Source organism: Mesocricetus auratus, unplaced genomic scaffold, assembly GCF_017639785.1.
Source record: "Mesocricetus auratus isolate SY011 unplaced genomic scaffold, BCM_Maur_2.0 Super-Scaffold_100676, whole genome shotgun sequence".
NCBI lineage: Eukaryota > Metazoa > Chordata > Mammalia > Rodentia > Cricetidae > Mesocricetus > Mesocricetus auratus.
Genome location: NW_024429266.1, coordinates 67,538,856 through 67,610,944, shown reverse-complemented (window position 1 = coordinate 67,610,944; position 72,089 = coordinate 67,538,856). Strand labels below are relative to the sequence as shown.

Genomic DNA, 72,089 nt, shown 5'->3' with positions numbered 1-72,089 from the left:
ATACCTATGCTGCAGAAAGTAGACGCAGGAACATTCCTGGGCCTCACTGGCCAGTCAGCCTAGTCTACTTAGTGAACTCCAGGCCAGCTAGAATTCATCCTGCTCCCCCAACAAGCAAAATGGTCAGCACCTGAGGACAAAACCTAAGTTTCTGGTCTCCATACATGTGCACCTGCACACACACACACACACACACACACACACACACACGGGGGGGGTTGGAAAGGAGGGAGGGAGGAAGGGAGGGGGGAGGAAGAGGGAGAGGGAGAGAGTCTCTTACATGCATTTCTCTTCCATCATTTCACAGGCGATGGAGTTTTGCCATGTGACCTGCACCTAGCCCCACTTATTTCTAATCTTCCAAAGACTCCGTACACTAGCTTGGCCAGGAAGGGTTCTGCTGAGGACTTGGTTTATCTCATTTGAACTTTTATTTTCTGCTGAAACAGATATTCATGTACCCCAGACTCATTCTGTAGCCAAGAATGACTTTGAACTCCTCACCCTCCTGCCTCCACCTCCTGAGTGCTAAGATTTCAGGCGTGCACCACTATGCCCAGGTCCCAGAGTGCTGAGCATGGAGCCCAAGTACATGCCAGGCAAGCACTCTGCCCACTGAGCCACCTCTCCACCCTCCTGCTTAATCTTTGCAATCACTGGGTCCACGATGCCCAATCATCTGCTTTTAAAAGTGGAAGAGTTTTAAAATAGTTGGATGAATGAATCCTCTCACAATCACTGCCTTTCCACACTGCATAGTCCTTTCAATTAAGTTTGTCCTTTCAATATCAATCACTGACGTTGCCTAGCCATTTCTGGAAAAACCTGGTGTTGTATCAATGGCGCAGGCCCTCAGTAGGCATTATCCTGTGATTGACTGACAATTTGATGGGCTCTAGAGTCGCCGAAGAGACAAGCCTTTGGGTGTATCTGTGAGGGAGTCCTTAGGCTGATTTCACTAAGGTAGGAAAATCCATCCCAAATGTGAGTGGCACCATTCCACGGGCTGCAGCCCTGGCTGCAAAGAAGGAAGTGAATTGAAGACCTGTGTTCACCTGCCTCTGATTTGATCCTTCACTTCAGACTCAACGTGACCAGCTGCCTCACACGTCAGCTGCCACGTCTTCTTCACCACAAGGAACTGTGTCCTTCAACTGGACTTGCTTTTGTCAGGCATTTTGTCACATCAACATGACAGGTAAGGGATGCAGCACTTAGAAAAATAAAGTAATGAGGGGTCCGGGAAATGGCTCAGCAGGTAAAGGCACTATCCTCGCTATCCTGATGGCATGAATGTGGTCCCTAATATATATATAAAAGCTAGAAGGGGAAAAGAACTCACCAAGCTGTGCTCTGACCTCCACACATGTGCTGTGACACATCTTCACCCACACACAAGAATAACAATAATAGCCGGGCGGTGGTGGCGCACGCCTTTAGTCCCAGCACAGTGGGGGGCAGGGGAGGAGCGGGGTGGGGCAGGGGAAGAGGGAACTGGGATTGACATGTAAAACAAGCTTGTTTCTAATTTAAATTAAAAAAAAAAGACCTGTTCCTGGCATGTTAGCTCAATGCATCCCCACTGCAGGTTACCATGGCTATCCTCATTTTCAGAAGAGGAAATCACAAGTTCATTGAGGTGGTGGCACAGCACCGTGCAAAGTTCCACAGACGATTGGCAGAAGAATTCGCATGTGAGCCTAGTCACACTGGTCCTAGATGCTTCCTCTTTGCCACTACTCCTTACATCTAGATGGGCATCCAGAGGCACTGTGATAAGACACAATGTCCTGAGTACAATGTCAGTCGTGCGAGAGGGTTAGTGCCCTAGTCGCTCTGTGAGAATACATGGAGGTGTTTGAGAAAGAGTGGTTATAGTGAATGAGCGTCGGAACCTTCTTAGGGATTGACACTGAGCTGAAATAACCCCTCCCTCTTCCTCCTTTAAGTTGATTTTATCGAATATTTTGACCCAGCAATGAGAAAAATAACTAAGACACCAACCCTCATAGCAGGTCAGTAAAATAAAAAACCTGTGAAGACTTAACAGAAAGGAAGAAGGAGGACACGTGCGTACATCTCCAAGGATCCACCGGAAGCTGAAAGGTTTAGGTTAGAAACCAAGATTTTGTTCTTGACAACATACCTAAACCCGTAAGTCCAGGCTTAGATCACAAAAGAAGCAAGATTTGGGGCTCAGGAAATGACTCGTTTTCAGTAAAATGTTGGCAGCACAAATATGAGGATATGAGTTCAAGCCTCAAAACCCACATAAGAAAACTGGACACAATAAACACTTCTATTCCAGCACTATGGGGAAACAAGAGTATCCCTGGAGTTGCTGGCCAGGCAGTGAGCTCCAGGTTCAGTGAGAGACTGTCTCCGAGAATTCGGTGGAGAATGACTGAGGAACACACCTGACATCATCCTCTGGCTTCCACACATGCACACACTTGCACACATATACACATACTTGCACACCTACACATGCTTGCACACACGTGCATGCACAAGCACACATTTGCACACCTACACATAAATGCACATACAAATGTCCATGCATACAGATTCAGCACAAACACAAAAACAATAAAAAGAAAGGAAAAAGAAACATCTTTCCCTTGTGATAATCGAGCCCTTGATTCCAGTCCATTTTCTCTCATCTTAGGTTTCACATTTCCCTCCACCATTCATTTAATACTGTCTAATTACTTCCTCGATAGCTTCAAATGCTAATTACTACTCTCCACACACATGGACACAATGGGATGATGGAGGAGGTTCTGTTGATCAGTATCAGCAATGCACTGAGACTGATGAATGAACCACTAAACGTACTATCACTGTCACCAATAACAGCAGCCAACTCAGTTCCTATTTATTGAGCATCTATTAAATACCAGGTATTCGTAACGAGCTGCAGAGATGCCCCAGTCAATGCAGTGCTTGCCACACAAGAATCACATAAAAAAGAAAGGTGCAACAACACACACCTATCACCTATCATCGCAGAACTGGGGTGATGGAGGTGGAGGATCCCTAGAGTTGGCTGGTCAGCAAACGTATCTCAATCTATAAGCTCCAGGTTCAGTGAGAGACCTTGACTCAAAAAATAATGTGAATCATTTCTAAAGAAGGCAGACAAAGTTGAATTCTGGCCCCTATAGAGACACATGTGAACACACAGCCAAATGCATTCACACACACACACACACACACACACACACACACACACACGGGGAAAGAGAGAGAGAGAGAGAGAGAGAGAGAGAGAGAGCACCTGAAAAATAATACCTAGCGTTGACCTCTAGCCTGTACATACATGCACACATATGCATCATGGATTTGCACTCATACATGAACCCACATATATGTACATACATGCACACACATATACAATATAAAGGAGTGATCTTCTCTAACTTTCAAGTCTTATTCTTGCAGCCATTCCCTGTCTCCACAAGTGAAGGAGTGTCTGCATAGCTTGGCTTGCAATACTGGGCTTGCTTTTCTGCATTCCACATTCCTTCCAGCAATTACACAAAGAGAAAGAATTTGTATTATTTTGAGGGAGAGAGGTGGACCCAGAATTTCAACTTTACTAAGAAAGGGCATAGTGGTTTTGGCAGCGTAAGATTATTTCATTGGAATCACATGACTTGCCAAAGATCGGAGTTGTTGAGATAGTTGGGGCAGGGCCCTGGGCCAGATGACTGGAGATGGCTCTCAGACATCACACAGGAGGATTTCAACAAGGCACTCCTATGGCAAGCCTACTGATGATCCATTTGGACCTGTTTATGAGAAGTCAGTATTGAAAACCAGGCAAGGAATCCCAGCCCTGCCATTACATAGAATCTCTGTGAGGTAGAGAAATAGATGCAGGAGTCTTACAAACTGTGACACTATTTAAAAAAAAAAGGTATGCCCATAAGTTCAACAACCTGTCTACTTGAGACACTGACACTAACACTGAACAAATGTGTTTTTATTGTAACTGGCCTGGCACGGATACATTTATTCTTAAGAAACCCTTGTGTTACTCACTTTGACTATCAGATAATTGAAACTATGAACCTGAGACACCAGAATTCCTCAGGAATTTCACACTGGCAAAGAGAGTGTCTAAAAATAAGCTGGGCCAGCCAGAGGGGGGTGCTTTTTAAACCATCTTACAGAAGAGACAATGATGGGTTAGTTGTGGGCTGGACTACGCCTTGACTGGGATTGCTTGGATGTGCACAACTCTAGCTTTGGCTGAACCTTTTTATCGGGGTACAGGCTGTCACCACAGTCCAGTAGCACTATCATTTTGACTAAGTGTTTTCCTCAGACCTCAAACCTAGTATCTAATGAATGTTGAAGAAAAATGAAGGCAGCTCAGAACTTGAGATGGATTTCTGGGAGATGTCCTAGCCTCTCCTCTCCAAGGCTTCCTGGTTTGTTTGTTTTTTGTTTTTGTTTTTTCAAGACAGGGTTTCTCTGTATTGTTTTGGAGGCTGTCCTGGAACTCGCTCTATAGACCAGGCTGGCCTCAAACTCACAGAGATGTGCCTGCCTCTGCCTCCCTACTGCTAGGATTAAAGGCGTGCGCCACCAATGCCCGGCCAGCTTCCTGGTTTTTGATTTGAGTGAAAGAATGTAATAGTCTTAGGCAGATACACATCAAGGGAGTTTCTATGGTGGCCCACCTATTCAGATTCAAAGTTTTCATTTGCAAAAGAAGACCCTGTTTAAAAGAAAATGAGGGAGAGTGAAAAATAACTGTTTGTAGAATACTTGCCATGCAAACATAAGGACTCCATAAAAAGGATGGGCATAGCAGCACACGGAGCATCAGGGAGGTAGAGATAGGTGGATTCCTGCACTCACTGGCCAGCCAGCCTAACTTAACCAGTGAGCTCCAGGCCAGCGAGAGACCCTGCCTCAAAAAACAAGAAGGATGGCTCTTGAGGAAGAAAGACACCAAAAATTGTCCTCTTGCCTTCACAAGCATCTGTGCGCGCACACACACACACAAAAATCAAAAATAAAGCAAATATGGCCAACTCCCGTGTAGCCACCCCTGTCATCCGCAGCCCTTTCTGTTGCATCACATGAGGGAAGCAGGCTGAGGAAGACAAAGCTTGAAAAATCCGAACCTTGCATGAAACCAGGTAGAGATGATTTCTTAAAAATAAAACAAAATAACAATAAGGAGAGAGAAAAACCTCAAGACCTCAAGGTCGTTTAGTTCAAACCACACGTCTCACTTTTGGATGCTGTTCGGCCAGCAGGCTTCTCTTTCTCTGGAGGGACACAAGTCATCCGAGGGCCATGAGCCACTCACTGATGTATAACCTGGAATCCAGCCTTACAGTGTGAAGGGGACATGAGCCAAGCACTGTCCTTATAGTCATTTGATTTCAGAAAAAACAAAGATCAAAAGCTACCCTTTCAAATCATTGTAAGGGCTTATTAGAAGGGAAGTAAGTATAGGTTTCATGGGAAGTAGACCCATAGTAAGTAGTCTCTCTCTTCTTCTCTCCCCACCCCTTGTTTGTGGGGTTTCGCTTCTTATTTTGTTTTCTTCATTTGTATTTCCATTTTGTTAGGCACTTTTGGCTCTGGTGGAACATCTCAGTTTGGGTGTGTGGTATGTGCATGTTTTAATGCATGCAAGTGTGTGTGTGTGTGTGTGTGTGTGTGTGTGTGTGTGTGTGTGTGTGTATCTGCATGTGAAGGCCCAAGGCTGACTTCCAGGGTCTTCCTTGATTGCTCTCCATCTTATACTAAGATGGAATCTCTCACTGAACCTGGACCGCTCTAATTCTGGCTTCTCTGGTTAGCCATCTTGCCCAAGGGAGCCCTTATCTGTGTTTCCCGGGTGTTAGGATTATACTCAGCTGACATGCCTACCCAGCTTTTCCGTGGGTTCTGGGGATGCAAACTCTAATCTGAGCTTGTGTGCCAAACACTTTATCTACTGACCTACCTCCATAGTCCCTAGGATTATTTTTAAAAGTTTTGTTTGTTTTACATTTACCATTAAGGCTACCACCAGATTCCCTTTTCTTTTTTAAAAATTGTGTTTATTTAGGAGGGCAAACATGCATCCAATTGCATGTGTGTGGAGACCAAAGAATAGTTCTCTCCTTCTCTCACATGGGTTCCTTCACTGGCTTTGGCAGCAAGCACCTTTACCCATTGAACTGTCATGTTATTCCCCACCAGACAAGTTTTTGAAGTACTGATATGAGATTTCAATTTAAGTAGAGGAATACCCAGGGAAGGAGACAAAAGGATATGCATAATTAAGTAGTCCTAGCCAACTGGTCAAGGTGGGATCTGCCAGATGGTTGTCTCCGTGCTCTCATTCTGGATGGTCTGAAGAGATCCTTATTGCTCCAGGGAATAGATGGGTTCTCAGAAGATAATTGTGTCTAGCCAGGCATGGTGACATTGCTAGTAATACTATAGATGGGGAGGTAGAGGTACTCCCATCCCTGGAACTCACAGGCCACTGAGTTCAGTGAGAGACCCTAACTCAAACAATAAGGTGGAAAGTGACTGAAGAAGTAACCTTACATCAGCCTCTGACTCTACAAGCACATGTGTACAGGAAACACACACACACACACACACACACACACGCACGCACGCACGCACGCACGCACGCACGCACACACACACACACACACACCAGTTGTTTTTTTTTTTTAGAAAAAAATTAAAGATAGATGTTTACTTCTGTTCCAGGGTATGCAGTCTTACACTCTGGGATGGTTACCTTTGTCAGAGAGGTGGGGAGTCAGGATTAGCAGTTCCAGGAACCCAAAATGACTCAGAGGGAAGGTAAAGAGCAATGACCTAGCTAGCTGGTCACCTTTAATTGTCAACTTGACACAAGCTAGGATGACCTGGGAAGACTCTAAATCAAGAATCATCTAGATCAGGTTGGCTTGTGGTCATGTCTGGGTTAACTGAGGTGAGAACGCCTACCCTGAATGCCGGTGGAGCCATTTCACTGACTGGACCCTGGAGTGTAGGACAGGGAAGAGAAGCTGAGCACTAGCAGGCATTTGTTCATTCTTCTCAGGTTTTGGCTGTGAAGGTGAGGTGACAAGCTGCTTGAGTTCCTGCCTTAATTTCCCCACAATGATGGAGTGTCACCTGTGAACTGTGTGCTGAATAAACCCTTCTCACTTATATTTGTTCCTTGTCTGGGTATTTTATCATAGAAACAGACATGAAACTCGAATGCTGACCTTCTGCCAAACTGACAGAGACAACAGTCACAGAATGAAGGCAGAGGGGCCAGGATTGTCTCCCGTGTCCAGCCACCCATGAGTCCAAGTGAGGGGTCAGCAGACTCCAGCAAAAGTCGCTTCTAAGCTTATTGGTAGCTGTCAGTATGGGGTTACTATTGAGCCAGCCCTTGGCCTCCAAGGGACATCAGCTTTAGTTCCTGTGTGACCTAATTAGGAAGGGCGTGCTCTCAGGGGAGGGTAGAGGTTAAGAGTGTTTGTAGAGTTCTTTCCAGGGCAAGGGCTGGAGCAGAGGGAGGAGGCAAACATATTTGGCCTCTCCAATTACAGCTCTTGATCTGACAATTAGTATAATCATTTTTGTCCTGTCTTCAGTGAGGCCGCAGAAGTTAAAATGTAAAGTATCAAAATATGCAGAAATCACTTCATAGTTCCTACTTGTGGTTTTTAAATATGCAAATGTGATAGAACTTGAGTAAATGACAGGTCTGTCTCATAAGTGTGCTCTTTGGGGACATGCCAGTACTTTAGGTCCTTATACTATGCTAACTTCAATCTGAAAAGTAAAACACTTCAGGGGTGCTGGGAGATGGCTCAGGGAAACACTTGCAGTAAGCATGAGGGCCTGGGTTTGCCAGCCAGCACTCACGAACAAAAGCCACGCTTGCTGGTTTCTGTTTGTAATCCCAGCAGTAAAGGAGGCAGAAACAGGTGGATCCTGGAGTTCCATTGTCAGTCAGACTAGACCAACTGGCAAGCCCCAGGCCAGTGTCTCAAAAACACAAGGTGGACAGCTTTTGAGGAAAGACACTGAAGGTTCACCAGTGTCTTACACACACACACACACACACACACACACACACACCCCAAGTGAAAGCAGCTGAGTGACTTTGAAGTCCATGCTTAAGCCAAAGTACAGGTATATCTGTCAGAGTGAGCTTTATATCTGTTACATCGTGTGTGTGTGTGTGTGTGTGTGTGTGTGTGTGTGTGTGTGTGCACTCTCACTTCTGTATGCCCGTGCATGTATAAGCCAGAGGACAATCTTCTTATTCCTTTGGTGCCATCTTCCTTGATTTCTGATACAGGGTCTCTCACTGTGACCTGGAGCATCCCAATTTTCTAGATGGCTAGCCAGCAAACTGCAGAGACCCTGCCTCTCAAGCACTTGGAGGATAGGCAAGGATCACCATGTCCAACCATTTCACATGGGCTCTAAAGGATTGAACTCAGGGCCTCATGCTTGCAAGGGCCATTTCCCCAGCCCTATCTAACTCAACTATTGATTTAGAAATATCTCTACTCTAATTTAAGATCACAATGTGTGCCTGGACGATGGCTCAGTTGGTGGCACTTGTCGCCAAGCCCAATGACCTGAGTTCCATTCCCAGGACCCACATGGTAGAAGAGAAAACTGAATTACGCAGATTGTCTTCTGAGCACAGGTGGTCTTATGACCTCCACAGGAAAATGTAATGTGTGAACTGGACACCAAGAGAATAAATGAATGAATGAATGAAATCAATAATGCAATAAAGTCACTATACAAATGATCTTGCCCCTTACATCTTAAGGTATTCAACTCACACCACAACACAAAACAGGAGCCCTCAGACACAGAACCAAAAATTACACTGCTGAAGCTGCTCATTGTCCTAGTGAGACTTTAAAACTTGTGTAAAAGACGTAAGCTCATGACATCTGTGTACATAGTCAAACTCCACATCAAGTGTTGTTCAGTCATAAACCAGAATACGTCAGATTCCTGTGTTGGTACCCACAGTCAGTACAGAAGCATCCTGGGAAGAATTCGAGGGCCCAGCTGAGCATCTTCATTGTGGCATCTCAGCAGCTTATGCATAACCTCCCTAACTCTGTTTTCACAGGTAAGATAATGGCTTTATAGTTGTAAACAGCAATCTTTATGGCATATTTTATTGACGTAAAAGGAATTCGTACATGTAAAACAGTCAGTGGTCTTATTTTTCTCTGAAGACAGCATCGCTGTCCTTTCCAATAGAAGTCCTTACAAGTACCAAGAGAAGCCTATTCCCTACCACTTGTTTACATACGGCGCATTGCCGTAAGTAAGCCTTGCATAGCTTGAAAATTAATCTCTATCCTTGATGAGCTGAACTGTTGGGGGTTTTAGTTATTTTTATTTGTTTTGTTTTGGGGTGCTTTTGTTGTTGTTTGCTATATCTTTATAATGCAGCTAATTAGTTAATTAATTAATTTGTTAAGTGTGAGAGCACTTGTGGACACCCCAGTGCAAATGCAGAGGTCAAAGGACAATTTGTGGGAGTCAGTTCTCTCTGTCTACCATGTGGGTCCCACAGATAGAACTCAAGCCATCAGACTCAGCAACACAGAGTTTCATCTACATCAAGCTGACTTACAAATTGCTATGCAGCCGGGGCTGACCTTGAACTCTTGATACTTTGCTTGAACCTCTGGAGCCCTGGGATGGCAAACATAACAGCATTACACCCATCCAAGTGTATTCAGCGCTGGGGATGGATCCCAGGGCTTCCTGAATGCTAGGCTCTACCCACTGAACCACCGCCCCAGCATGAATAGAAATGTCAGTGCCCTAGTCAAGCAATTTAAATGTTGGATTCTGCCTGTGCCTTGAGACAAGTGCTGCACCCACGTGTGTTCTTTGTTCCCCCGTTGTAAAGTTACTAGTAGGAGCTGTCCTGGATGAGTGTCAGACATACTTTCAGCGCTACCACTCCACTGTTTGTGTCAGGCAAGTATTATGGGATAATTGCATCTTCAAGTTGAAGAAAACTGCTCATCTCAGCAGAAAACCTGCCGCCACCTGAAACAGGGAGTAGGGTGATGTGTGTCTCCTCCCTCTTCCCAGAACTTGCTGCACAAGCATGAGGACTGAATTTGAATACTCAGAACTGAGTTGCGAGGCCTGGCTCTAGGAAAGTGTATTTCAGGTCACACATATCCCTTAGATTTATAATCCAGAGTCCATAAATAAAGCTCAAAGTCAAGCTGACCTGGTGGTTGACATGCTTCTATTCTTCTATAAGCCCAAAGCTGGCTTATGCAATTCACCATTCCTTCAGTATTTATTTTGACCCCAAGTGTGCGTTTCTCAGCCCCTTCACACACAAACAATGCCAGTTCCCATGGAATTCCATAGGGTTCTTCTACCATCCTTATTTTTTCTGCTCATTTTTTTGTCTTGCCTTCCCTCCCTCTGACCTCATAAATGCCAAATCTTTAGAAGGCAGGCTCTACCTACCCATCTGAAAGGTGCTAAAGGAAAAATTCAGAAAATGCCTTCACACACAAGTGGGAAAGAGAAGAAACAAAAAAATTCCCCCAGACAGGAGTTGTTCAGGAAAGCACCAGGTATGAAGAGCCAGGCGTTCCCTGACAGATGGCAGGCAGGAGCCCACAGCTAGATGGGTGATGCACGGGTTTTGCTCTGTTGCAAATACAGAAACAATAAAAATGCTTATTGACTTTAAAGAGAGCTGTAATTAAGTAGATCATTCTAACTGCTAGAGCTTTACCAAGGCAGAACAGCCAGATTTGAGGTTTTTGCAAATGGGATAGCGTTTCACTGATTTATGTCAATTCTAGGATGACAGAACTTCTGGAGTCCTAACTTGGGTGTGTGGGTATGTGTGCTTGTGCCTGTGTTTCTGATCTGCTGCACACACAACTGGATCTAAGGTTTTACATGGTGTATAGCCATCTGACATGTTCTCAGGCTTAAAAGAGCGGATACCATGACCCTTATGCTCAGTTGCCTTGGGCAAGCAAGAGAAAGATCTGTCAAGCCCCGGGTCTCACTGTTACAGCTGGGGTTGAGAAATGTTCTCCAAGCAGCTTCAAGTCAACATTCGCTCTGACAGAAGCAAGACTATTATTTAAGGTAACAGAGAATGTCGAAAACAAACTGAGCCTGGCATTTTGACAAGACACTATTGAAGGAGAAATACTTTTTCAGTACTTGTGAAACCGTTGGGGAGAGCTCGACAATTAATATCCTGATGTCTGGGTAATAGGATTTCCAGGAGGCTCACTGGCTGCCTTCTGATTCACATGAAAGGCACAAGCAAGCGGAGGACATGGGCAAGAATAATTCGAGACGATGAGGTCCCTGGAAAGGAGCTGAAGTGTCAGAAGCCAGGTGCCTGGTAACTAATTAAAACATAACTCCTCCTTCTGGAAAACGCCCTCCTGGACGGTGACACAGGTAAGGGAACTACTGCTATCCCAAGGGGAAAATAAAAGGACAGAATCCATCTCATGTCTCTGATCCCTTTCCTCCTTCTGGTGGTCTCTCTCCTTCTTGTGGCACCCCCACCTGGGTATCCCTCAGCGGACAGTAGCCCCAGACCGAGTCAGGCAAGGATGCTGACAAGGTTCCTGACCTCCCTCCTGAGGAACCTGTTACCTGTCAAGGAACCCAGCCCAAGATGCATGCAGTGTAGTCAGCAGACCCTGTGTGTGGATCACTACCCTAGACTTCTCCTTGCTTAGACAGAATTTAAGGGTGCGGGGCAAGATGCTTCAGGAAAAGTGCCATCAAGACTGAGGACTTGAGTTCTGTCCCTGGGACTCACATGATAAAGGAGAGATCCAACTCCCATAAATTGTCCTTTGACCTCCAGAGTCATACTGTGGCAAGGATACACATACGCACACACACACACACACACACACACACACACACCGAGGTGATTATATATATTATATAACTTATTATATTTTATATAAGACATATAATGTATAATATATTTTATGTGTATATATGTGTGTGTATATATATCTATATAGTATGCAGATCACTGGAAGGATTTGCCCAAACTGTAAGGAACTTATGCAGAATTCAAGTGGTTTCTCCTGACTCTCTTTCTGGCTTTCTCTACCACACCCTGGATCACAATCAGTATCAGAGTGCAGTTTTCCAATGAAATCATGGCATTGCTAATGTGAGAGCCATGAACTGTTGGAACCAAGGCAGTCTCAATTGCATGCCTCCAGAAAGTCACCCCCATTGGCAATTGTGTACCATACTAATGCAGTCACATGTGATGCTTATAGATTTTGCAATAGCATTTTTAAAAATTTACTTTATTTTAATTATGTATATGTCTGCACATTTGTGTATGAGTGCAGGTGTCCTTGGTGACTCGAAGAGGACATCGGCTCCCCTGGAGCTGGAGTTTCAGGCAGTTGGAACCACATGATGCAAGTTCTGGGGACTGCACTCAGGTCCTCTGCCCTAGTAGCAAGGGCTCTTAACTGCTAAGCCGTCTCTCCAGCTCCACAAGACCCATTTAAAATGCCAAGAGCAGTCAGTCCCTCTGTCTTAAGATCAATGTCCCACACTTTCTCTGTCTGCTGTGTTCACTATGCCTGTCTACCCCATTTCCCAGGATCTGTTATCCGATCCGTGCCTACAAACTCACAAAGGAGTTCAGTCCCCAAAGTCTTCTACTAATGATACTCAGAGGGTTGAACATAATCTATGATGGACTAATGGTATCATCACAAGGTGATCTGATTTATGTGCTGTGCACTTTTTTCCTCTAAATTAAAAACATTCCCTCTCTGACAGGGAGGTTCATTAAGGCCAGGGACACTCTGTCTTCCTCTGTTCGTATATACTACCTAGCCTTGTGACTCCCTTAGGACTGACACTTATGTCATACAGGTCATATACGAAACTCTGCCACCCAATACAATAATTCATACAAGTTTCTCTCAGAGCAGACCTTTTGAAAAAGTCAGAAATAAAAACTGTTAAAATTCTCCTCATTATTCTGTAAGAGTCTTGTTTGGGATGACCCAGATCTGTGGAAATTGCAGTGGAAACTCTGCCTTGGAAAGAGGCCTGAAGTCCAAGCTGAGGTAGTCAGCGGAAGAGGAAGCCACAGGCCTCTGGGAACACTTACTAACGTCTCAAAGAAACCAGGTTACACAATGGAGGAATCCATCTAAGTTAGTAACTCTTGTCTTTGTTGCAGCTTGCGGAGTTTATTTTGGCTCACAGATTGAGGGGATAGCCCATAGTGGTGGAGAAAGAATGGCAACAGGAGGGTGAGGTCACGTTGCAACCACAGTCAGGAAGTGGTGCTAGCCTATGAATCTCAAGATCCATTCCCAGTAACCCACTTTTCTCCAGCTAGATTCTGTTTTCTGAAGTTTCTGTGATTTTCCCAAACACATGGCAATGAAGTGTTCAAACACGTGAGCCTGGAGACACTTCACATTCAAGCAATGGTCCACTTAAGGTGTCCACAAAGGCTTTTACTTGTATTATTATTGTGTATGGTGTGTGTGTGTGTGTGTTTGATGTGCACAGACGTGCACATGCTAAGGCCCACATGTGGGTGTGCACATGCTAAGGCACACATGTGGATGCGTGCATGCTAAGGCACACATGCAGGTGTGCACATGCTAAGGCACACATGCGGATGTGCACATGCTAAGGCCCACATGTGGGTGTGCACATGCTAAGGCACACATGTGGCTGTGCACATGCTAAGGCACATGTAAAGGTCATAGGCGTCTTGTAGGATTTGATTGTCTCCCTTCACCATGGAACCAGGAATCTAACTCGGGTTGTCAGATGTTTTTGCCCCCTGAGCCTCTTTGCCCACTCACCCTCATTTTTCTACAGAAAATCTTGGGTTGCTTTCATGTCAACAATGACAAGTGTGTCAAGCTAGTCATTACCAGTGATTAAATAAGAAACTGGGTACAGTTCATTATTGGTCAGAACTGCTGAAAGACTCTCAGCAGACTGACAAGAAGATCCCCAGCCCTTGGAGTCAGATGAGGGTCTGAACTCCTACTCCATCATTAAAAACCATGGACCCGGACTAGGGTGTCAATCAGGCTGGAAAGAGCTTATTCAGTAAGCATGAGAACCAGAGTTCAGAGTCCCAGCATTATATTTCCTTATAGATATGCTTAGCATGTGTTATGAAGAGAGAACGTTCTAATGAAAACAGAAGGCTACTTCTTTGCACCAGTAGCTTGGGGCATTCAGAGTGGTCACTGTATCTGGCTGTTCACTCTCTGAGGGAAAGGTCACACATCTACATGCTGCTCATCAAGGCTGCAGGATGAACCAATGTGTGAAGCAGAAAGGCAACATGTTGCTTCTGGGCTCAGCAGAGAATGGTCAAAAGGTCATTTCTCCACACCTTTGCATGGGGTAGCCTCATACTGTGAGTCAGAACTTTTGAGAAATGCTCTCTCCATGACCTTGAACTCTCCAGTAGGTTAGGCTGAATGGCCAATAAGCTGGAGGGATCCACCTGTTTCCACTTCTCCAGCACTGGAATTCCAAACTCACATCTCTGCTTCTAGCTTATGTGGATTCAGAGTACTGAACTCAGGTCCTTGTGCTTGTAAGACGAGCACTTTACCAACTGAGCCATCTCCCAACCCCTGAAGCACGGTTTCTTTTCATCCCAGCCAGTCTATGTCTTGAAAGCAAATTGCCTTTTGGAAAGTCAAATAAATATATCAAACATTTTCCACTATTTATTTTCCCCTGGGGGAAAAAACAGACTCAACCTGACTCACCATTGGGATAGGTTTTACATATATTCTGGAAAGCTTTGTTTCAGTATGCATGGAATTGTTTTTTCTTAGACATGCATGATCTTGACACACATGAGGTCTGGGGCTACTGGAAAAGCCACCAATGTCAGTCCTTATTGACAGTAATTGTGTGTGTGTGTGTGTGTGTGTGTGTGTGTACATGCCATAGGTAATATGTGTAAATACCTATGGAGGGCAAACAAGGATGTCAGATACCCTGGAGCTGAAGTTATAGGCAGTTGTGAGCCACTGGATATAGATGCTTGCAATTTAGCTCAAGTCCTCCAGTAGAGCAGCAAACATTCTTCATGGTCGATCCATTCTCCATTCCCCCAGCACCCCCAGATTTTTGTGCATGAATTCACTTGATCAAGCTCAGGTTCGCAGTCTTACCGGGCAAACACTTTACCAACATAGCCATGCCCTTGACCTATTGTCAACCCCTTTGAGTCTCATTTTAAACACACTGTCTACAGATTCCCAGATCACGCAGGTAGAAATTGTGCAGAGATGTACCCAGCTGACCGAAGGTGACAGAATGGTCCTGTGTTCTACTGCCGTGTCCTGCTGTAAGACAGCAAGTTTTTGTACAAGCAGAAAGATTCCAAGGGAGCCACCACTGTCACACTTTGACGAGCAGACAGACGTTCCCAGCAGATCTGTGAGTGGCATGTGATGACTGGGGGAGGTAGTGGGGGGGACAAGATCAGCTGTGTTCCGTGGCAGACGCACCCAGGGAGCGTACTTGCAGAAACTTCTAGACAAACAGATTCAGCACTCAGCCTCTTTCTTTCCTTTGTCTCCTCCATGACTGATCACAAGGTGTTGTTGGTCAATGACCACAGTCTGTCCAAGGTTCCTCAAGAAGTGTTCCTGAAAGAGAGGTGAGCTTGGGAATGAAACAACCCCAAGGAAGCTCAGTAGCACTAAAAATGTACTGCTTTCAGAGCAGTACTCCAAAACATCTTAATATCTTCTTATTGTTTGACAATGCGTACGTGTTTACAATATGTGTTTCTTGATCATATCCACCCCAAGTCTACTCTCCCACTACTGCCAGACATACCCCCCAAAAAACATACCACCCTCCTTCCTTCTCCAAAAAGACTGGAGATAGTTTGGTTAGTAACGGGCTTGCTTTCCAGCTGATCCTGGGACCTACATAAAAGGTCAGGTATGGTGGTGCATCCTTGCAACCCCAGCTCTGTGGCAGCAAAGTCAGGTGCTATGAGGCTAGCTGGTCCATCAGCTGAGCTTGCATAGCAAGTTCCAGGCCAGTGAGAGGTCCTGCCTCAAAAACAAACCAGAAAAGAAAATAAATAACAATCAAGGTGCACAGCCCCTGAGCAACCACACCCAAAGTCATCCTCTGGCTTCCACATGCACTGCAGATATCTATAAGCACACCAGCATGTGCAAACACACACACTAGTTTTCAATGACAGTGCTTCCCAAGTGCCGATCACTTTTAAAGCCCACCTTCAGGGAAAACACAAAACGATGGACAGCTACATATCCTGCCATGAGGAAGCAGAAAGGAACACAGTTGTCATAATAGTTTTGATTTGGAGCCAGAGCTGCCCTTGTTCGTGACAATCCCCACAGAAACAAAAGCAGTGAAATGGTGAAGGGGGAAAAAATCGCCTGTATGTGGCAATCAGTTTTGACACCAGGCTCATCAATAGCCTAGCCTTTCCACGGCACGCCATTATCTATCCTATCTGCCAAAGCTGATACCTAACAACGTTGTCTTCAGAGCTGTTGACATGCCAGGAGGAAGTCTATCTTGTAAATCACAGAAAGATGACAGGTTCTCCAGATCGCATCAGTGATAAAGGAAGCAAGGCACACAGGAGCAGACGCTGGGGCACTTGCTGGCAAGGAACTCCGGGTACATGTATTTTGAACAGGGAAATACCTCTGCATCTACTTTTCTTGAGACCCAGTAAGAAATCACTGATTTAACCAATATGTCCCATCTTTTTAACAAAATAGAAACGGAGCGCCTGTGAAATGGATGCCTGGACATGGGCATTCGGCATTCGTTGCCTTATGATGTGAGTCTGATCCTTGGCACCACAAAGAAAGGGAGAGAAGCAGCTGCTAGGTTTCCTCTGATATTTACCTGCCTGCCACGACACACATGTCCACACAACACACACACAATAGAGCGATCGTAATAATTTTAAGAGTTTTTTAATTGTAAAGGGAAATGATAAGAGACAGCAATGTATTATGGTATAAGAAAAGTGATGAGAGAGTCAGGGGTGTACTTTAGTAGTAAAGTCCTTGCCTCATATGAAATTAATTCCTAGCATCATACCACAGAGATACATGAACACACATACACATGTACACACACACACACACACACACGTAGGTAAGGTTCAGTCAGGTCAGAGGAGGAGGCAAGAAATAGCTCCTCCCCTCCTAGTGGAAACCATAGACACAAGAACAATAAAAGTTTTTTAAAGGTGGAGGTGCATGCCTTTAATTCCAGCACTCAGGAGGCAGAGGCAGGCAGATCTCCCAAGCTACACAGAAAAACTCTGTCTCGAAAAACAACAAAGAATTTGCATCTTCACTGTAAAAGAAGTACCTTGGATGAGAACCTGTGAGAATTTCTTGAAAAGAAAAACCACAATCACAGGGAAACAGTGTCTCAATATATCCATGGGGAAAACTGCTAAAAGAACCTGGGATCTTCTAAGTCCAGAGGCAGCTGGTATCCAAATATGAAGAGGGTGACTGGCCTTCCTGGTCATGAGGAAGAATCCAGGCTAGCCAATCCTACCACACCTTCCTCTTTCCTAACGCCAGGTGAGCAAAAACAAGCCAGAATTTGCCTTATGTGAGTGGTGAGTGGCATTCATCTCTAAAGGGTAGCAGGTCACCCAAGGTTGCCCACATCAGAGGCTGGCTGGTGGTCAGATCATCAGGTCCTGTATAGCAATGCCACTTCAGAAGACTGAAATTTTAGAATACAGATATGGTAGTTCACTCCTATAATATCAGCACTCAGGGGTCTGAGGCAGGGGGATCGACTTCAATACAAAGTCAGTCTGAACCACCCAAATTCCAGGCTACTCAGAGATAGATAATAAGGCTTATCTCAAAACAACAACCACTGCACTTCCTATCTCCTAAAAGACTTCAGAATTGACATCCTCTGAAGTTAAGGAATGGAATACCCTACCTTCTTCAAAAATAGGGAATACCCTACCTTCTTCAAAAATAGGGAATACCCTACCTTCTTCAAAAATAGGGACTCTTGTGCTTGCTGGCATACAATCTCAGACTCAGGGGACAGAGGCAGGCAGTTGAGACCAGCCCAAAGTAAAAAGATAGTTTTGGGATTACATGGTTCAAAGAGACAGAGAGAGAGAGAGAGAGAGAGAGAGAGAGAGAGAGAGAGAGAGAGAGAGAGAGAGAGAGAGAGAGAGAGAATTGGGGCTGTTTTGGCTTGAGGCAGGGTCTCATGTGGCCCAGACAGCTTCAGAGTTGTTATACAGTTGATCCTCTCCACCTCCTGAGTGCTGGGATGATAGGTGTGTGTCAGGCGATTGAGCTATTATGCCCCAGCCCTCTCCACAGGCCTTTCATAAGGAAAAGAAACTGAGATAATAACGAATATCAGGAGCAAAGACAGGAAAAAAAGTCAACAGGATTAAAAGACAACTCAAGTAGATTTTTTTCTTTTCATGATACCTTTGTCCTGTGGCTTTATCAACCTGACATGACCTAGAGTCTTCTGAGAGGAAAGCCTGGGTTGAGGGACTGCATAGATCAGACTGACCTATGGGCATGTCTGAGGGTACTGTCTAAACTGATGTAGGGGGCTCAACCCACTGTGGGCGGTACCATACCTAGGCAGGTGGTCCTGGGTTGAATAAGAAAGCTAGGCAAGTATGAGCTTGGAAGCAAGTGCCTTTCAACTCCATGGTTTCTGTCTCCAAGTTCTTGCTTGATTCCTGCCAAGAATTCTCTCAAAGATGGACTGTCACCTGGAAGCTTAAGCCAAATACAGCTTTTCCTCCCCTAAGCTTCAGGTCGGGGTTTCACAACAGAAAGGAAATCAGGACAACCAGGATAATGATAAAGAGCTTACAAAGTAAATAGACAATGATGTAAAGGACCCTGGTTAAAATCCCATGTAAACAGGGATAATAACTTCACTCATTGACAAAGGAAGACATGAGTACCTTTCTTTGCATCTGATCGGAGGCCATCCCAGGCATTATGTCTGTCAGGATAAACATCTCACCCTTGTGTGTGTCCACTGATGTTCCCCTCCACCTACTCCAGTGAAATGAGTACACAATTGCTTCAGTCATCTCCTGAACCTCATCAAGATCTGGAAACATTCCAAGAGTTCCTGTCTGCCTGCAGCCCCACAAGCTGTCTTCTAAAACAAGGTGTATGAGTTGTTTCTCATCGTTGTAACCAAGTGCCTTATGGTTGGGCTTATTGACTTCAAAGCATAGACCATCATGACATGAAGGTCTTACAGTTGCAGGAGCTTGGGATAGCTGGTCACTTGGCATCCCCAGTCTAGAAGCAGAGAGATACATAGTGGTACCTACCTTTATTTTTTCCTTTTTATTCAGTCCTATATCCTAGCTGTGAGACAGTTCTACTGATATTACTCTCCAGAAACACTCTCACAGGCCAAAACCCTGCCTCATAGGTGATTCCAAATCAAATCAACTTGACAATGAAGATGAATGCCTACACAAGACTATAAATCTTCAGATTTGCAATCTTGACTTCACCCTATTCCCTCAGCGCTCAGACCTTCTTCCCCCAATTTGCCTCGATCCTATCATATCCCTCTTGATCTGTCCTTAGGGCCCTCCATTTATCTTTCACATAGGCTGGTGTCAAGCTGACCCACGAATATCAACAATAGCAAACCTACTTTCATGTGGTTTAAATTCCTCAGCTATTAAGCCCATCCACACATGGCCCAACCATACCCACTGACTCTAGCACCAGTGACCTGCATTTAACAACCTTGACAACATGGGCTGACAACTGTTCCTTTGTTTCTTGTCCATTCCCATCTCTATTTATAGGTGTATCCCCAAACTCCAAAGTTCTCTTGCTGCCTGCCCATCTCCTCACTCCCAACAGTGACCCAGACTATGAGGTTTTCTCGATGGCATTAGTGTATGTGAAATATTTTCTTTTTGGCTTATTTGCTTATTTATTTAAGGCAGGTACTTCCTGTAGAGTTTGGACTGCCTCAGCCTCCTGAATACTGGACTCACAGATAAGCACTACCAAGATATAACACAGTAGGGACCTGGGAGGTGGTTCAGTTAGTAAAGAGCTTGCCATAACTTGGATCCAGAGTGGCCATATAACAAGCATCCAGGAATAGTAGTGTGTGCTTGATTCCAGTTCTGGTGAGAAAGATGAGTAGGTCCCTGAGCTCAATGACCAGCCAGCCTAGCTTTCCAGGAAAGTTCCAGGTGAATGAGAGACCCTAACTTAAAAAAAAGGGGGGGGGAGGATGACTCCTGAGACAGTATACTCAAGGTTGTCTTCTTACCTCCACATGTGGACACATCACAGAGAGATGTAACACATTAGAAAGATTGTTTTCTACAAAGAAAAATCAGCTAGCACTTTTATCTCCGAGATTAATCCTTCTCAATGCCAAGCCTGCTGTACACTGCCTCAAAACTTCCACGGTAACTCCATCAAGGCACTTCTCCAGAGGACATTTCTTTCTCCAGCTTCTCTTCCCACATCCTAGAATGCCCCCCCCAAGGTAATCCCATCCATTCCCACAGCCTCCTTAATTACTGTTATGCACTGGTGACAACTTAGTCACATGCAGTCACCTAAACACCAATGTCTGCACTTCTCCGAGTATCCCTTACAAACCTCAGTCTCAGCACGTCACAACCAACTCCCTACCTGCCTTCCTGCAGGCCTCTCTAGGCTTAAGAAAATATCATCTACCTCTTTCCCCAAGCACCCTGGAAATGAGGTGTGGTGAATGCTAAACACAGCACTTGCACATACCTACAGAAGGATCAGAAGCTCAAGGCATCCTTGGCTACATAGAAAATTCAAGGCCCGCTTAGGCTACTTGAAACTTCAAGAAAAATGAGGAGAAAAGAATTTTCCAGAATTAAAGACATAGACACACAGACTGAAATTGCACACTGAATCCTTAGTTAGACGGAATAAACTGGGGGGGGGGGGGCGCTGGAGGGTAAAATCCAGTTAAAACAACCAGAGTGACGTGAGCAGGCTGCCTACAAAGCAAGAATTACACAGACAGCACCAGCACCTTCATCTTCTGCAGCATCGGACAACAGAAGACACGGTTGAGGTTGAAAAGCTTCAAAGGGAGGGGCCAGTGACATGACTCAGCAGGACAAACCTGCTTGCCAGCAAGGCTGACACCCAAGTATGATCCCCTGGACCCACATGGTGAAAGGAGAGAGTTGATTCCTGCAAGCTGTGGCATACATTGGCATACTCCCAAACACACAAAGTGCCAAAGGAGAAAGGAGGAACAGGTGGATCCAGAACTCCAAAGCCTGGTAAGGGCTTTTCAGGCATGTGGGGCTCAGAAGCTACTACACAGTGCATCAGAGCACTGCCTCACGCAGAACATACCCTTCAGGGAAAGGAGCCAAACATGAGTGCGGAAGCACCCAGTCTGCATCTCACCCATAGAAGACAAGATGCATGAAATGTCTACATTACCTTCAGTAGAGGGACATGGGGCTCAGTGTAAACTAACAGGCACAAGCAAAGAGTTAGCAGGGTTATCTATCACAATGGCTCAGCAGGGGAGGCACTTGCCTCACAGCCAGACATCCTGAGTTCAGAACCCATGAAAGGGTAGGAGAAAGCTGACTTCATGAAGTATCAGCAGGACTCTTACTAGGGAGTTTTTACTGCTTTCTTGGAATTCAGTCTCTGTTTTCAGAGGCCCAAACTCCTAAAAGTTCAAATAATGAGAAGAGACATACCATTGACAAGACTTACCAGATTGCTAACTGCAAAAAGGTTTATATGGTTATCAAAATACTAAAAACCTATTTTATTTTTGCCAAAATCATCTTTTCTTATCATTTTCATTTGACAACCCTTCTATCCCAATAGATTCGTTGAGTTTTCTTTCACCATTTCTTAGCATATTCAACCACCTGTATTAATTTTATATGACTAGCCTACAGTTAGTTCATATTTTAATATTTATCATGAAGAAAAAAGGACTCACACATGATGATAATTACATATTTAATACATCTTGCTTTCAACAGCAATTTTCAAAGTAAACATATCATAGACCTTATAACTTATTAAAGATTTTATAGTGTTTACAAATTTGATTCTAAAAATATACCTTATTTTTTCTAAATGAATAACATCTGAAAGACAGAATAATAAATGATAGTGTGTTCGCCACACCTAGCATTAGGCTTGCGAACACATATTCCACACGGAGGGAGTACTCTTGGGATCTTCACACTCTTAGCCTGAGAACACAAAGCACATTACACCCTGGAGTACAAGATTTCAGCATTGCTTTAAAAGAAAAAACTGAAAATATCTACTTGACACTGTAGGAAAGCATGGGCACATGCACACACAGAAATATGTATACATTTTCTCTCGGTCAGCACATAAGCACACGCACATCACAGCACTCAGAAGAATTTACCCTTGTGTGCCAGATAAGTAACAATTTCAGAAAAGCAAAGCAAGTAGAAAGTCAGCTGATATACTTAAACCATAAGTAAATGGCAGGAGTTGTTAATGAGATGTGCCTGGAAGCTCTACGAGGTGCTCTCTCGATTCATTCTCCAAGTACGGGACCATTCAGCAGTAGACATCAGCACACACCATCCTCAGACTGCACTTATGAAGGCAACAAACTCAGGCCTGCCAGAGCTAGTCAGTCGCATGGCTCAGCCCCACCAGCATGGCCTGCTTTCTAGAACCCAATAGTTCAGCACCTTCTCTGTGATCTGCCTGGTGTTCCTGAATCATCCATGTGCTAAAGCAGTGGGTTCAGTAACAAATAATAACTAATATCACTTTGGTTTCTGTGGCAGAGAGAAAGCCACATAGTATTCCTCAAACACATTTATGCAGTCAAATCCCCTAATTTTTAGTTATTGATGTTTTTCCAAATTTAGACTCCAAGCAGTTTAATGTTCATAACCTCCCCTGATATCACATACATCTCTGATAATGTCTGTCAAAATAGAAAAGTATTCTTTGGATCCCTGCAGGAACTCAGGTTTAACACCACTCTGGAAGTTCATTGTAATCTACCAGATTTAGGATTTAAACTTTCTGAAACAACAGCAACAGAAACAGAGCACATGTGGGATGCTCATAATGCATACAGCTGAATAGAAACAGGAAAAGGCACGACAGTTAGTGAGAGGGAAATACCAGCTGCCCATTTGCTTTCTGTTTGGTTTTTTTTTAGATTTCTTCTTCTGTTTCACTAAATTTCTAAATTGTTCAAAGCATTCTCATTCTCTATGATAGTAATAGCATAGTTTGGCACATCAACATTGTGATACAATGCATGGCATATTTAAAAAATTTAGAAATTTCATGTACTCATAAACATATCTTTCATGTAATGCACATATATCTTACATTTATTGAAATCAAATACCGAAAGGTTGGTAACTGATTTACAGAAGCAATCACAGACTGCAGAAACGTGTGTGCCATACACACACACACACACACACACACACACACACACACACACACACACACACACACACACACACCAATCAAGGAAAAACTGTATCCTTGCAATTTTACAGTCCGAGGTTTCGTTGGTGTGCCTTTCATATACACGCCGCTTTCTCATGGCTTCCTAGAGTAAAGATAGATTTTGTCTTCTTCATTCTTGATGAGATTTTTCAGGAATAACTTTACATTCATACTGCAAAGATTAAAAGGTCAAAAGGTTAACAGATTTTTAAATCACTTGTGAATTACAACTTCTAAAAAAATTAAAAAGGTATAAAAAGGAATGTTTTAATATGTGTTCACTTTATTCCTCAAAGAACTAAAAGTTTCACAGTGGCATTCTCAAAGTAAAAATCTACAGACAGCAGTGGAGGACAGCAAAAGACAATTTCCATACTGAAAATTACAATAGCTAGTGATGTATGCAATCCCTGTAATACAAAGGGCACACACAGTGTGTTTCTTCTGTGCTCAGAGACCAGCCAAGGGCAAGCCATGAACTTCAGGACAATGCTGAATTCAAATCATTATTTCAAATCACTCTATGATTTAACAGAAAAATAGATTATAACATAAAGGATCCAAATTAGAACAATATTCTAAAACTATAGTTACCAAAATGAACAGTTTAAATTAAGAAAAAACAAAAGGAAATGCACAGAGTTAGAACTGAGTGCTCAGAATATCAAAACAACAGCAAGTAAATTACAGGTCTCCCAGCTGGTCAAGTTCAAATGAGAGCAATTACTGCTTTGGCGTCTGAATGTCACTGTGTAACTCTTGCCACACGACTGGAGTTACCACAGTGTCATTTCCATTCATAACTAAAACAGGTATTTTGATCAGCTTGAGATAGTCTTAATGTATAAATACTGTAATAGTATGCCCTTTTCATTTTTAAAACTGTTCTTTTACTAGGGGCTGAAGTTGTGGCTCATTTGATAGAGTGCTTGCTGAGTATGAAAGATGCCCAGGGTTCAATCTCCAGGACCATATAATCCCAATGTAGTGGGGCAGGCCTATACTTTCAGTACTCTAGAGGTGGAACCAGGAAGACCAGAAAGAAATTCATGGTCATCCAGGCTACACAAATCAGTTCAAGACAAGGTGGACTACATGAGACTTTATATCAAGGGAAAAAAAGTTATTTGTTGATGGAATAGAAAACAGTAAGCTAATGAAAACAAAGCAACAAAAATCAAATATCACTATGTGATCAACAAATTCTACCACACTACCCATAACCTATTTTTTCTTTTCTCTCCAATTGTTCCTCAAATATTAATACTCCTTAGATTAAATTCATCCAAATGATTTATTTCAAAGAAAGTACAAAAGAGAGTTCAAAGAACACTGTCTTTATTGATGCTTTCCCTTGAGTGATGGCAACTAACACACTGCATGGGCCTCAGCTTACCATTGCCAGTTGACGACCAATGTTTCCCATTGTTATGCCTCCAGCAAAAAATATACATGGCAACCAAGAACGGACATAGAGAAAATCTGGAGACGTGTATCTAGAATAATAGAAAAATTTAGTAAGCCACAGAGCAAGGACAAGGGTATTCAAGACAAGCATAATGAGGGTAAGTACTTCTATACATTAAACTGGTTAACCCCATTGAGATCCTCAATTCTGAAAGCAGTTATTGCTGATTTACACAGCACCCAGATAACAAGGAAGACAATACTTACTGATAAACACCATTGTAGACTAGCAGTTGGGTGACAACAGTTGCTAAGAAAGCGATTCCAACACCAAGGCCAAAACCACTTCTAGATCTGTCAAAAGTCCACCACAGTCCTACTGACAGTGCAGCCAGTGTGAGGGAAAATTGGAAGTTGTTGTCGAAGTCTACTTTCTGAGACCAGTGCTAAGGAGCCATCATGAAACAAGGAAGCAGGTGATACAAACTGTTCAGTTCTCTATAATGAGAGAGGCCATTCTCGAGGGACTTGATTCGAGAGTGTCCTCAACTTTCTATCACAACACATGACGTTAGGTGCAAGTAAAACTATGTCTAAATACCAAACACAATGGGCATTAATTAACAGATCCTGCCTTCTTCTTGTAACCCATCTAGGGAAAAAAAAAGGCAATACACATTCCTAATTGTAAGTCAGGCACTATTTAGGAAGTGTCTTTATGGCTTAATATGTAAATGTACACTTTGGATAGCAGTACTAAAAGAACACATTTTTGTTAAGAAAAAGAAAGAATGAGGGAGAGAGCGAAAAAGAAAAAGAGAGACAGAGACAGAGAAAGGAAAACCAATAATACTACTCAAAAAGGTTTAGAAGTACTTGAAAATCATATACAGGAACTTGGAAATAGGAGAGCTGACAGCTATTTAACAGGGTACCACACTGGCTGTGTGATTTACTGACAGACACATTTTATAATAATGCAGTTCAGAACAAGAGCACCAAGGACATAGCATCCCTTCTATTATGTCAACTGCTCTGGTTTTAATTTGTTGAGGATAAAGCCTTGAAGTGAACATTATCTTCCCCCCTGCCATACTATACTGGTTCCTGTGACTTTCTAGCAAGGCACTTTGCTCCGATATTTTATTTCTGGCACACACTTAAGCATCTATTCACAAATATATGGCCCCTTTTACTCAAACAAATCTCTGAGCAGAATGAAGCTTTACAAATTCAATTTTCTGATTTTTTTGGGCAGGGGTTAAAGGATTACACTAATTCTGAGTGTCATTAAAAAGGCATTTTCTATGCTCCAAAGGTTCCACCTTGGCTCTATAACTGGCTCCTTGTTGGACTAGAGATCTGACCAAACTGGCCTTGCCAGTACTAATGTCCTTCCTTTGCCCCCCCCCAAAACATTTCTTGATTCCAGGGATTCCACACTTCCCCCTACCATTCCCACATTCTCACTAAAGCAGCATATAAATGCCCTGCTTGCCAAGTCCTTGACCTCTGAGGACAGCCGTATGCCACTCTCTTAAGATCAGTCCTTGTGAGTGGCTGATTTATCAAGAAACTAACAGTTCATCTGGGCAAGTTTCTCTCTTCTTTTAGCTGTCCTTGTATATACACTCTAAACACAAGGTTCTCAGCACCTCTGTGCAAGAGACATTCACAGGAGACAAGAATAAGAGGCTTTTAGGATAAATCAGTCAAATACATCAATTTTAAAAGTGATACCTTGTGGTTTTCCAAAGTCTAAGTAACCTAATATAAAAAGTCTTGGCTATAAATTTTGTAAACATTTTCTTTTTTTATACATTCTTTTATTTTTATTTTTTTAATTTTTAAATTTAAATTAGAAACAAGGTTGCTTCACATGTCAATTCCAGGTCCCTCCCTTCCTCCCACACCTGTCCACCAAACCTCCATCCCACCTTCCCCAATCTCTACTCCTTTCCCCAGGCCCTCCATGGGGGTATCCATAGTCTGTCATTTCATCCAGGGCAGGGCCTAGACCCTCCCCCAAGAGTCCAGGGTGAGAGTGCACCTCACATTGTTGGATGGGTGCCCAAAGTCCATTTGTATACCCGGGATAAATAACTGATCTACTACCCAAGGCTCAATAGATTACCTAGGCCTCCTCACTGACACCCACATTCAGGGGGTCTTGATCAGTCCCATGCTGGATTCCCAGGCATCAGCCTGGGATTCAAGAGCTAACCCTTGTCAGGTCAGCTGTTTCTGGGGGTTAAACCAGCCCAGTCTTAACCCCTTTGGTCATCAGTCTTCCCTCTCTGTCACTGGATTTCTTGAGTTCAGCTCAGTGCTTAGCTGTGGGAGTCTGCCTCTGTAAACATTTTCTATTTTCTTTAAAGGGTAGACATGGCAGCAAAGATTGCTATGTTCAAGTATTTCACTTATAAACAAAGGGAAAAGTGAACAAAGCCAAAAATGTATATTGTATGCAAGGCTTTTAAAGGTGAAGAAAGGGATATATATATAATGAAATGACAATTACGAGACTGGGAGACAGCTCAGTGGGTAAAGAGGCTGCTATGCAAGCAGGACAAGAGAGCACCCATATGGAAAAGTTGGGGTGAGGGGAAGCAGGGAAAGATGTATGGAAGTCATATAGAAGCTTAGTAGTCTGTAAGCCAATTAAGGATTTAAGTTGGAGAGCGAGAATGAATTAAAAGGGAGATATCCTGCATGCCTGGATAATACTGGTCCTGAGAGCCAAGGGCCACTAAATGAAAACCCTAGTGCTGGGTGGGAGACACTTCTGAGGAGTTGCTGGCCAAGGAGACCCCAAGGCTTCCAGAGCAATTCAGGCTCTTGCTATTCCTCTTGGTTACCTACCAGAACTAGTTGGTGATAAGACCTAATGTTGAAAATAACACAAGGTGTAATATATAAATACAAGGTGAGCAGAAATCAAGCTGCAACTCAGTTGAAAGCCTCCCCCTGCTGGCCAACTTTCATAAAGCTGAAGGGGCTATACCAGTTGGTGGGGGAGAAAAGGCATCTTACTGATTTGTGAGTTCTATGATTTACAATACCAACCTGCCAGGCAAGATATGTGCACAGGTATCAGAGTACTGTCACTGTTATGGTGCACCAACCACTCTCTTCTTATATTCTAAGCTCAGTCCACAAGAGGTATTTTATTCCTGGTACTGTAAACCCAGGAAACAAACCCAAGGCTATGGATGACTTAGGCCCTTGAGATGATGCTACTATTGTTAAGTTGTCATGGTGCTATGCCATCTTCTAAATATGTACATTTACACTCATAGATAAATGTTACCCCCATCCTTATCAGAGAAGCCTCTTTTTGCAATGACATGAATGTGGGGTAAATAGAGACAGACGGCTGCTAAAAGTGCCAAGGATAAGGGATGATTGAGTGCTTGTTCCCACACAATACTAGTCCCTGCAAGGCTCACAGGTCATGTAGAAGGGATGTGGAAAGGATATAAAGAGCCTGAAGATGAGGAAAGGGCAGTGTCTTCTGGGCATGGCACAACTAATGCAGAAAAGACTTCACAGGGGCAGCTGCCTACAATGGGCCTATTGAGAGTCAAGCATGGATAGAGAGAGCTCATGGAGTCCTACCTCCACCTCTCCCTGCTGAACAACCGGCTACTGAAGGACTGAAAGAGGGCGCCATCTTCTTCAGATGTGTACACACTAAGAAGCTCCAAAGGGTACTTCCAAACCCACTGCCGCACAGGTAATCCTTGTAGGGGGAGAGACAATACGAATAGAAGAGAGAGAAAGAGAAGATGGGGTCACAGTAATCAGAGTAAGCTGTATATAAAAGGTATGAAACTACCCAAGAACAAACTTAATAAACATTATCAAAATGAAAGAAGATCAGAAGTCAGGATGAAAGGCTGAACATCAATGGCAAGGATCTTGACTGGATTGTACAGTTTTAACAAGTTGGTCATATTGTTTCAAAATGAAAAATACAAAACAGAAATGTTGAAACAAAAACCTGAAACAAACAACTGCATCAAAACACTCTAGAGGCTAAAGCAGAAGGGTCAAAAGTCAAGGCCGGGTAGTATTAGCCAGCACAGGAAGACCCTATCCTATAAAGAAGTTGGTTGGGGTGGGTGGTGTGCTTTTTGGTGCTGATTAAAATGAAAAAAATGTCAGTATAACTTCTTTAAAGTACCTAAAACTATCTGGGTCCTTGTAGGGAAAAGGGCCAGTCAAAGAAACACACTGTGAGCAGAGCCAAAGAAACACACTTTGGCCCTGCAACCAGAACTAAAGAAATGTACCCTGACCCTGAGACCAGTGCCAAAAGAACACACTTTGTCCCTGGAATCAGAGTCAGTGAAAGAAATGCACCCTGGCCCTAAAATTGGAACCAAAAGGCTAAAAAGGACCAGAGAAAGAAACACACTTTGGCTCTGAAACCAGAGCCAAATCTGACCATAATCCTGTGCAGAAAACTAACCAATCCCCGAGCAGAGCTCTAGCCAATCTGAGCTCAGCACTGAAACTGGACCAATCCCTACCCTGGAAAAACTTCCCCACCCCCAAGAATCCCTGTATAAACCCTGTGTATGTTCAGCTTGGCTGGTCCAGCTGCTTCCTTCCAATAAACCCCTTCGGATGAGTTTTGGGTGAAGATCTTTTGTGGCAACGGAGCAGAGGCGACCCTGGGTAGAGCAGAGCAGAGCGAGCAGGGCTTTAACACTTGCCCAGAAACCTTCCCTTGGCAGAGCGGAGTTGTTTACACCCCGCTCTCAGCTCCCTGGGAGCAGAGCTGAACTGAGCAAAACTGGCTACAGTAGGTGAACATCCCCAGCTGGAAAACCCTGTCCTGCCAGAGCAGAGCGGACACACTGGGGAAGCCCTTCCCTGAGGCTGGGCTGTAAGCAGCTAAGCTTACTGCAACCTGTGGTGGTCCCTGGCTCCGAGCTCCAGGATACCTTTCCACCTGAGGTATGTAACACTCACTATCCAGTGGCTCCCAAGTTCCAGGATACCTTTCCACCTGAGCTGTGTAACACTCAGTATTCTGTGACTCCCGAGTGCCAAAATACCTGACCCACTCCTGTTCCATCCTGTCCCGACCCATCCTGAAATGCTTACAGTCCTTACCTGCAAATCCTAAGTGAAGAAAGAAAAGTGCGGGGAGCTTTGAAAATGTACCTGCTTTTAAATTAACAAAATTCTATGTAAGGAATTTGGTAGTTATGAACAGGGTTCCTATATGGAACTGAAAACCAGCTTAAGCAAGGCTCTGCACGTTGCTCTAACCTCACACTTGCTACCCTCATGTCTCAACAACTGGGTCAGCACTGTGTTGTGACTGAGAAAATCAGAGTTGACTATAGGGGGTTGCAGGCTGCCTCATTACTGCATGTTTCATAAAGGATACAGCACTGGCATGGTTGATACCTACGAACACCGCCACGCAGCGCATAACACTGGACCACTCTCTCTTAAATTTATGTGGTTCTCCTAGATGCCTGTCAATGCAGGGGTACAATAACCCAATCACAGCTGTAAACAGAAGAAAAAAAAGTAAGTTATCACCAGCACATCACTGGCATCAATTAAGCTACACAAATCACTACAGCCACTGCCTTCAAGATCCCTCAAAACAAAAATTGTATCCAAATGACAGAACGTTGCTGGCATCTTTAAACTTACCTTCCAAGGGGAAAATACAAGGGTAGCAGCACCACTGCAGAAAACTCTGAAGAAGCTGTAGCACTCTAAAGGCTACACACACTGGGAGCAGTGGGGGTGACTCACAAGGAGCCAGAAACACTAACTCATCCTAACAGAAAAAAGCTCAAGTCTTCTTCTGAGACTTGACAGCAAGCACCAAGTCAGCCCACAGTTATCCTCTCCTCACTTAAGTATGCCATGTACTACAGGCTAGGCAGCAGGTCTGTGAACTCACCGGGCTCCCAAGGTCCTGACCGTCCGGCCCTGTGCCCCACACTCTCCTGACAGTCTTTCCCCATCCTTCTAGCATCACTCTGCTAGCAACAGGGAATAGTCCTTCTACACGCAGAAGGAAGGAAGGACATGGGGGACATAAAAACTACAAATTCCCTAGGTATGACAGTACACATCTTCAATCCCAGCATTAGAAAAAAGCAGGCAGATCTCTGAGTTCAAGGGCAGCTTGGCCTACTTAACACATAGTCAGACACCTGTCTCAAAAACAAACAAACAAAAAACATACAAATTTACAGATAACATGTAAGTTTGCTTTTAAAAGGTAAGAAGAAAACCTCAGTGTGGTTTTTACTTTGTGAAACAACACCTTGACTCCTACCTGGGTAAGTACTCATAAATACAGTGCCTGTGTAGAAGATATCCATGACTAAGACCTCAACTATTCTCATCCTATCCCCAACTTTACTTACCAAATCTCAACATTTTACTTACTTAGAAAACATGAAATTTATGTGTATGTTTTATACATGTTCATAAATGTGTTCACGGAGCATGTGGTGACGGAAGAACGAGTTTAGTTGTCATTCCTCAATCACCATCTACTTTGTTGTTTGAGAAAGGGTCTCTCACTGCCCTGGAGCAAGGTTCGTGGCCTAGTAAGCCCTAAAGACCCACCTACATCATATCTTCTGCACTGGATTACAAGCATGGACCACCAGGCCCAGCTTTTTTCTTTTCTTTCTTAGTATGAGTGATGAGTGGTCAAACAGAGGTAGGTCCTTATGCTCCTAAGGCAAGCACTTCACTGACTGAACTTTCTACCAAGGCCACAAGAGAAATTTACTTATTTGCTGGATATTATACTTTAAATTTGTTTGTATGTATGCATGTGTGCCTATTAGCATGTCCATATACATTTGGGTGCCCATGGAGGCTAGAAGAAGACATAGGCTCCCTTGAATTACAGGAGGTTATAAGCCACCCAATGTGGGTGCTGGGAATCAAACTCAGGTCCTCTGAAAGAACAGTAAGCACTCTTAACTTTGTGAAATATATCCATACAAATACACACCCTTTTAAAATTTAAATATAAATTAAAAGGGTAAAATGGAAAAACTGGAAACCAATTAGTATTCAAAAACCTCAGGCAAGTGGAGCAACAGAGCAGCATGGGAAATAGACAACCTAGTTACTCTCTCCTGGAGCTCTACGCTCCTTCCCCCTCAGCTTTAGTTGAGAACAGATGGCTCACAGGCATCCTGAGACCAGTGACAAAGCTCAGCAATGCAGAGCTCCAATGGCTGCTAGAAGATGTAAGTTTCAGGGTCTGTGCGATAGCTCAGCTTGTGAAATGCTTGCCTTGCAAGCCCAAGGAACTGAGTATAAACCAAAACAAGAAAACCTAAGGTGGACTGTGTCTAGGTGTGACAGCTAAGGTTATCCTTGGCCTCCAAATACAAACATATACGCATACCTGCACATGCATGAACATGCATGTGCACACACACAAAGAAACTCCACGTTATGGGTTATGGTCCTATTTAAAACACACTACTGTGAAAAATCCCACTGGATTAAGTGACAGCATTTCTAACTTTCTACATGATTAAAATGACAAGCATGCCTAATAATTGAAACATGTCTAAATGATACTTTTTCCTCAAGGGGTATCATAGAACAGCTCATTTGTCATTCTACCACTCTCTATATAACATATGCATATACATATATAGCTACATATCAATACTGATGCATCTACCTACGTATCATCTATCATCCACCCATCCACTATCTATCACCCATTATCATCTATCATCTACCTATATATCAATTAATTTCTCCTCAGTCCCCTGCATCTTTCTCCTGTTTGCCTGTGGCTGAGTAAAAATTCAACCAGAGCAGGCGTTCCAAGTCAATTTTCCTCAGCAGCTGATGCCATAGGTAAAGAATTATCACATAGAGACGCTGACATGTACGTGCAAAAGTATAAATAAGTAAAACTGACTATGTCCCTATGCAAGTGAGAGACAACTGAGAAGAGAGAGTGGAAACACAAAGAAGGAATTTAAACGGCCATGCTGCCAACCTTGGGATTTGCCAATAAAAAAATCAAATCCGTTGAGAATGCATGGTGCTCAGCTGCTCACTGAGAGGGAGAATTTGGGGAAGCTTGTCACTTCCCATTAAATGTCTTTCTTTCTTTCCTTTAAATAAAAGCATGGCAGAGGCTGATAGGAATATACACAGCACAGTGAGGATCCACTGTCTGAGAGCTCAGTGGACTATATCTGGGCTTCCTCTTCTCTACGCACCATTTTTTTTTTAACAAGAGACTTAAAATCATGCTGTGTAAAATCATATGCAAATACAATCCTGCTTAATCAGATGGTTCTCTGATGTAAAATCACGTGTCTTTTGATATCTTTAAGTGATTCCCAGTAACAGTCTGCCAAGACCAGAGACAAAAGGAGTTTGTGAAGCGCCAGTAGTAAGCCATCACTCTCTCAGGGTGATGTGCTCAGTGCAGTGAGGCAAGGAAAGGAACGCACTTAAATTAGACATCCAGCAAGGAGGGGGACTGAAGACAACCAGGCCAGCCAGCAAGACTTCTTCCATGGGAGACTACAACAGAAGCAAATCATGTTTTCATTCAGCAAACACTTAAGCCTTATAATGTAGCTTGGTCTTGGTACCACAGGGGATTTTAAAAGAAAAAAAAAAGAGGGCTGGGGATATGGCTAAATTGGCGAAGTGCTTGCTGTGTAAGTCCATGATATCCACAGTCTACTTTAAACACACACACACACACACACACACACACACACACACACCTCTGCCGATCTGCCGATCCCTGGAGTTTGTTGGTAAGATAGACTACCCTACTTGGTGAGACTCTCAAAAAACAAAACAAAAAGGTAGATGGCATCTGAGGAATAACAGCTGAGGTTGTCCTTTGACCCACCCCCATCCCCGACACACGCACACACACCCACTCGCATGCACAGACATGTACATATTAATAAAAAAAAGGATGTGTTTTCGTGGCAAAATAACACAGCCACTAATGAATGCTGGATTTAAGTACTGACAAGTTGCTGAGGGGCTGCTGTCATCTTGTTCCTGCACATGAAGAGTGTAAAGTGTTGGGCTGTCCAGAAGGTTCCAAAGAAGTGACCCTGTAGGCAGAAGCATGGAAACAATTCTCTCATTAAAGGGAGGTGCCTGAAGGAACCAAGGCACAACTAGAATAAACAGCATTCCCAGGAAGCTGTAAGGTTTGAAGGAAGGCTTGGTGTCCAGAAAGTCTCAGAGTATTATAAAAGTGGTCAAAAGTATGTAACAAATGGCTTTAACCATGTTAAAGGTTGGGAAAACATGATAACATTGTGGTAACATGTTTGTCAGAGTGATGGGGGAAGTCCTGTGTATATGTCAATAAAGCACTGTTGTCCAATAGGGAAGCAAGATAGGTGGGACTAGGAGTCCAGGAGGACTCTGGGTAGGAGAAACACGGAGAGTCAAGATGTAACTGCCATAGGGATAAGAAGCCCGGAAAGTTCTCCAGTAAGATAAATACTTAGATTAACAATTATGGGATAAAAACTTAAGTCAGAGCTAGCCAGTAAGAAACAAGCAAGGCCAACAGCTTCATAATTAATATAGCGTCCTGTGTGTTTATTTGGGACTGATGCAGCTCTAGAACCAGGCTGGCGGGAAGGCTTCCCTTTACCTCAGAGACAGACAATCATTTTTACAGAGTGCTCAACAGAACACAGGGAAGTGGGATAGGTCAAAACGAAGGCAGAAACAAAGGGCTAGTATCTGCAAGTCCAGGGGGTGGGGGCCAGACCACCAAAAGGAACAGGCAGACTCTGCAGGCTCACCATGGGATGTGGAATAGGAAAGGATGGAGACCTCTCTAGCAAAGAAGGGAGGAACTGCTTGACTCGAAGAATCTTTTACATAACTTTCACAAGTTTGACTACTTGTGATTTCTGAGATAAGTGCTCTACTTCTTTTAGCCACAATACAGCAATTGTCATTTAAAATATTTACTCTTTGGAGCTAGTAATGGTAAGCCTCTCATCCCAGCACCCAGGAAGTGAAAGCAGGATAACCAAGAGTTCAAGGTCAGTCTCACCTACAGAGTGAGTTTGAGGCCAGTTTGGGATGCATGAGATTTTTATTTTATTGTCTGAAATATAACATGACAATAAGAAGATAGCCTTTATAAATGTCTTTGGTGACTCTAAGAAACACGAGTTTTCCAATTCCAGCTCTGGTGCACCATACATATAAAGTAGGCCAGGACAACACCAGCCTGAAGCTTGTTTAGGCCCTTCTGATGAAGACATCACACACCCTGTGGTCACAAGGCATGGAGAAATCATGCTGGTTCTGACAGGAAGCCTCCTCCATGCAGGTTAGCTTTCATAGTACTGAAAGGTGCTGTGCAGACAACTGGGGGAGAAAAGTCATCAACGGTCTTACTCAGCTGTGAGCTACAATAACTGGCATGGGTACAATAATGGCTAGAATGTCAGGGGGATCCCCAGAAGAAAACGCATGCTGAGAATGTAAATCTGGCCAAGAACCCAGAACTGGGGAGCTCACAAGCCCCAATATGAATCTACTACTATTGTTTTGCTAACCGGTCATACTATAAGCTACCCTCTAAACCTGTATCTCTACGGCCACAGATCAGTGCAGCTATCACATCTCATTGGAGAAGTGTAGCAGATGACAGTTAACACAGAAACATACAACTGGTCAAAGCACAGAGAGTAAGTGTCTGCAGAGCACTCGGGCACAAATGGGACATCTATATCACATCACAGGCCCTCACTCCAAGGCTTTAGAGCCATCAAAGAAGGCAGAGGAGAAAGACTGTAAGCACCAATGGTCAGGGAGGACCCTGGTGTGAACTCACAGAAGCTGGGCTGCCTGCACAAGATGATGCCTGTCAACATTCCAGCACAGAACAGGGAACACCCTCTAGCTCCCAGCCCAAGCTGAGGAGCTACCCACAGTTGATGGCTGCTGGAGAGGAAAAATCAGTTTCCTTTAAGCATGTGGCCCCAAGTAGGTCGGCCACTATCCAATGGATAGTTCACATCCATTGGTATATGGGAAGCACAAAATGTTCTTGGAATTGGTGAGATTAAGAAAGGAGGCTAACGGTGAGGATGTGAAGTTGGGATGGGGTAAGGGAGGAGTAGGGAATGAACATGATCAAAATATATTAGACAGGATGGGTGTGGTGGCATGGGCCTTTAACCTCAACACTCAGGAGGTAAAGGCAGGTGGACCTCTGAGAGTTTTGGTCAGGTTGGTCCATATAGTGAGTTCCAGGCCAGAGTTACATAATGGGACCCTATCTCAAAATAAACAAAAGACAAAATTCTATACATATGAAATTCTCAAAGAATTAACACAAATATTATATTTACTGAATATATGTTTGTGTGTATATACATACATACATACATACATACATACACACACACACACACACACACAAGTAACATTATGTGTACAGAGCAGGCTATGTTTACATATTAGGGGGTGTGTATATGTATAAAACAGCAAGTACAGAAATAAAGGCCATGAATTTGAGAGAGCAAGGTGGACCACATAAGAAGGACTAGAGGAAGGAAAGGGAAGGGGAAAAACTAATTATATTTTAATTTCAAAAGAAATTCCCCAAAAAAAATCCTAAAAAAAAAATTTTAAAAAAAGAAGAAGAAAGAAGAGAAATGGAGTGTGATCCACAGAAGCTTGTGAGACTTCCCCATCTTCAAGACGCCAAGCTTCCAAGGACCCCACTATAGGGATAGGTGACTCTGTCCCTTTACAGTAGAAGGGACCCTAAAGTGGCTAGCTGCATTTTGGAGGAGAGAAAAGAACTAGAAGTTATTGGGAAACATTTCTCTTCAGGATGTAAATGAAGGAAAATACAGGTAGATCAGTAGACACATCGAAGAATGATAAGATACAAGTTCTCTTGTCTATCTGGACTATTTATTAGAGAAGGATTACCCCGAGAAAACCAGGATACAACACTATGATGACTTCTCTTAATTGAGGGCTCCAATAGTTCCAAGGCTATCTAAGCCACGTAAAATCTAACTACAGCAATGTTCATCTGTTCATGTAGCAGGGGTATATCACTGTCCAGCAGGTTTCATGAAATTATTTGAAGATATACCACAAGTCAACCCCAGCTTTTGGACAGACACATCTGTAATCTCTAGTTCTAGGATGTAGGACAAAAAGCGCCCAAGTTGTGTCACAAGGTATCATATACACTAAGTGCAGACATACAGAATTACAACCATTTTCTCCCTCATGCCTGTGACTACCTTCTATTACTTTATCATCTACAGCAGTGTTGACCCACTGACCTTTCATTAGACACAGCTAAAGAGCTGTCCATTACAGAACTCAGCATCACTTTGAGCATTCTGGAAAGGCTCCACTTAGCCATCAATGGTCCACTACTGAAAAGGTCAAAGTCACTAACAGACTATCAGGATTTTATCAAAGACAGTCTACCTCATTGGTCTTTTCAAGTATTTACTATTTTTCTGGTACATTTAAAAACCAGGCAGCAAGAATAAAGACATATATAAAAATACAACATCAAGTTTTCAACTTTAATACAATTGTTACATTTATCAAGTTTTTGTCTGCTTCAAATACAAAATTATAACTCATACATCAAAACTTTTAAGCAACAGTGAATATTGCCAAAATAACTTAAAATAATATTTATATGAAGTGAGAAAAAGCAAAGATGTTAAATGCCCCACTCCAAAGAAAATGACAATTGGTTTCATGGTTAAATTTTAAAGGTGCAGGAATCAAGTACCCAAGAGTACCTAACTGGATGACTCGAAAGCAACACTGAAGGTAGAAATAATCAGCAGAGCCACTGTTGCCTGAGGCTGGGGTACAAAGGAATGCAAGAGAGCATAAAAGAATCTGGAAATGACAGAAATGCTTCATACCTGGTGGGAGACAGGGGGACCACATGATGGCATACATATGCCAAATATAACAAACTTCGCTGAGAGTCTACTACATTTAAATCTATTTAAATTGCACACTCAGCTTGAGGGAAAAGTACTTTCCACAAAAGCACAAATACCTGAATTCAGATCCTCAGCACCCATTAAAAAGCAACTGTGATGTCACACACCTATAATCCCAGTGCTGGAGAGATGAAGACAGACAGATCCCTGGAGCTCAGTGGCCAGGCAGTCTACCCAATTAGTGGTATCCAGGTTAAGTGAGAGAGTGTCTCAAAAAACAATTTAGAGACTAATTGAGGAAGACACCCAACACTGACATGCAGGCACACCCACACACGTGTGCAGTTCCCGACACACATTTTGTCACTTAGACAACACCATATTAATTTGTAAGAAATACAGAACACAATGCCTCACACATACCTGAGGCTGTGCCGCAGCAAGGTGGTACCCACCATGCAGATGAGAAGATGCTCGTGACCACATCAGGTGGAAAAAGTGTCACGTTTCTCTGAATCTGGAGCAAGTTCAACACTAAGGCAAGGAACACTCCAATGAAGAAGAGCACCACCCCTCGGATCATCACGTTCACACTCTGGCTGGTGACAGAAGAAATGTATGGGCCACGTTTTCTGGGCCCAGGTGACTCGGTCTTTCCTTCTGCCATGATTTCATAAGTTCAGTAGGCCTAAGCCATAAAACAAAATAAGGCTTCTCAGTAGAAAAGGTGAACTGTCTGTGAATCGAAGCAGATCAATGTTTCAATGGTACCACATCTTGGCTGAACGTAGAACCTACCAGAGATCCTACAAGAGATAAGAAGAAAGAATCAGCATGTGTCTGATACATGATTGTACAAGTTTTCACCCTTCAGTACTACTTATGCAGATACAGAATGAAACAAGTTTGTACACTAATTTATGTAAATTATTCATTCAATAAGAAAATCCTTTAAAAGAGCCTTTATGTTCATGCTGCAAAAAAAAATTTAAAAATTAAAAAAAATAAAGTGCTATGTGTATATTTACTAGGACAAACAGGTGACTTAAGAGACCTCAGCAAGATAGCTGGAGAGATGGCTCAGCAGTAAGAGGTCTTGCAGAGAACCCACATTCCCAGCACCCACATGACAGCTCACAGATGCCTGTTGTTCCAGTTCTAGGGGAGTCAATATCATCTTCTGGGCTCTGTGGACACCAGGCAAAACACGCATAAACATGAAATAAAAACAAATCTTTAAAGAAAGACCTCACCAATAGGGCCTAAGATGAAAGCTCAGCTAGTAAAGTATTATAGCACAAGCATGAGGCCCTGAGTACCATCCCCAGCACACATATTTTTAAAAAGCCTGTGTGGTGACATACACCTGTGATGCATGCCAGTGCTGGAGACAGGGAGTCACTCCCATCCCTGGAGCTCACTGGCTGGCCAGCCTACTCCTATCTCAAAACAACAGTGAAGAATTTCAGAAGATATCCATTGTCTAAACACACACACCCCTACCCCCTCAGCATTAAAATAGTAGAAAAACAGTTTTCCCTACCCTAGAGAATAGACAACTAGGTAATCAAAAATACTTCTACTGGAATCTACAAGATGAAAACCCACATCTCTGTATTGTCTGCCTAACATACTTCATCCACTGTAATCTTGTACTTCACAGAAAACCAACATATTCTGACTGAAGACATTGTAGTTTCTGATAATAAAATGTGACTTGCCCATTAGGATAGTGCCCACAGAATAAAAGAACCCATCCCCGTGTTTAATGCTCAAGTTACTGAATTTTTACACCCAAGCATCCTACAAAAACCAGCCCAACAAGCACCCACCTACACATATACCAGCAAGAAAAGCCACTCTTCCAGGACCACAGCTGTGCCCCCAACCTGCAGCACTGTGGTCAGCCAAGTGTTGCAACCACTGGGAACTATGATGAAGCACAGGAAAAGTGCCAAGAGAGTGCAACACAAACCTAGTGACTAGGTGTCTGTTCACTACTCTAACAAAAGGGCTGTTGTGGTCCAGTTGGGGGTCTCCCCAAAAGACTGCTGTGTTGACAGTTTAGGCCTCACTGTGATAATGCTGGGGGATGAGATCTCTAAGAGGCAGGATCTAACCTAGAGGTGATGGTAGCTGGGGGTTGGTACATGTTGATGATGATCAAGAATTCAAGGTCACCCTCAACTACATAGAGGCCAACATGGGCTATACGACATCTTTTTAAAAGGAGGACCAGGCATCCCCCCAAAAATGTTCTTAGGTAGTTGGGGGCTCTGCTCTGAGAGGGAAGAGACTGTGAGACCTCAGCCCCTTTGCTCCCTATCTGGTAATGTGATCTCACCGCTCACCCACACTCCTGACTCTTACCAGAGCACAAGTTACACCCCTGAATCTCCAGAATGGTGAATAAAATAAGCCTGCTTCCCTTACCAAGTTAGCCTGCCTTCAGTATTTCCTTGCAGTAACACACAGTCAGTGCAGTAATCCTTCATGTGTTAGAGATAAACAACACGGAAAACTCTGCATGTGCCTTTCCAAGCACCTGACATGGGTGACTCAACCCTCACAGTATCCCTAAGAGGATGGTGTAAGCATCCTGGGCTGGACACTGTCTCACAACTAAAATAATAACAGTGATAATAACAATAACCCTGAGAGCTAAGTGTAATTACAATTGAGGAGATCAAAGCACCTGAATAAGAAGCACAGCTTGAATCAAATCCATCGTCCAACTCCCTTGCTCTCACCATGATGGTGAGCTTCTCAAATGTCATGTACCTTGTTCTCAATGAACTAACAGCTTTGAAATGTGAAAACCACTAACTAGGCTTTTTGCTTTGTCATTTATTTTCATCTTAATCAATCATACTACATCTTGGGCATCTCTGTAAGTTCAGTAGTAACTAAGTGGTATGTCTTGTAAATCCTGAAACATTTTATTGAATGAATTCATTTTATATGTACGTGTGAGTGGAAGAGCTTTCCACAGTGCCCATGTGGAAGTCAGAGGACAACTTTTGGAAGTCAGTTCTCTTCCACCATATGGGTCCTGTGGCAGCAAACCCAAGTTGTCAGACTTATTACAGCAGCTTTACCCACTGAGCCATCTCACACAGACAGGACTTCTAATAGCTACCTCGTAATTATCTCTAGGGCTGCTTTATGGGCTATAAACTTGTTAAGTTGGTCTTATTCACCATTAGATCTCCACTGTATGTCTGCATGCAGCAGGCTTCCTGCTTAGCCCACAGGGATAGTTGCACACATAGTTTAAGCCAGGTTCATTTTTCTAGGATCAAACTCTCCTGGGCTCAGCTCAGCAGTTCTTTGAAAAGCCAAATCTAGAACACAACACAGGCTAGCCAACGTTAGTCTTAAACTTCTGGTCCTCCCACCCCACACCAGCCCCCTTCTGAATGTACCCTACTCACAGAGCTGAGATTATGTATGCTACCAAATCCAGTTTGGGCAGTGCTAAAAATCAAACCTGGAGTCCCAACCCTATGGAATAAAAATATAAATATACTACATCAAAATGAAAATCTGCTTTAAAATATAAAACAACAACAAGCAAACAAACAAAATTATCACAAATGGCTCCCTTACACACTGCATGTGACCAACAGTATACTCTCCTGCCTAGACTCTAAGCAGGCATAAACACCCTACCACTCCACAGAGCATGAGTCAAGAAACAACTTGTTCTGCCTATGATTTTTCTCAAAGTGGAATTAACAGCAACATATACCTTAGCTTCAACAGTATTTTCAGAAGAATAAATAACTTTAATTGGCTAGCCCCATTCATTTCCAGAGCTAGCTGGCCAGAGACTGCTAGAGAACCCTTGGTGAGCTTGGGTCAGATGATCTCTTGCTGTATGGAAACTGTTCTGAGCCTGGCATATTATTTAGTATCACTGGCTCCTGGCCACTAAATGCAGGCCTCCCCCACTTGTGATACCCAAGAATGCACCCACAGTATTTCCAAATACCCCAAGGGAGATTCTGTCCTCCAGTAGGGTTGCTGCTGGCTGGAGATTTCTTTCCTCATTCCGCCAGTCTACTGAAAACACGCAGAGCTGCTCATTCGTGTTTTCTCCCACTGCTGTTTATTCAACCTTTCCTGGCAGCCCTTCTTCAGTTTCCTACTTCACCCCCCACACACACACCCACAAGCATTCTTTAAAAATCACGCAGTATTTGTTTCATGTTTATCTGAGGCAGACCCAAAGGACTAACTGTGGTTCCATCATAGTACAGTGATATATAATTACCAGGAACAAAAATGAAGGCTACAATACTTCACCACCAATGTCCTAAAATGTAAGGACTGGAAAACCATCTATTTTGGGATGTATCTGAGCTTCATGCAAAGTAAAAACAAAAATGTGTATGTATGAATTTTTTCAGAGTTCACACACATACTCAAAATTCTCCAGTATCCAGAGTCAACAAGGGTCCATCAACCCAGGCAGGCAGGCAGGTGTGGTGACCCAAGCCTGTGGAGAGAGGGAGGGAGGGAGAGAGGGAGGGAGGGAGGGAGGGAGGGAGGGAGGGAGGGAGGGAGGGAGGGAGGCATATTCAACCTAACAGTTCTCTCATTCACTTTAATAGTGTCACAAAGTCTTCAGGTGAATTAACAAGATCAGGAAAGAGTTAATGTAGCTGGGCATATTGGAGCAAGGATATAATCCCAGCTCTTGGGATTCAAGACTTTTCTCAGCTACATAGTAAGTTCAAAGCTGGACTTGAATACAAAAGACGCTGCCTCAAAACAAAACAAAAAGCAATGTAATACTGGCTTTGGGGAGGGCGGGTCATTTCTCCATCTTTTTACTATAATTACATATAAACATATACAATAACCAGGTTGGTCAAACAGAAAATCCCAGGAAAGTATTCACTACCGCCTAGACAACAGTGAAGTTACTATTAAAAAGAAAACCACGTTTAATGGGTTGGTGAGATGGCTCGGAGGGTAAAGGAGCTTGCTATGCAAGCCTGACAATCTGAGTCAGACCCAGAGTCCTAAGGTAGAATGAAAGAATCAATACCTTAAAGGTTGTCCTGACATCCACATATGTGCAAACCCTCCCCCACATACACATCGATGATAATACCAATAATAAATTAAAACTTAAAAATAAAGTTAAAAAAGCAGGCTTATAATCTCAATATTACACTAAGAGGGTGGGGTATTTTAAAGGCTCTGGGAACAAATGTAGCATAATTTATCTTAAAGTCTCATTGGCAAATCACAGTGTTTAAAAACAAATGTAGCTATACTTTTCTATATTACACTTAAATAAAAATTTGGTTTTCTGAATTTTTAAATTTCATAAAAATTTAGATTATTAAAAATAAATTTAAAGCATAATACCTCAATGGCTCCTAATGAGTCAATGTTAATAAATAGGTGGGTGTTTTTAATTCCCATTGTACAAAATCAGGTAGGCTAGCTAACACATATTTTTCTTTTGTTGTTTAAAACAAGATTTCATTACATAGCCAAGGCTGGCCTCAAACCTCTTGATTCTCCCTCCTTGTCCTCCAGAGTGTGGGGACTACAAACTTGAGCTACCAAATCAGGCTTCAAATAGGCTAGATAACTTGGCAAGATGGTCAAGTTGTTACCAGGTAGTCATATTTGGGCCAGCCACTTTGCCTCCATGAAAAAGAGTTCCCTCCACCTCCCCTCAGAAACACCACATGAAAAACTTAAGTGCCATACAGGAAACTGCTTTTAAGGTCCACTCATGAGCAACTACTAATTCCATAACAATGCTTTTGTACAGCCTGAGAGGAAACCTTACCAGAGGAAATGTAGTAGCTTACTTTGAACCCTGATCTACAATTTCCATAAAGTATATGAATGAACACAGAAAAATAGTTCATATAGTTTGGCAAGGTCGGTGACAAATCTTCAAAGCTGGGAAAATACTATCCATGTGGTTTCCTGTCAATGGATTGACACCATTACCTTCAGACAAAAGAGAGGCATAATAATTCTAGACATTTTACAAGTAAATCAAAGTTTACAATGACCACCAAAACAACTTACAGGTAATAAGCATTTGAGAAAATACAGATATGAAATCTAGTAACAATCAGTTGGAATCTAGGCTCCCCACCCTCCACCCACCCACCCCAGGGCTTTGAAGCAGGGTCTCACTAGCCCAGGCAGACATCAAACTCAATATATAGCCACGGATGACCTTGAACTTCTGATTCTCCTTCCTTCACCTCCCAAGAACTGGGATTTCAGACATGCACCACCACAGCTGGTTTAAATCTAGTAACTTAAGAACCATTAGGCTTTAACAATTGCAAGCAAACAAGATTATGCTTTTTTCAGTGATTAGTGGTCACACTGGTAAGTTTTTTTTGCATTCTCGGATGACTGTCTCCTCAGGGACTGGGTCATATACAACACCAAATAGTAAAGTTAAATTACTACCGCCCATTTTTTTCCTTCAACACAAGCTGTGCTCATTAGAACAGCACTAGCAAAACAGAATAAGCACCAGCATTACAAATCACAACTCAAGACATGGTTCAACCCTCCTTTTAAAAAAAAAGCACATAGACATGATTCTCAGACTAGGAGCATTAGAACTCTAGAAAGAAAAAAATGTATTCCCCCAATTTACCCAAGCTCTTTTCTCTCCACAATAAAACCCAAATACAGAAAAGATTAAGCAGGCAACAGTCGCATAGCTTACTACTTTAAACATAAGGGTTAGGCTGTAAAATTGTTACTCTACTGTTTGGTGATAATTTTCTAGAAACAATGAAAACACTATTTTTACTGAACTGCACATTATCTTTTCCTTTTCAATGTCATCATCTACAAACACAATTAGCAGTTTAAAAAGCATCAATCTTTTCCCCAAATGCAAATGACTCACGGATTCTTCATTTTGTAACAAATATGAACTGAGTATCATGAAAACAAATAAAACCACTATGATTACAAGTCCAGAAAAAGGATAGAGGAAGAAAGCAGGAAGAGAACATCAGCGCATTGTTTTTTCCTACAGGACACTGATGAATAGGGGACACCCCTTTATTCATTTTCATTCAGTGGTTCACCATCAGGGCCAAACTCCAAGGGGAATGTGGGAACAGAAGACGCGGCACCGCAGCCTTCAGTTTTTTGTGCCCAGAACTGGAGCCTGTCATGGTCAGCAATACCGATTCTAGCCAGTGTCCGTGGCCCAACTGTCAAGCCCATTTGCTCTTCCTCCAAGAACTTCCCCATCAATCCCACAAAACAGCAAGCTCTTCGGGATCTATCTCACCCCACTACATAGCTAACACCACCCCTCAACAACTTTTCCCAGCATTTACTGGACTCGAGTTATTTTCACTGAAGTTTTAACACCCATTCGCGTCCCTAGCCCCGTCCTCAGCAAAAGCACTGTTTTCCTTTCCCAGACAGTTCATCCCCACTGTACGGATCCCATAACGCCAATTACTGCCACCAACCGACTTCTAGGCCCTGGCAAGAGCTCTCTGGCAGCACCCACTGATAATACCTAAAAGGTATTCACTTTCGATCCCAAACTCTTCTAACTCAGCGTCCTCTTATTTCAGTAGATTCTAAACTTACTACGATTACGTACCTAATTTCGATCCACCTCCTATGCATGCCGGAGTCTTTTCTCCCTGGCTACAAGTCACCCAAGTCCTGTCAGGTGTACGTTAGACAGCTGGCCCATCTCTGTCCCCAAACAGACCTCCAGGTCGCCCTTCCCGCCGTCCTCCAACCGCCTTCTACTCTTGACAGTCTTCCACCGTCCGGGGACCTCGGCGACCCCAAGAGCCTGCCCCCCTGGGGGCCCCGCTGTCCCCTTCCAGAGCCCGCTGACCTCTCGCCAGGTAAGCCTGCCCCCCTCGGCCAACAGGCCCCACCTGCGGGTCGTGGATCCCCCCAACGCCCGCCGCCGGGATACCCAGCCTGCAAGGTGAAAGCTTAAGTGGCTCCTCTTCCCGAAAGCCAGCGGACTCCTCGAGCCGTCCCCGTCCAAACATACTCACCTGCGCTCCGCCGGGAGACCCCCAATTCACCCCCGCCTCCGCCATCTTCAGGGACCGGCCCCCGGACCTACTCCCCTCCCACAGCTCCGCCTGAGCCGCACTGCGTCTGCGCGGCCCGGGCGCCTCGCGCGGAAGGTAGGGGCAGAGGAGCTTCCGGTTGCCGTTGCGCGAACCCCCAGCGCTCCGCTGAGTCGGGGCCAAAGGATTTCCGGTCTGCGGGAAACTCGGGGGCCGGGAGGAGGCGGGGACCTTGTCTGGGATGAGAAGCTGCGGAATCCGCTGTTGTTGGCGGACTCTGCAGTCAGGGCTTCTGACCGGCGCCTCGACTCTGTGGGGCGGGGTGAGGGAAATCGTGCACCGACGCACGCACGCCTGCGCGACCGAAGACTCCGCCTTCTGCGTGGGCCGCACTTGGGGGAGAGGTGATGGGGCTCTGCGGTGCTCACCCTCTACTTTCTCCCACCCCGCAGGCTGCCTTACTATATCCTTGGTGAACACGGATTAACGGCAGCTGTTCTCATCGCCCCGGCTCGGTAGAGATTTGTACCGAAGAGCGAGCAACGCAAAACCTGATCACTGTCTAGCTGTCAAAACCATCATCTCCTTTGAATTAAAGAACATCCTATCCTCTTTTTGAAACAGGGTCGCACTATGTAGCCTTAGCTGGTCTAAAAACACCTAAGTAGACCAGGCTGGCCTTGAACTCACAGAGATAACACCAGCTTCTGCTTCCCGGGTGCTGGGATTAAAGCTGTGCGCCACCACGCCCATCTACATTTTAGAACAAACAGATCTTTGGAGACCAACAGATGAACTTTGTTTTGGATGAAAAAAATGATACAGGAAAGTTTTGTTTTATTCCTTGAAAATTTCAAGGATTCAGAGTTCAAATGAGGAAGTGGAGGGTGGACCTGGGAGATGTGAGGAGGAAGTAGGGAGTAAATATGATCGAAATACTTTGTTTGAAGTCCTCAAAAAGTCGCATTTTAAAAAGAAAATTTTTATGCATGTATGTAGTGTATTTTGATCATACTCCCTGGCCCCCATACATTCCTCTGTAGAGTGGTTTGAAAGCCAGGACCAAGATCTATCTTCATTAACTCCCCTCACTGAGCTGTTCATGTATCACCTTTTGGGAGGCCCAGCCAAAAATATATTGTGGATGTAGTCTGATTACATTGGTCTTAAGGAGAATTTTATAGGAAATATGGGCCTAAAGTAGCTGCTATTGGTTAGATGCCTTTTGTTTTTTGTTTTGCTTTGTTTTTGTGGTTGTTGCTTTTCTTTGAACTGGCAAACCATCAGTTCCACTTTTCTTTAAAAAAAACTTTTTCTGACCTTTTTATCGACATATTTTTTTTCTGAAAATTAAAAGACAAACCAGCAGCCTCAGCATGTATTAATATGACCTTTCTTGTATTTCTAATGTTTTTCTCTAGCTCTTAAACTTAATTCCTGCAGGTTTTTGATGCAGAGTAAATGAAGATCTAAGCTAATTATGCTGCACAGATGAATTTTGTAAGGAAAAAAAATAAAAGCACACATGTGATGGTTAGTCATCTTTGTCAACTTGACAGGATTTAGAATCGCCATGGTAACACCTAGGTGTATGTCTAAGATGGAGTTTCCAGAAAAGTTGAAGGAAAGAAGGGAGAAACACACTGAATGTGGACATCACAGTTCCTGGAAGTGGGGTCCTGAGCTGAATAAGAAGGAGAAAGCTCACTGAGCATCTGACTCATGTTTCCAAGCTGCAAGCTCAGTGTGACCTCACACCCACCACCAAGCCTTTCCCATGGTGGCCTGTGCCCTCTCAATATGTGAGCAGAAATAGGCCCATCCTCCCGAAAACTCTTTTGCCAGTTATAAATCCAAAATGAACTGATGTATGGATATGAATTAAGAGGGTGGTGAAGACTTTGGAGTCCTCTGAAGTTAGTTCTGTGCTGAGTTGCTGGTGATTTGTTTGAAACCTCAGCTGTATCTTGGCACTAACTGCTTATATGCAGTTATGTCCACGATGTTCATTTTTCTGGTTTTTTTTTTATAGCTATTAAGTGAAATAGTGGTCCTGGTGATTTTTAAAGTCCTTTTCCTCTTTGGTTTGTTTGTTTGGTTGGTTGGTTGGTTGGTTGGCTGGCTGGCTGTTTGGTTGGTTGGTTGATTTTGAGGCAGGATTTCTCTGTATAACAGCCCTGGCTGTCCTGGAACTTGCTTTGTAGACCAGGCCAGCCTTGAACTCACAGAGATCCGCCTGCCTCTGCCTCTGGAGTGCTGGGATTGAAGGCGTATGCCACCACACCTGGCTTTTAACGTCTATTTGACATATTGTTTATTCTTTCAGTGGATCAGACCATTGGCCAAGTTAGAAAGACAACTTTGTAGCTAAATATAAGCAAATATCCAGAGGTCATTGGAGGGAGATACTGTTAGACTTAATGCTAATCATTGCTTCCTGCTGATGCTTCGCTAAGTCAGATTCTCAGTTTCTGAGAGCCGGACACTTGGAAATCTTACCCAAACTAAAAGACATTAAAGACGAAGAATATGACCATTTTTTCTATTCAATAACTACTTCACATCGAACTTGTCCTCACACTTGCATGGTAAGCACTCTACTGGCAAACCATCTCCACTGCCCTTAAATTCACTCTTATATTATGTGTTCAAAACCTCTTTGGATTAGATTCCAGAGTAGTTGTTAACCCTGTCTGTACATTAGAACCACCTGTAAATTTACTGAAGTAATGTGTATGTGCTGTGTATGACTTCTTTCTAAGACCCTCTACATGTTCCAATTTAATTTGACTGAAGGACAGACCAATAAAGCGCCTATGTGATCTTAATATATTTCTAAAGAAATCCTAATGCAGGCAAAATTCAGAAGCACTGGCTTCATCTAAGTTTGTCTGGCATCATTAGCATTACAATAAGGAGCAGAGGAGGCTGAATTCAACACACATCCGTTCAGTTCCAGTGCCGAGTTCTTAGCTGCTTCGCACAGCCCTGTGGGCAACTGCATACAGTGAGCAGCTGGAAACTCATCAAGACACCAAAGGGAATGAGACAAAGTGCTTACCTTCAATAAATTCATCTGGGAAGCTGAAGTGTCAGTAAAGCAAGCCAGTCCAACTCACATAAACTCACATAAACAGGCGCAAGCTAACTGAGAACGCCCCTTGAAATCAAACATGCCTTGCTTTAATCGTGATCGGTGTGGAAGGTAACCAATGGCAGGGCATGGAGGAAGGCAGAATTGCAGGTGCCAGCTGGGAGATGGTGCAAGCACGCACTGAGGCAATGGCAGAGGTCACAGAATTGGCAGTGCTAACTGGCCACTGGTGACAGTGATGAAAAGAGCTAAGTGGAAGTGGCCTCCAAGTTCTGAGCCAGAGAAGCTCAGAGGAACAACATTGTTGATTTAGGTCAAGAGTTTGGGGTTGAATGAGTTTGAAGGACTTTGAATGTTTGGATAGAATTGCCCTCTAGCGTGCTGGAAATGTGAATCTATAACTCAAGTTAGCAAATATGCTTAGAAATTAAGGCCCTAAGATGGTTCAGTTGCTAAAGCATTTGACTTAAAAGCACGAGGACCTGGGTTCCATCCCCAGAAGCCACATAAAAGCCAGGTGTGGTGGCATGTGCTTAGAGTTCCAACACAGGGAAGGTGGAGACAGGTGTCTCCCTAGGGCTTCTGGCCAGTCAGCCTGGCTAAATTACAGAGCTCCACACGCCAGTATGAGTCTCTACCTCAAAAGCAGCAGTGTGGACAGCACCAGAGAATGATTGACATTTGAGGATATCTTCTGGCCTCCTCATACACATAACACACACACACACACACACACACACACACATACATACATACATACATACATACATACATACATACATACATAGAAAGAGAGAAACTGTAGAATGACTGGCTGTTAGTGGATCATTGAATCCACACCTTGCACCATGTGCATGCTACATATGTCTTTTTTTTTAAGATATTGGAAATATAGAAGGAAAAACTCCTGAAATTGCTATACTGGAATATTTTAATACAGTTAGCATTTAGCTGCAGTAATTTTAAACACAGTCAACTCATAATTACCTATGATGAGTTTTAGTACTTCCCAGATGATCCTGGGATCACTGAAAATTTAGTAGTAGATGATACATAGCCATAGAATACAAGCCAGTTTTAAACACTAGCTTAATATTTAAGAATGCTGCAGGATGCATTCAGAAATATTATGGAAATGTCATGCCACTGTCCTCTAGTCTTTCCACAAGAATGACTTTTATAGTTTTGCCTTAAGCTATTTTGATTATAGCATTCTTAAACCTACTGTAGTTCCTCTGTTCTAAATTTAAATTTAGGTAGAAAATTCTTAGGCTTAAGCTCATAAACATGGAAACCCTTTCAGAGAACTTGCAGAAAACACTGAGAAACTTAAAACAATAATAATAATGTTCAAGGCATTTTCATGATGCTTACATCCTAAACATTGAAGTAACAGGTATTGTCTAGATTCTTTGGAAATAAAAGGTGTTTTTCATACAGTACACTGTGGTGGCTCGATCTCTCACCAATCCCTCTACTAGACTCTTGTTTACACAGTCTACCCAACCATTATATGATCTTTGTTTAAAACACATGATCATTTACATTCCCTTAAAAAAATCTGACAGCTACAGATCTGTTTTGTTTTTGTTGTTGTTATTGTTGTTGTTGATACTCAGACTGGCCTTAAACTTGCAATACCCCTGTCTCTGAGTGCTGGAAATACAGGCAAATGCCACCAGGCCTGGCTAGATCCAACTTTAAGAGAAACTGTGTGGCAGTATGTCATTCAAATTGGTTCTACATGATCCAAAGAAGCTAATATTTGAAGGTTATTGTGTTGCTCAAATCACAGCATTTCAAGATTGGCTTGAGAAACTGTGGAACACTGAGAACATAGTCCTGCCCTTTGTATAGCTACCAATGTCTTAGTTATTTTTCTATTGCTATGACAAAACACCATGACTAAGACAAATATTAAAAAAAAGTGTTTAATTTGGCTCATGGTTTCAGGGGTTAGAGTCCATGCTGGCAGAGCAAAGGCATGGTGGCAGAAACAACTGAGACTTCACATCCTGACCCGCAAGCAGGAGGCAGAAAGAACTAATTGTGGATGGCATGAGCCTTTAGAAACCTCAAATCCCATGCCCAGTGACACACTTTCTTCAATAAGGTCACATCTTCTATCTTCCTTGAACAGTTCCTGAGGATGAAGTATTCAACTATGTAAGCCTATAGGACCATTCTCATGCAAACCACAGCAGTACTTCGAGAAGCACTAGGGGTAATTCTTAGCTTTAACTTTCAACAAAACTTAGAATCACCAGGGAACAGAGCCTCAATGAGGGATTGAAGGGACCAGACCCTCACCCAGCCCCCTGCTTTAGCAGCCATGACAGGCTGCAAAAAAGACCCAGCAAGAGGTAGGCCTCTGACTCAGCAACATGTGCTGAGTTTCTAACCTGTCCCAGTCACTAGGAAGCCAGATACCCTCCATGTGGCAAGGAGCCAATCATAAGTTAGCTGGTGGGCTCTGGATGTGCTTTACAGTAACAGTGGCAGTACAGAGCATAGCAACTGCCCTGGGAGGGCCTATAGGCCATAGCAACCAGTTGACAGATCAACACAGGTCACCCAAGCCCTGAAGTGCACCAATCCTGAGTCTGTTGCAGACCTCAGACACTCCCCTTGCTCTACCCCAATAAATTCCCTGCCTCTTGGTCCCTCTGGGTCCTTGTCTCTCCACCTACTGTATTGCACAGAGGAAGGAACTGAGTTAATACAGTTAATTTATTAAAGACTCTCTGGTTTTAAATCAAATCGGGTCTCTTGGTGATGTGGGGGTTCAGAATTTGGGCACAACAGGATTAGCTACACTGAGTTCTCATATGGGCACATCTGCCAGGGATTGTCTTACCATCCTAACTTGATGATAAAAATATATCAAAGTTCCCTGATTTGGGAGTTACAAATGTGAGCTGGTTTTATAACAAGGAAATGTATGTTCTTGGATGAGTCTCTGATAAGTTTATGAAGTCACTGGATGTTTTCTGTGGTCACTGACCTTAGTCTTGTTTGAGCTAGTAGCAAACTGGACCACATTCTAACTACACACGAGGGGAAACACAATGAAAATAGCAGATGTACTTGTAGATTGATCTAGTCACAAGCAGGCAGACCCAGCTGAATCTCATGGTCATGTGGTCCCAGTCTCTGAATATTAATAAGATCAATAGTGACTACAGAAAAAAATAAGAACCATGCATTGGAGGGGGAGTATTAGAAGTAGAGCAGGTCTGAACCATTAAGATTCGAAAAGAATAGGGTGGTGAGGGCATTTACCCTTTAGTGTTGTAACTTGGTTGTTTTCAGATGATAATCTTAGGAAGCATTGATAACTAAAATCAATAAATCAAGTCACATGGCCCTTGTGGAGCCTGAGATGCTTATCACTCAACAAAGATGATAAACAGAGCTCAAAGAAAACCAGGTCACTGTGGATGAGCAAACAAATTTAAGAAGTCACTGAGAAGGTGACAGGAAGATGACACATTGTAAACTGTTTTTCAGGGAGGTCATGACAGAGACCAAGGAAACAGAGGTCACATTAGCTGTAATTACCACAAGAGCCCATACAATTTGAGGCCAAGAAAACATAACAAGGTGTTCCCTGAGAGATTTCTGACCTGCTGTTTGTCTATGCTGCTGTTTGATCCCTGGGTACACAGCCATTAAAAGTGAATTTACACCATGGGGCTTGCAAAGTTTTCAGACCTCTCATCTCTAACTGAACCTAAACTCTCAGTGGGCCCAAAATTGACATTATCTATGTGTGGGTATGTATGCATGGATGTGCACTGTGTGGAGGCCAGAAGTCAATGTAGGGTGTCTCTCTCAATCACCCTTCATCTTATGTTTTGAGACAGCATCTCTCACTGAACTTGGAGCTCACCAGCTGGCTAGACTGGCAGGTCAGAAAGCCCCAGGGAATTTTCTGCCTCTACCTCCCCAGCACCTGCATTGTGAGCATGCATCACCGTGCCTGGCAGGTCAGAAAGCCCCAGGGAATCGCCTGCCTCTACCTCCCCAGCACCTGCATTGTAGGCATGCATCACCATGCCTGGTATTTCTTGTGGGTCCTGTGGATCAGACTCAGGTTCCCATGCTTACACCACAATTGCTTCGCCAATTGAGCCATCTCTCGATTCTGTCTTTATAAAAGACTGACAGACGTGGGAGAGGGTTTCCTTTTTATTTTTCCCCTAAAGTATGTATGAATCTATATAGAGATTTCATTTGATGGAAGACAGGGTGTACGTATAACCCAGTAGTGAAACTTCCCCCAAGAATATACGTAAAAGCCAGAGGATGTGATGGACAGGAACATAAGGACTTGGATTTAGATTTGTTCTGGGATTTGAGCTTGCCCCAAACAGAAATCTACCCATAGAAATGAGGAAAATACAGGCAAATGTTTTTGAATTGACTCCCTCAGAATTAGAAAATCATCACCTTTTTAAAAGGATAGGGATTCATGATTTGGAGAGAATTAAGAGAACTTGCACCTTTTTAGACACATATCTTAGATTTATAAAATAATTTAGTATTGAGCAATCAGAGAAGTGAGGAGCTTGTTAGCTTAAGGGTAGCCTGGGAAATAATGAAAATGTTTGATACTCTTCACACATTTCCTATATACTCTAGATCCTAGCTCTCACTGCTTTTCTGTTGTTTTAGAGATTTATACACTGTCCTTCGAGTCTTATAGAAGGATGTCATCGATAGTGCAATAGCCTCTACTCATAAAGAATCAGGAGCATCCAGGTGCTAGTCTCCTCTCTACAATCAACCTTGTTTTCCAAATCAAGTTAATGGGCGTCTCTGGTCCTCCATTTCCCCATCACTAAAGTGCTTCCTGTGATGAGTCTGGAGAGATTGCTTCACCTGCAAAGTGGTTGCTGTGCGAGCGGGAAGCATTGGGTCCAATCTTCAACATCTACAAAAACAAAGCCAGGTGCAGGGGACACACCTGTAATCCCATGGGGATCCCATGCCCTCTTCTGGCCTTGAGGGCACCTGCACACACACATGCATATCCACACATACACAAAAAGCAAATCTTTTTTTTTTAACTTTTTTTTTATTTTAATTTTAAATAGCTTGTTTTACATGTCAATCCCAGTTCCCTCTCCCTCCCCTCCTCCCGCACTTCCCTTCCACCCTCCCTCCCACCCTATTGCCAAATCCTTCCACATAGGGGATGTCTAGAGTCTATCATTTTACTCTTGGTAGGGTCAAGGTACTCCCCTAAGAGTCCAGGCTGAGAGAGCATCTCTCTTTGTGCTATAGGCACATGAAGACAGATTGTATACCAGGGATAGACACTGATCCACAGCTCAGAGTCCCATAGGTTGTCCAGGCCTTCTCACTGACACTCACATTTGGGGGGGTCCAGATCAGTCCCATTCTGGCCTCCCGACTGTCGGTCTGGGGTCCAAGAGCACTCCCCTGTTCAGATCAGCTGTCTCTGCTGGTTTTGCCAGCCCATTCTTTGCCAATTTGCTCATCACTCCTCTCTCTCTGTCACTGGGTTCCTTGGGTTCAGTTCAGTGATTAATTGTGTGTTTGCCTCTGCTTCCATCAGTCACAGGATGAAGGCTCCCGGATGGTTATAGACATCAAGTTCATTATCAGGAATGGGCGTTCGAGGTGGTCCCTCCACTATTGCTTAGCTTGCCAATTGATGTTATACCTTTAGATCACTCGAGGTCACTCTGGTGCCTTATCTGTCTTCGATCCTATGATTCCCTCTTCCCCCTATTCTACCCCACCCCCTCAACTTCCTGTTCCCCCATGACCAACTCCCTTCCTCTTTACCCCCTCTATTCTTCCCAGGTCCCACTACCCCCCCCTCGCCCTGTTCCCCATCCATTCAGAGGATCTTGTCTCCATCCTCTTCTCTTGGGTACTATGCATATATGCATATCTTTTAGGTTCTTTCCTGTTTCCCAGACTCTCTATCTGTGGAAGTGCAGACTGGCACTATCCTGATCCATATCTAAAATCCATATATGAGTGAGTATATACCATGTTTGTCTTTTTGCGACTGGGTTACCTCACTCAGGATGGTTTCTTCCAGTGCTATCCATTTCCCTGCGAATTTCAAGATTCCATTGTTTTTTTCTGCTGAGTAATACTCCATTGTGTAAATGTACCACATTTTCTCTATCCACTCTTCAGTTGAGGGGCATCTAGGTTGCTTCCAGGTTCTGGCTATTACAAACAATGCTGCTATGAACATAGTGGAGCAGATGCCCTTGTTGTATGAACCTGCCTCATTTGGATAAATGCCTAAGAGTGGAATTGCTGGGTCTAGTGGTAGATTAATTCCCATTTTCCTGAGGAATCTCCATACTGATTTCCAAAGAGGCTGTATGAGTTGGCATTCCCACCAGCAGTGGAGGAGTGTTCCTTTCTCTCCACATCCCCTCCAGCATAAATTGTCTTCGGTGTTTTTGATTCTAGCCATTCTGACAGGAGTAAGATGGTATCTCAGAGTTGTTTTGATTTGCATTTCCCTGATGGCTAAGGATGTTGAGCACTTTCTTAAGTGTCTCTTGGCCATTTTAGCCTCCTCTACTGAGAATTCTCTATTTAGCTCTGTACCCCACCTTTCAAGTGGATCCTTTGGTGTTTTGGAGACTTGTTTCTTGAGTTCTTTGTAAATTTTGGAGATTAGCCCTCTGTCAGATGTAGGGTTAGTGAATATCTTTTCCCATTCTGTGGCCTGCCTTTTTGTCTTTTTGATTGTGTCCTTTGCCTTACAGAAGCTTTTTAGTTTCAGAAGGTCCCATTTGTTAATTGTCGATCTCAGTGCCTGTGCCACTGGTGTTATGTTTAGGAAGTGGTCTCCTGTACCAACTCGTTGAAGAGTATCTCCCACTTTCTCTTCTAAAAGTTTCAGTGTGGCTGGATGTATGTTGAGATCTTTGATCCATTTGGACTTAAGTTTTGTACAAGGCGATAAACATGGATCTATCTGCAGTCTTCTGCATACCACTACCCAGTTATGCCAGCACCATTTGTTGAAGATGCTTTCTTTTTTCCACTGTACAGTTTTAGCTTCTTTGTCAAAAATCAGGTGTTCATAGGTGTGTGGGTTAAAATTAGGGCTTTCGATTCGGTTCCATTGGTCTACCTGCCTATTTTTGTGCCAATACCAAGCTGTTTTCAGGACTATAGCTCTATAATAGAGCTTGAAGTCAGGTATAGTGATGCCTCCTGAAGTTCCTTTATTGTATAGGGATGTTTTGGCTATCCTGGGCCTTTTGTTTTTCCATATAAAGTTGATTAATGTTCTTTCCAGGTCCTTGAAAAATTGTGATGGAATTTTGATAGGGATTGCATTGAATCTATAGACTGCTTTTGGCAAGATTGCCATTTTTATTATGTTGATCCTACCAATCCAAGAGCATGGGAGATCTTTCCATTTTCTGGTATCTTCTTTGATTTCTTTCTTCAAAGACACAAAGTTCTTGATATACAGGTCTTTCACTTCCTTGGTTAACATTATCCCCAGATATTTGATGCTGTTTTTGGCTATTGTAAAAGGTGATGTTTCTCTGATTTCTTTCTCAGTCACTTCATCATCTGTATATAATAGGGCCACTGATTTTTTTGAGTTTACCTTGTATCCTGCCACATTGCTGAAGGTGTTTATCAGCTCTAGGAGTAACCTTGCGGAGTTTTTTGGGTCACTTATGTAAACTATCATATCATCTGCAAATAATGAAAGTTTGACTTCTTCTTTTCCTATTTGTATCCCCTTTATCTCCTTTTGTTGTCTTATTGCTGTAGCTAGAACTTCAAGTACAATATTGAAGAGATATGGAGAGAGTGGACAGCCTTGTCTTGTTCCTGATTTTAGAGGAATTGCTTTGAGTTTCTCTCCATTTAGTTTGATGTTAGCTGTTGGTTTACTGTATATTGCTTTTATTATATTCAGGTACGTTCCTGTTATCCCTGATCTCTCTAGGACCTTTATCATGAAGGGGTGCTGGATTTTGTCAAAGGCTTTTTCAGCATCTAGTGAGATGATCATGTGGTTTTTCTTTCGCAGATTGTTAATATGGTGGATTACATTGATAGATTTTCTAATGTTGAACCATCCCTGCATTCCTGGAATGAAGCCTACTTGATCATGGTTGATGATTTTTCTGATGTGTTCTTGAATCCGGTTTGCAAGTATTTTATTGAGTATTTTTGCATCAATGTTCATGAGGGAAATTGGTCTATAGTTCTCTTTCTTAGTTGTGTCTTTGTGTGGCTTGGGTATCAAGGTAATTGTAGCCTCGTAGAAAGAGTTTGGCAGTGAGCCTCCTGCTTCTATAGTGTGGAATACTTTGACGAGTATTGGAATGAGCTCTTCTTTGAATTTCTGGTAGAATTCTGCACTGAAGCCATCTGGGCCTGGGCTTTTTTTGTTTGGGAGACTTTTGATGACTGCTTCTATTTCATTAGGGGTTATAGGTCTGTTTAGATTATTTATCTGTTCTTGATTTAGTTTTGGCAAGTGATATCTATCCAGGAAATTGTCCATTTCCTTTAAATTTTCAAATTTTGTGGAGTACAGATTTTCAAAGTATGCCCTGATGATTCTCTTGATTTCCTCAGAGTCCGTTGTTATGTCCCCTTTCTCATCCCTGATTTTGTTAATTAGCATGTTCTCTCTCTGTCTTTTGGTTAGTTTGGACAGAGGTTTGTCTATTTTGTTGATTTTCTCAAAGAACCAACTCTTTGTTTCATTGATTCTTCTGGAAGCCGGGAGCGGCCCTGAAGATGGAGGGGGATGGGTGATGGGCGGGTGGTCCCAGCCGGGGACCCAATCTCACCTGAAGCTGGGCTCGCTGGGTTGGGGTCTTGGAGGGGCTGATCTCTTTCCTGTGTGGGCGGCTCTTCTGGAAGCCGGGTTCAGCTTCACTATGACTCACAACCATTCCATTCCACATGGCAGCCTTTATATTGTGAGAGTGCTCCAGCCACAAATGTAGACAACTCCTGAATCACTCCTACCACACTTTCTCACTTCTGCTTTTTTATTAATAGGAAATGACATTTTTTTAATTTCTTCATTTTATCCTAGTGACCTTCTTAGCTTTATTGTTGTTCTAGTTTTATTTCTGTTGCTGTGGTAACTGACCTGGCGATATGCAATATAGGGGAGAAAAGGGTTTATTCGCTTTACAATTCCAGGTTACAATCTGTTGTTGCAAAGAAGTCGAGGCAGGAACTTAAAAGCACCACGTTTATGGGCAAGATCATAAAGAGAATAAGTACAGGCTCCTTGCTGCCTGCTGCTAAGTAATCACTTAGTCTTCTCTACTCTCATGTAAGTTCCAGGTCCAGCCTAAAGAATGGTGCTGCCCACAGTGAGCTGGGCTGATTAACAATCCGGGTAATCCCCCACAAACATGCCCACAGGTCCATCTGATGCTAATAACTTCTCAGCTGAGAGCCTTTTTCTAAGTGATTCTAGATTGTGGTAAATTACTTAAAACTGGCCAGTATGTGTCTGCAGCTGCATCAGTATGCTATACAACTAAAGTCTTAGTAGACTTAGATATGGCAGCACCAAACATAGAGAGTTCTAGAAGAATCAGCAGGGCTACCTTTAGGAGGATGTAATGACATTTGCCAGGAAGAGCTCTTTCTTCACAGATATTCAACTATGCAACCAGTTCCCAAGTAAGGCAGTGCCATTAAAAACTGATGGAGTCATACAGAAATCCAAGAAAACAACTTCATGTGAACTCTTTTTGCTGAGGACAAGAAAGTCATCTCTTTCATAATTTAGACTAGAAGATACTCCAAATACCAGATTCACCTACCTGGAGGTTTCAGAATTCACCCCTGTCATGAGATAAGACTTTGGGGGCAGTTTGCTTAATTCTCAAAAGTCCTCAAATATTAATGGCAGGAATTATATCTTAACCCAAAGCCCCTTTCAGGTCTAGAAAATACAACTCAGCTAGGACTGAGATAAATCCATTCTGAATAGCAGTCAGTGTTTTCTTCACATTCCACATCCACCAGTGTTTACAAACCACTGTTAAGCTGCCTCTCCCTATCTGGAGAGCTGAACAGGCGAGGACTAGAGTTAGCTAAGCCTTTTCACTTTCCTCCTCTTTCCTTTTGACCTTGGAAATGGCTGAGGGCACCAGTCTTCTTCACCTTGGGGATATTCTTGATCCAGGCAAGAAAATTCACCTCCTGTGCATGCATGACTCTCCCATATCAGCCCTTGTATTCATAATGTTTGTTGAGTGCTGTCACAAAATACCCAGAAAAAGTAACTTAAGGAAAGAATGGTTTCCGTAGGCCCTCATTTCTAGAGAACAGTTCTTTGTCAGTCAGGGTTCTCTAAAATATACAAGACATACACACACACACACACACACACACACACACACACACACACACACACACACTGGCTAACAGGATGTAGTCTGTGTAGTCCTACAATGGCTGTCTCAGACTAGAGAGGCCAAGAATCTTGTTTTTGTTCAGTTCACAAGGCTAACTGTCTCACCAATCCCAGTGTGACACTGAAGACCTGGAGGATTCTGGGAGATAGACTAAAGCTGATGATCTTTAGTCTACATTGGAAGCCTGAAGAAGTAGGCTCTAATACCAGCCTCGGTGGCAGCAGCAGCAGCAGGACAGAAGAACTTGCCAGTGCAAGTGAACGCAAGCAAGCAGAAAGCAAAGTTCCCCTACATGTTCTTCTATCTGGGCTGACACCAGAAGGTGTCACCTAGCTTTAGTGTGGGTCTTCCTGCTTCAAATAATCTGATCATGAAAATCCTTCACAGAAGTGCCAAACATCTGTGTGTTAGTTGATTCCAGATGCACTCAAGTTGACAACCAAGATTAACCATCAAAAGTCTAACCATCATCAGCTTGACACACAATCATATCTCCTTACATCATACTTAATTTCCCAATGAAAATAATAACCAGGCTATAATTTTGCCCAACATGATAGATATAACTATCATACATAAAACTGGGAGTGCATGGTGTATTTTGGAATAGGTGGCAAAGTTCATTAAGAATGCTTAGTCTTTTGAGTACGATAACATAAATTAACGGCATTTAACCATTGCTGTTATTCCAGTTGATGTTACATTACATGATAAGGAAATAGAGTGAATAAAATGAATATATCAGAATCAACATGTTTTCAACAAAGACAGGAACACTCATGTCCATTATAACACCATTTTTGTAACTGGTCATGTGACCTAAGCTTCTATTTATAACTACCTCTACTACCCATCTTGCATTTCCTCTACCTTCAGCAAGCACTTCAGCAAGTCTTGGCTCTTATCCTGGAGAAGTGACCCATACCTTCATTCCTGAAGGGTCTGGATTGTATTGTTTTAGAAGATGTAATGATACCAAGAGACACCCTAAAGCACCTCCTGTACTTCAGACATAATCTTCTTTACCTCAATTGTATACTTCCTAACACTGTTATCCCTTCCTTAGCCTGTTGACTTTGCGCATCAGAGGTCAGGGGGAAGTCTGAGCATTAAGTTCAATAGAATGTTTATTTTGTCTTCTGCAAGGGGTGCTCCTAACCTCAACCAAAATTTCTAGGCCAGCAGAGCATAATGTTGTAGGAACATGAAGCAAAAATGTTCCTAGTGGGTCACTAGGGGTGAGAGTGAGTGTAATCATTCCCATTTCACCCTTTATTCCTGGGCCTGTGGATAGGAGCTATAGGAGAAGTAGTACCTTATAATGAATGCTTATTCAAAGCACATACAGCCTTCTGGAGAACCCTGCCTCTCCTTCCAGGCTATTGTCTCCTAACTGGTGTTGTGATTGTGTCTTTATAATGCAATTCTCCATTCTATCAGAATGACTGGAGGAAGAGGCTGACCGTCCACAGAAGGGGATCATCCTATCTTCTTGAACTCCTATACTGAAGTCACCTTTTGATGAGCATTTACATGGACACAAGTATCTTCACATCCTTCCTCCATTTGGAGAGATCTATCCACATACTTCTTCCTCAAAGTACTTTCCTCACTGATTTTCTAATCATTCTCTTTCAAAGTCCCTGGATGCAGGCAATCCATTGGTTACATCCCATGAATACAGTTATACTTCTGGCTGTTTCTCCTTCCTGGAAAAGTGTATGTATATATGCACTGTCCAAAGTTTGGTCCACTGTGAGGATTTCCTATCACTTGTGTCCTTCAGGTCATCCCAGAAAGGGCTGCAATGTTGTCTTATTCCCATCAAATTGAGAAGATCAGTTATCACATTCCTGTGCTAGTTACATTCATATTGTTCAGGTGTATGCTTCTGGATGTTCATGCTCTAGAGATATCTCTCAGTCCTCATGGCTTCCTTTACCCTTCCTTTACTCTTGCTTTAAACTTCTGTGGTGGTTTGAAAGAAAATAGCCCCCAAAAGGAGTGGCACTATTAGGAGGTGTGGTCTTGTTAGTGTAGGTGTGATCTTGTTGAAGAAGTATGTTACTGTGAAGACAGGCTTTGAGATCTCATATATGCTCAAGCCACACCTAGTGCGTTAAACTACTTCCTGTTGCCTGTGAGTCAAGATGTAGATCTCTCAGCTTCTTCTCTAACACCATGTTGCATGGTGCCTTGCTTCCTACCATGATGATAATGGACTAAATTTCTGAAACTGTAAGCCACCACAATGAAATGTTTCCTTTATAAGAGTTGTCATGGTCATGATGTCTCTTCACAGCAAAAGAAACCCTAACTAAGACAACTTCCCATGTTTTGACCCAATCCTTTGGTTCCCAAAAATGAATACTGCACCTTAACAAATGAGCTCTTACATTTGGGTACAACATACTTTCAGTCCTGAAGTTTTTTGTGGATCACCCAACTTTGCTGTGCACCTAACTAACCAGGTAGCATCCAGTCACCTCATGTCACGCATCACCCCTTCTGCTATACTCTGTTGGTCAATGAATATGTTAGGAGAGTGGATCAGAGTCCAGAGGGTACCTTCTGAGACTTCCAGGATCAGCATCCTGGAAGAAAGAACTGGACCAGAGACACACAGATAGTGATGGAAATATAAACAGTTTGTTAAGAAAGCAAAGGGGATTGCTGAGAATGGAAGTCATCCTGAGAGCTGGGAAAGGTCTGAGTCTCAAAGGTCCCATGTCATCAGAGTCTCCATCCTTTACAAGTCATTAAATGTAAACTGGCATTTGGAGGTAGCATTTTTGTTGTTTTGTTTTGTATCATGTTTTTTTCTGTTTATGCTATTTTGTTGCATACAGCCCACTGTCAGAGGGGTTTCCAGTATCATTGGTTATTCTCATATTTCAATCTTCAGGCCTCTGGCATCTCTTCCTCACTGGCCCATTTTCCTTCCTCAGAATCTTCATTGGGGTCTGGACTTAAAGAGAAGTGTCATGAGAGTTCACCTTTCACCAAGACACACATAGAAACTTTGCAGACAAGTATGAAAACCATCGGGAGAGAGCCTGAGCAGAGTACAGAGCTGCACCAAGGCTCCACCTAACACAGACATTTGATACTACTCTCCTTTCACTCTGCCTAAATTAGCATTTTCATACAACTCTCTTCATTCTGAGCACTAGCATCAAGTACTCTAATAGACTCACACTGCCACTCGGTGCTCTGTCTTGAAAAGTGATTGTTTATCTGTTTTCTATTTGAATTCATCCAAGAACACCTCCTGAATCCATTTCAACTTATCTGGTGCCAAATATTAATGTTGAAAGAATTTAATTCCCTTTCTAAGCATCCTTGTCAATGTAGCATTATCAATCCTTGTCTTCTGTCTATATCGCCTGCTTTATACACACACACACACATACACACACACACACACACACACACACACACACACACACACACACACAGCTTGAACAGTTCCTAGCTAGTAGTCTTGTTTGGGCAGGTTATGGAATCTCAGGAGATGGAGCCTTGCTAAGGAAGTATATCACATCATCACATGGTGTGCGCTTTGAGGTTGTATAGCTTGGCCCCACTTTCTGTTCGTGCTCTGATTTCTAGCTGTCAGCTAGCCTCACGCTCTATGGCTTCCCCACAATGATGGACCTATGGAATTATAAACCATAATAAACCCTTTCTCCCCTAAGCTCATTTTTGTCAAGTATTCTATCACAGCAACAGAAAAGTGCTGAGTATACTCATCAACTGAGACACACCGCAGGAGAGTGGAGCCTGGAGTCCGCAGCATCAAGATTCACATATGAAGAAGCCTGTTGACAGAGAAAGGCAGGAAGCCCTTCCCCACCTTGGCTACAGAAAACAAACATAGCTTGTATGAGAAATGTCCAAGCTACACAAAAGCAAGAGGAGAGTACTGTGGACATGACCTATAAAAGTGCTGAGCCTTGTGGCCTAATGTCTTTGAACGTCATAAGCCTTTTCCCATCTCACTAGTCCACTCTCTTCCTCAGCATCTCTTTCTTTCTCTTTCTTAAGAGACTGTCTCTGTTTCTATTATCTTGCTATGTGTCCCTGAAACAGTGTTGGAACTTAGAACCTGGAAATTTCAACAGGTGCCCCAATAGGCACAGAGAGAGAGAGAGAGAGAGAGAGAGAGAGAGAGAGAGAGAGAGAGAGAGAGAGAGAGAGAGAGAGAGAGAGAGAGAGAGAGAGACAGACACACACACTCGAACATGTACTCTTTGAGAATTTCATATGCGCATACAATGAGTCCTAATTATATCTACACCAACTTTTCCCTTCCCACTCACCATAGACACATGCACTCCTTAACCCATTCTTCTCCCGCTTCATTCTGTCTCCTTTTTTCAATAATCTACTGAGTCCAATTAGTGCTGCCCATGTTCCAATGACTATGGGGCTATCATTAGGACATGGAAAACCTACCATACTCCTAAAGAAAACGTCTCATCCAGCCCAGCAACCATCAAAACCAATAGCTCTCCAGCTATACAAGTGCCTCGTGAGCCAATCTCCTATCCGTACTGGACTTTTGACTGTCTGATCTTGTGCATATAGCTGCTGTGCGCATGTGTGTAGCAGCCATGGCCTGTCCAGGGGACAGCTCCTCGCATTTCTCCCCCATTTCCCCAACGGTTACACTTTTGCTTCATTCTCTCCTATAGTGTTCCGAGGGCCTTGCTGGGGATGACATGAATATGCAGCAGTCACTTGGTCTCAGCATATGAACCAGTTAGGACTTCATCTCTAACCATTTTCATGAGAAACCATGGCAACCTCATTCTGTACTTTGGCTCTCCATGAAACACACCCAACAAATGACCTCATAATACCACATGTTCTTTGTGGCCATTGCTTTTGTTTTGCATAACTTTGTTCGAATATTTAGTAAAATCTACTGGAGTTATCACACCAAATCATTCATTATTTCCTTTTGTAGCTTCTCAGGCTTTGCTGGGTAACCAAGCCCCAAAGTGCCACATACTAATTATACACTGCCCCTGCATTGAGCAATCTGATGTCAGAGCCAGGACCCACTGTCCAGCCCATTTCCTTCTGCCATTAGCTCCAAGTTGCCTTCCTAAGGGAAGCTGATGTGGAGGAATGCTGCTTTTCTAGAATGGTCACACTGATTGCAGGTGTGCAGTCACTAATCGGTGTGTAAATACTCTACAAGTTGCTTTATTTGTTCACGTAAAATGTTCTGTAGAAAGAGGAGGTGTTATTGCAGCCAGGGCTGGACATGAGATAAGGCATTGTGGGAAAGAACAATCAAGAGAGGCAACACTGTCAGGTATCCCTCTGCTGGAATGGCCTTGTAGGTTCTCACTCCTTTCTAAGAACATTGACTCCCCTGGGTGAATAATTTAAAGGACAAATTACTGCTCTTCTGAGTACCAAAGCCAGCCATAAGCTGAAATTAAATTATATCATAAAGCCATACAAGTAACTGGAAGAAGGTTTGGAAATATAAAATCGAGGGAATCCAGAGCTAAATATGAAATATTACTCGGAGCTGTGTCCTTGTCTCCCAGTGCTGATGAAGTGAAAAACTGAGCGCCGTCCCATGCAGACTTAAAGGACCACTATCAAATAGTCACTGCCTGTACTTGGCGGTGACTGTTGCAATGATTTCAATTCCAGTGGGGTCCTGGAGGGAGGCAGGAATGATAATGCTAGGTTGGCTTCATGTCCTTGCTCTGTGGCTGACTAGCCAGGTGACCTTCAACCAGTCACTCCCGACCTAGGCCTTCATTCCCAACTCTTCAGATGAAATAAAATGAATCTAGAATTTGCGCTTAATTTTTTCTCAAACAGCTCAGATGATCATGAGTTGATGAAAAAAAAAAACAAAACAAAACAAACAACAACAAAACCGTGCCACATAAAGTGTAGAAAATGAGAGATGGCTCAGCAGGTAAGAGCATTCATTTGCTGATTTGCCCAAGGACCTGAATTCAGTTGTGGGCAGCTTGCAAGCAACTGTAATCCCAGCTAATCCCAGTTCCAGAGAATTTTACAGACTCTTCCAGCTTCTGAAGCCCCCCACTCTCTTGTTCTCTCTCTGTCTCTCCCCCCCCCCACACACACCACATAAACACAAAATTTAAAAATTAATATATAAAATAGTCTAGAGACACAGCTCAGGAAATGGAGTGCTTGGCTAACATGAATGAAGCCCTGAGTTCCAAATCCAACACCACATAAAGTCCGACATGGTGGTACATAACATAAACCCAACACTTAGGAGGTAGACACAAGAGGATCGTAAGTTCAAGGTTTTAGGAGGTAGACGCAAGAGGATCGTAAGTTCAAGGTAACCCTCAGCTACATACATTCAGGTTAGCCTGAACAATATGAGAGCCTGCCTCAAAATAAAATGTGAAAGCCCAATATCTTTTTAAGAAAATAAGTTTAATTAATATACAATTATCTGGCCAGGAGATAGTCCCTCAGGAAGGTTGGTTCCACCTGAAGACATGCCAAGGAGATGGGAGGAATAATTATCCCCTTAATGAGACAATGTTTTTGCACCTCCCTGAAGCCCTCCTCTCCCAGTTGCTTATAGATCTTCCTGCTAAGCTTGTCTACTCTTCTGACTTCTAACTCAAAAGGGATAAACTTTCTGAGTCTACTTTTTTTTATATTTAAATTTAAATTAGAAGCAAGGTGTATCACATGTCAATCCCAGGTCCCTTTCCCTTTCCCTCCCCTCCTCCTAAGCCCTCCCACCAACCCCATAATACTTCCTCATTTCCCCAGGGAGGGTGAGGCTCTCCAAGGGGGTGTCCATAGTCTGTCATTTCATCCAGGGCAGGGCCTAGACCCTCCCCCAAGAGTCCAGGGTGAGAGTGCATCTCTCATTGTTGGATGGGCACCCAAAGTCCATTTGTATGCCAGGGATAAATACTGATCTACTACTCAAGGCCCAATAGACTGCCTAGGCCTCCTCACTGACACCCACATTCAGGGGGTCTTGATCAGTCCCATGCTGGATTCCCAGTCCATCAGTCTGGGATTCAAGAGCTAACCCTTGTCAGGTCAGCTGTTTCTGGGGGTTAAACCAGCCCTTCCTGAGTCCACTTTTAAATTACTTAATCAGGAAAACTAAGGGGCTACAAATGAAACCCCAATTTCCACCATAACAGCATTAGGTTCATTTATGGCATTTCGGATGTCTTTCTTTCTTCCCTCTTCTCCTCCATTGCCCTCCTCCTTTGTAGCTTCCCATCCACAGCACCCTACTCCATACGTCATGTGCATCTTCTGGCTCCTCTTTGATGCTTCTTTCCCCTCATGTGGTCTCCTCATAGTTATGCCAGCACCCACTGACATACATACACATGAACGTCCATTCAAAACCAGAAAACGCACATGGTAGAGAACATGGGATTTAGAAAAGACAATATTCGTATTAATTCTCTGAAATTTTCATTCATGCATATAATGTATTTTGATTATATTCACTCCACACTTATCCCACAAATCCTCCCAGATTCACTACCCAACAAACCACTCCTTCTGGCTTCTTGTTCTATTTTTAAAATTTTTTTTATAATCTAGAGAGTCCAGTTTCTGCATCCCATCTACTGGGACACAATCAACCTACCAGGGCCCTTACTCTTAAAGAAGACTGATGCTTCTTTCCCCAGAACCCATCAACCATCAATAGCCCTCCCTGCCTTCTATACTGAAATGTTTTCTGGCTTCATCTTGTTTCGGGTTTTGTGCAGGCAACTTCAGCTTCTGTGAATTTATGAGTGCAGAGGTCCTATCATGTTCAGATGACACTGTTTCATTATGGGCCTCCCTGACCTCTGGCTCTTTCAATCTTTCTGCCCCTCTTCTGCTATGGTGCCTGAGCACTGGAATAGGGGACTATGCTGAAGATGTCTCTCATTTGTGGCTAAACACAGACATTTACTCTCTTTATGCTGCCCATTTTTGAGTTTCTGCATTAACCGTTGCCCACTGCACAAAGAAATTTTTCTGATGAAGTTTAGATGCTGCACTGATTTCTGGGTAGAGAGATGCAATTTTAGAGGGAGCTTTTATTAACGATGTCAATGTAGCAAAAATAGTAATAGTAGATTCACCCTGGGGCCTGTGATCTCCCCAATAATGGGTCTTTGGCCAGATTTATAGTACCAGCCATTTGTTCCTTCCTATAGCATAGGCCTTAAATCCAATAAGATATTGGCTAACCACATAACATTCATGCCACTGTTGAGAATATGGTCACATTTTGCCACACCAGTTGTTACTGTAGCTTACAGGGTTCACATCTGGGTAAGACTTCTGAAAACTTTTCTCTCCCAACAACTACATAGTTTTCATTAACATGAAAACCATCCAATGGGGAAAGCTTCCTGGTCAAACCATCTTGATTTCACTGAACCCTGTGATCAAAGTTTGTGTTTGTTTGTTTTTGCCAGCAATAGAGTCTCATCATCAGATTCTAGTCAGCAACCAAGAGCATGGAAATATCCTGTGTTGTTGTGGAAAGGGATGTCGGGAACATTCCTGACCAACATCTCAAGGGGAGGTGTCTCACACCTGGCACTAACATTTTTATTTAATAGTTTATAGTATCTGTTAGGAGCCTGTGTAGGATAACCCCAATTCAACTTTTATATGAATATATACATTTATGAAATTTATAAAATTGTAGGCTTCCATATGTTGTTTTCAAATGTCCTTAATGTTAGCTCTATCTTCTCCACCCCTTCCTGTATTCTCCCCTCCCCTCACTTTCCCAGCTTAAACATGTCTTCCCATCATTCCCCTTCATATAACCTATATTTTACTAGCCCTATGTCCCTAAGATATTATTTTTTCCTTACCACCAGCATCCCATTTCTAGTTGCCTAGATTCTGTATAAACAAACTCCAAGTTAAACATACAAATCTAAAATTTTAATGATAGTATCTACTTATGACAAAATTTCACTATTTTATTTTTCTTTGTAGCAGAATAAAAGCCAATTATATGTAAGTACATTTTCATTATTCATTCATCAGTTGATAGACATTAATCTATATGGTTATGGAAACTATGCTCATTTAACAAAATTAAAGCACTGGGTTCACCCTTGGGTTCTTGACTGTATTTAGAGTATTCAGCATGTGTGTCTTCCTGAAGAGTGGGCCTTAAATCCTACCAGAAAGGCTTTAGTTACCACCATGACATCAATGCCACTATTTGCACCTTTGTGTATATCTTGCCATACAGGTTGTTATTGTTTTCATGTGCTAGCTAGTATGTATAGAACATCAATGAGAAAGGATAAGCATGGGTCTCTATAATAGGATTTGAAGTCCTTTCGGTTTATTCCTAGGAAAGGTATAGCTGGGTTATATGGCAAATTTACTTCTGGCTTTCTAAGCAATGCCACAGTGGTTTCCATCACGACTATACCAGTTTGCATTCCCACCAGCAGTGCTGAGGGATCACCTTTCCACTCTTCCTCACCAGCACTTACTGTCTTTATTATCTTAATCTTGGTCATTCTGACTTCAGTAAGATGAAATTTCAAGTACTTCTCATCCTCATTTTGCTAGTGGCTGAGGATGGTAAATACTTCTTAAAATGTTTCTTTGCCATGTGTATTTCTTCTTTTGAGAACCCTCTGTTGCCTGAGTTGTTTTTTTTAAATTGAGTTGTTTACTTTCTTGGTGCTTAATTTTTTCTAGCTCTTTGTAGATTCTAAAAAAATATTTTGTCAGATGTTTTTAGAACACATTTTCTTTCTTAGTCTTGATCACCTGTCTTAATACATTTTTGCTTAACATCAGCCTTTACTGTCTCAAAAATGTTTTTTTTTTGGTATTTCACAATAAGGAGCCCAGAGATATGGGCATCTTTGGAAACAGAAAACTTGAGCATGTTGTACCACAACAGTTTCCCCACTCTGTTCTGAAAGGAGAGTGTTTCGTGACCGAGAGGGATAGCAAGACTTTAAATACCTAAGGAGAAATATCACCCTTACTGTGCTGAAGTCAGATTCCAAATACCTCACCATGCTGCCCGGGTAGAGGATTGCAAAACTATTCCTTTATTTAGTCACTGCCAAGCAAGGGCATTGGTAAACAGCCTGGCATCTATTCTGCTGCCAACATGGCAGGGACTCTAAAGAAAGGAGAAGTCGACAGAGCAGACACTGTTTTGCTGGGTGGTAAGACCTAGATCTTTGGAAGATCTGAGGTTTGTCTTGGTTTTAGCATTTGAAGTTCAACTATGTCATTATAAACTAAGTCTTGTTAGAACTGCCTACCATAATAACCAAGCAGAAGAACAGGGAACTGAAAGCCTTGAAGTCCAGTGACGCTATTGACCTCCTAGCCTACATGATAAAGGCTACAGCAAAGTCCACAGACCAGAAAGCTCAGTCAACTGGAATGTCCCAGGTCTTTGAATTTATTAGCTAATAAAATTTCAGAGGGAGAAATGAGGAGACAAAGAAACAAGAGATAGATGATAGATAGATAGGTAGATAGATTGATAGATAGGTAGGTAGGTAGATAGATAGATAGATAGGTAGATAGATAGATAGATAGGTAGATAGATAGATATGATAGATAGATAAACAGGTAGACTGACAGTAGATAAACAGAACCACATACATGCAAGAAAAATGTTATGTCGTTAGCCCACAAAAAAGGACCTATTATTCATTCACTGCCATATCACTTCTTATATGTGTGTGCTTGTTGGAGGTCAGAGGACAGCTCCTTTTCTTTCCTTCTCCCCTTATCCTTGTTGTCCACCTTTTTCAGATAGTCCCCCCCATTTTTTCCAAGACAGGGTTTCTTTGTGCAATAGTCATGGCTATACTTGAACTGACTTTGTAGACCAGGCTGGCCTTGAACTCAAAGATCCACCTGCCCTTGCCCCTGCCTATGCCTCCCGAGTGCTGGAATTAAAGGGGTGTGCCATCACCTCCCCTCTTAACATAGAGGTAAACAGGCTAAGCTGGATATCCAGAGAGCCCCATGGGTCTACCTGTCTCTGTTTCATATGCTCTAGGATTACAAGTGTGTCCCACAATGCCTAGCTTATTAATATGAATTTTTGGGATTCAACACAAGTCCTTGTGCTTCCAAGGCAAGCATTTTACTCGCTATATCCCACTACCAACTATTTAAATGGGTACTTCACCTCTAAACTAGAGAACTCATTCTCAGAATTCAGGATAGTCCTTGAATTAGGTTTAATCCCTAGGACTTGGTCAAGGTACTGTTCTTTGTTTTCCTTAGTGGTGAGAAGTCAGTGAAAAGTTCACATTGAGGTGAAGCTGTTCTCTGATCTACCTCTGAAAGTCCTGAAAGTTGTTAAGATACTATTAGGATTAAAGCCCTCTTTAAGTGGTTATTACAGTCTAAAAATTCCTAAGACCCACTTGAAGCTCCTCTACCTTGAAGTTTCTCCTGGTTTTCTCCAACCATGACACCCTTCCTTCTCTGAATTCCTATAGCACTTGCAGAATTGGTATATAATCTAGTGCTCTATTTTTGTTGAAAGAACTTGCAGACTTTAGAGTGTGTGAGAGGTTACAGTTTCATTTGGAGTTCTGGTTTGCTTACTTGCTTTTGAGATAGGGTCTCATGTATCCTAGGCTAGCCTTGAACTCACTATGAAGCCAGGGATAACCTTAGATTTCTGATCCTCCTGCCTCCACCTCCTAAGTGCTGTGCTGGGATGATTGGCTTGTGTTTCCATACCCTGTTTATGTAGTGATAGGTTTGAACCCATAGCTTCCAGCATGCTAGACAAGCTCTCTATCAATTCATCTGTGTCCCCAGCCCTAGCTGGTTTTAAGCTAAAACCTAAGTAGACATATCTGAAGAAAGTCCTAGTTTAGGTAAGCAAAGGTATAAAACACTAGAGAACAGCCTGAGATTAGATGAAGTCTTTGGAAGTTGACAGCCTGGAACCTCTCCTGTTTTCATCAGTTGACTAATACATTGAAAACAACTGAAAATTCCTTTCAGAAAGAAACATTAGCCTTTGGACTTTAAGATTATCCCTTGCCTTTCACAAGCTAAATAAACATCAGAGCCACCACTCCCTCCGCTTGCTCAGATGACTTCCTGTTATGATTTGGGTTTAATAGCAGAATCTCGGGGGATATAAAATTTTCCTTAGTCATAGGAAATGATTTATGAATCATTAGCTCTGTATCTTAGGAAATAATCCAAAGAATACACAGATAGAATTACACCACTGTAAAAGGTTTTTTGTACACCCCAGGAAACAGTGTGGAGAGAGAAAAGACAACCTGCAGCGCAGAATAAATGAAAATCTTTGCTAGCTAGTCATCTGACAGAAGATTAATATCTAGAATTTATAAGGAAATCAACATTTAATTGCCAAAAGAATAAATAAGCCTACCAGTAAATGAGCAGATCAACAGAACAGATACTTCTCAAAAGAAGAATTGGGACTCAGGGAATGCTCAGTTTGTTAAGTGCCTAGCATCGATGCAAAAAAAATC

The 72,089-nt window shown here is 42.9% G+C and overlaps 1 protein-coding gene and 1 long non-coding RNA gene across 4 annotated transcripts; one reads left to right on the top strand and one right to left on the bottom strand.

Moving 5' to 3' along the window:
- Positions 1-22,086: 22,086 nt before the first annotated feature.
- On the bottom strand, positions 22,087-49,217 carry Insig2 (insulin induced gene 2). Of its 3 annotated transcripts, none has more exons than XM_040737823.1 (6): positions 49,106-49,217; positions 38,408-38,790; positions 30,418-30,542; positions 25,281-25,447; positions 25,003-25,102; positions 22,087-23,778 (listed from the first exon to the last, which is right to left on the bottom strand). In XM_040737823.1, exons 2-6 carry the CDS (start codon positions 38,649-38,651, stop codon positions 23,737-23,739), a joined length of 678 nt encoding a protein of 225 aa, XP_040593757.1. In that variant the 5' UTR covers positions 38,652-38,790; positions 49,106-49,217; the 3' UTR covers positions 22,087-23,736. The 3 variants fall into 3 exon arrangements, with proteins under 3 accessions (XP_040593757.1, XP_005070364.1, XP_040593758.1); XM_005070307.4 differs by lacking the exon at positions 49,106-49,217 and adding an exon at positions 46,027-46,314; XM_040737824.1 differs by lacking the exon at positions 49,106-49,217 and adding an exon at positions 45,901-45,925.
- LOC110340905 lies at positions 46,166-47,581 on the top strand. Its single transcript, XR_005873866.1, has 2 exons — positions 46,166-46,237; positions 46,497-47,581. It is a non-coding gene; the product is annotated as an uncharacterized LOC110340905 (long non-coding RNA).
- Positions 49,218-72,089: the final 22,872 nt, after the last annotated feature.

Coding starts and splice junctions, on each gene's coding strand:
- Insig2 (XM_040737823.1), bottom strand. CDS start 38,651: ATGGCAGAAGGAAAGACCGAGTCACCTGGGCCCAGAAAACGTGGCCCA. Junction 25,103..25,280: donor GTCTACAATGGTGTTTATCA/GTAAGTATTGTC, acceptor CTATTATTCTAG/ATACACGTCTCCAGATTTTC. Junction 23,779..25,002: donor TTGGTCGTCAACTGGCAATG/GTAAGCTGAGGC, acceptor TAATCTTTGCAG/TATGAATGTAAAGTTATTCC.